General features: G+C 38.3%; 2 protein-coding genes, 1 long non-coding RNA gene and 2 pseudogenes across 3 annotated transcripts; 2 read left to right on the top strand and 3 right to left on the bottom strand.

Moving 5' to 3' along the window:
- Positions 1 to 11,901: 11,901 nt before the first annotated feature.
- On the bottom strand, positions 11,902 to 12,675 carry LOC144648466 (uncharacterized). The gene has a single exon (XM_078508009.1). It carries the CDS (start codon positions 12,673 to 12,675, stop codon positions 11,902 to 11,904), a length of 774 nt encoding a protein of 257 aa, XP_078364135.1.
- Positions 12,676 to 31,322: 18,647 nt separating this feature from the next.
- Positions 31,323 to 32,125, top strand: LOC144648738 (uncharacterized; annotated as a pseudogene).
- A 192-nt stretch (positions 32,126 to 32,317) lies between these two features.
- LOC144648739 (uncharacterized) lies at positions 32,318 to 34,049 on the bottom strand. Its single transcript, XM_078508211.1, has one exon. The coding sequence runs from the start codon at positions 33,783 to 33,785 to the stop codon at positions 32,529 to 32,531; it is 1,257 nt and encodes a 418-aa protein (XP_078364337.1). The 5' UTR covers positions 33,786 to 34,049; the 3' UTR covers positions 32,318 to 32,528.
- Positions 34,050 to 34,098: 49 nt separating this feature from the next.
- Positions 34,099 to 35,095, top strand: LOC144648468 (uncharacterized; annotated as a pseudogene).
- A 16,026-nt stretch (positions 35,096 to 51,121) lies between these two features.
- On the bottom strand, positions 51,122 to 52,224 carry LOC144648741 (uncharacterized). Its single transcript, XR_013569760.1, has 2 exons — positions 51,637 to 52,224; positions 51,122 to 51,350 (listed from the first exon to the last, which is right to left on the bottom strand). It is a non-coding gene; the product is annotated as an uncharacterized LOC144648741 (long non-coding RNA).
- Positions 52,225 to 72,089: the final 19,865 nt, after the last annotated feature.

Consider the following 72,089-nt stretch of genomic DNA (forward strand, 5'->3'; position numbering starts at 1 on the left):
GCACTGCACTACAGAAGATCCAAACTTTTTTAATAGTATCAGATAGTTGCTTGAGGCGAATCTTAAACATTTGGTGGCCAGAGAAAATTTTTGAATGAATAACTTTGGCAGCGCAGCGAGGAGAACAGAACCGGTAGGCAGACAGATCCTGAGGAAAAAATAGTGCCGAGTCTGGGCATGAGTCTTCGCTTTTTGAGGTCAGCAGATGTATAGTGTAATTCATTCAAAATGGCGGCTAGAGTTGTCGAAAGTAACCGAAGTAAGTGCAAATTATGTGCGTATAACAACAGCTCAGTAAGTAGTACACACTCGGAATAGTACTTTAAGGGGTAGTCCATTTTTAAGGGGTAGTCCATTTTAGGTAGTCCATTTGGGTAGTCCATGGGGGTAGTCCATGGACTGGGGGTCAGTGTTTTGTCCACCACCGATGTCGATGCAGTTGTGTGTGGATTTTTACGAAGTTTGGAGAACTGTAATAAGTTGAGATCAGCATTGGTGATTCAATTTGTTTTGAAAGCAGAAATTCGGGAACGTAAGTTTGTGTTTTCTTCGGTTCTTTCCGTACACGCAGAACTTGTGACTGCCTTTTTCAGGGTTATACATCGCTGTACACGTCAGTGAAGGAGGACTTTATAATTCACCGAAAAATGGGGGCTTTTTTTCTGAGTGAATTACTTTCATTTGGTGATGGCATGTAGGTCTAAAACGTTTATTTGCTTTAATTAGTTTCCTATTTTATTTCGGCGAACAGGAAGCTTAAAGGTTACTTTCTGCGAAACTCTGCACTTGTGGCTTTGTCTATTGCATTTCCAGCATTTCTGCACAGTCAAAGAAATCAAATGTATTCGATTCTTTTAGTCCTGTTTCCTGTGGCAGTAATGAAAAATTAAGTTCAGAAAGCTTGGGCCGTTAAGATTAAAGCTTCGTGGAGGCGAGTCGGAGTGAGTGGCAAACGGCATGTTTTGGCGGGGAAATTTTGTGGCTAGGTTCGCTAGGTGCCGGCAAGAAGGGTCCGATGTGGGTATTTTTTTGCAGATATTTAACAAGCTTAAAATGTCTGCCCCACATTTTTGAAACTTCTGCAAAAACCATGGCGTAGCTACTCGCTTCACATACGCCCACAAGTTCTCCTGTCCGTGGAGCGAGTGTGCCTGCGAGTTGTATAACAGATTAAGGCAGATAAATCACTACCCGCCAACTATTGCAGCAAACAGAAGAAACGCCGCAACAGAAGCGACTACATGTACTGCAACAACAGAGGCTGGAGGGGCTTCGGCCGTCCCAATGGTGGCAAACGCAACAAAAACTAGTGGAGCCACATCTTTAGCGGCAGCCAGAGCCGGTAAGGTTTTGTTTTCTTTTTGCTTTAGATGATTAAAAAAGTTATCGAGGTTGTATCGATGAAAAGGAGCGTATTTTTTAAAGGCCTATTTACAACAAGAGTTCAGCTCCACGTTTTCTGTGTTTCTGGTATATATAAGTCTTAAATGAAAAAATGAAACCACTAGACCGGTACCAGTATATGAACAACTAAAAAATTTTAGCCAGACGCGGTGATTTTTTTGGGGGGAAAATAGTAAACATCATTGCCCTTGGCCTTTGTCATTTTCATTTCTGTTTGAAGAAGAGTTCAATTTGATAATTTTTTTGACAATTTGTGAATTTTTGATACTTTAATGACAAGCGTGGTTGGTCTCAACACAGACTCTACACCTCATGTGCATTTTAAAAGTGAACTTCAATCGTAGCCTACATGGAGCAAGATTTTTGTTTATTTTGCTATTATCCATTTTTTAATGAGGACTTCTCTCAAAGTACACAAGTAGTGGTAAAGACATTTAAATGCACGAGAAATTAATCAGGGCCAGTGTCCTGGAATATTTTGCATTGCATTTGTGGTTTGTTTTATGTGTTTGCCAAAAAAAACTCTTAGCTCTTGGCTTTAGCAGGAGCTGTATGGCTAATCAGTCAGTAAGGGGTGTGCAACAGATGTAGATTGCAGACTGGCACTTCGGTTAGACTAAATAATGCTCCAGTTAGCCTATTTATGGTTAGCTAGCCTATCCATGATGGTAACAAATGGTAACATGATATAAATTCTGCCTGCAGTCTTCATATGTCACACACCAGTCAGTTAGTGGCTCGTGTATCAGGGACTGTGAAGGGCAAGGGATCTGGACCTTTTAGGGTTGACGAGGGAAGATAATTAATGACTTTGTAATTTTAATTAAAGAATTTCTGCTACAATAGGTGGTTACGCGTGTTCATGGAACTAACCAATAAAAACATTTGGATTACATAACTCATGCATAGTGTATGAGAGCAAAAGAAAAGATGTGCACGGAGATGGACCTTCCAACCTAAATCTTGACCTCATTGTTTGCTACTTTGATGTTTGCCGGGCTTCCTAACCATTTCCCTCTATTAACTATGATATGTCAGAGAACCAGTTGTATGTCACTCAGTCACTAAACTAAAGGAATTTCTTTCACTATTTTGACTAACACCGACAGGGTCACAGTAAAAGGCCTAGTGTCCAGATGGACATCTGGGTTTTTGCTTCTACTTTTTATTTCTGTTGAAAATGACATTCACATTTTGACTGTTTTCAATGTTAATTTAGTATTTTTTGTAGCCTTGCCTACAGTTGCAAGCTACCACTAATTGTATAAATAGCAAACATTAATTATGTACATCTTGTTGAAAATATGTTATCTTTTTATTCCCAGTTTGAATCCAACCTTGAAGATGCGATAGATGATCCTGACCCACGGCATAGTGTAGACATAAGACAGTTTGTCACAAACTACTCGGCAGCTAGTACACCAGTCAACACTGCCGCATTGAGTACACCAGTCAATGCTGCCACAGATAGTATACCAGTCAACTCTGCCACATGTAATGTAGTAGCCAACACAGCGACTTCTAACACACCACCCACTATGGCCACAAGCAGTGTATCAGCTTTCAATAACAGTAGAGTTCTTCCACAGTTCGTGAGAGACCAGCTTGCAACATTGTTCCCAGAAACCAGTCCAGCCAATTCGGATGTGGCTGAAGCCATTGACTTGTTGCTGTCGAGTGGAAGAAGAGGTACTTATGTTAATATAGATACAAAAAGTACTTCAGGTGAGGGATGGGTTGATGTTTTTAGTCTGATAGCAAGAGCTGACTTCAATGTTTTATGCTTAAGCACTGTAATAAGTAAATAAATCAATAAATTAATACAGTTATCATATTTTATGCTTTTGTTTTATCAGCAGTTAGGCGTAATGATTCATGTGATGACTTGCCATTAGCAACCTTCAGAATGGAACCTCGACCGGCCTTAGCCGGGCAGATACAGAGGTATACTTTGTTGCCAAGCCAAAACCTGTTTGTGGACCGACAGTCAAACACCATCATCCACGATTTGTTTAAAAAGTTTGAGAGAGAAGAAATTGATGTGAGAAAGACACCTGATGTCACCTTTATAGGTGAAGAGGGGATTGTTGTTGCACGTCTTGCAACAAATTTTCCGGCGTTAATTTTCATAACATAACTTCCTTTAGATCAAACTGAAACGTCCACATCATCCAGTTGATAGAAGATAACGTTAATTGCTCGTTTTACGTTTACAAATAATGTGACCAGAGACCAATAAATTGAATTTAACCGTGTAGCGATCGAGCGAGATCCATTTTTGGTGTAAAGGCTGCGATACACTCACACATGAATAAAGACTAACAAAATAGAGCAGTTGGATAATAAACCTCTTAGATATTTTGCTGTGTAGTATCACTGCGTAATTTTACCCCTTGTGTACATTTTATCTTGCGAGCTTTATTTGCTGTTTGTAATTTCCTTACTTTTCTTTAGCCACAGACGGGAAACCTCATCCCCAGGCCTAATCCGTGCGTACGTACGTACGTACGTACGGGGCGACAACCAAAATTTCTCGACAAGTGCATGTGTACACGCGTACTGCGACGTAATGGACGAAGCAGAAGAAGAGGACCTCAAGCTGCAAGAAGCTATCTTTCGCTCTGCGTGTGAGGATCTGCCAATATCGAAGGGAAAATCCTAAGAATGCCACCGTTCTCTAAACCTTTTAAAGAGCAGTCTAATCGTTTATTATGTCTGAGGGGTCAGGGTGGGTGCTTTATAAAACAGTGTAGTGTACCTCCCCCCCCCCCAAATAAATAAATAAATACGTATAAAAATGGGACCCAAGGGATAAGAATCCTTTATTGTTGCAGGCTCCCATCTTTCCTTACCCTCGAGATGGTTGACGATAAAGACTACCAGATCATTCGGATAAGAAGAAAGCACCTCTGGGATGACACTGTGAGAGCCGCGACCAAAGAAGGCTTTTGATGCAATGTTCGACTGAAGGTCCACTTTATTGGTGAGGAAGCGGAGGATGAAGGAAGACTAGTGCGAGAATTCTTTTGCCTTGCATTGAGAGCCGTATGTAATAATTTGGGTTTACTCCAGGGAGCCAACGATTGGAAAACCTTCAGCTGCAACCTCATGCTGTCACGGCGTGGTTCGTGCTATTGTACCGGGCCTTATATCTGGGATGTCCTTACAGCAGGGAGGACTAGGTCTTCACTGCTTATCACCCACTGTTTATGAGTACTTGACTGGTGGTCCAGCCTTTGCAACACCGGTACTACAAGATGTGGCAAACTTTGACAGTAAAATAAAAATAGAAAAGGTTGAGTGTAAAATTCCTTGGAGCCTATGTCATTATGGCCCCTGGTCACTGGACTGCTTTCTAGCACATGCCCAGTTCACTTAATGTCAGTTGAAGAGTGGGCCGATACCAGTGTTAATACTTTACTGGTCTTTTTATGATATCGATACTAATACTGTGACTTACTGTGTCTTAGTCTGTCATGTGAATTCAGTGATTGGTTTGGCCAAATATAGGACCGTCTGATACCTTAAACATCAATCATTTTTCAATTTTTTCTGAGTTCAGTTGCATCAACAATGTGTAGACAACAGGTCAAAGAAACCAAGGAATTTACTTACCATATTTACCCATGTATAATGTGCGGCTGTGTATAATATGCACCCTAATTTTTGACGGTAACTTAAAAAGCCCCAAATACCGTTTTGTTTTAATCATGCAAAAGATCCCTAGCGATCAATTGTCAAATTTAAAAGCTTGTCATTGGAAACATGAGTTGGTAAAAAAAAAGAGGAAGCGCTAACAAAACTGAGGAGAAATGACACTCGTTTGATGAGGTACTTCATGAGCTGTTTGTTTTTATTTTGTTTTTATTTATACATTAGTTTGGTCAGCTGCCACCGATACTATACATCCAAATGGACAACTGCTATTGAGAATGCAAAAACCGGTTCGTTCTTGCTTTTCTCACTCTACTGGTAGAGCTGAAGGTTTTCAAGATGGTTAGTCAATGTAGTTTTATCCGATATTACGAACATAAACAATTCAAAAACCGACTCAGAAACTCCCAGAAATACAAAGATGCATACATCACTCAAGACTACGCAAAAGTAATCCAAGAAGAACGAAAAGTTCTTATCAAAGCTATGTTCGCCACGAAAGATCTTGGTCAAGATGCAAAGGTAATTAATCGTACCCTGTACATAAACAATAGAGATTACAACGCTCAAAACATTCCTAAGGATTTACTCTCTGCCCTTGAAGCTTAATATAGCTGTTGTTGCTTGAATTACCTGTAGCTTAATAGAACTCTAGCGTAATCTAAACGGACATCGTCTTGCTATGTATACATTCTTCGCATAAATAGAGCCCTTCGCGGCTGCATTTCAGCGAACAACTAACCCTACCATAGAAGTTAAGTTTTTTATGTTTTTCCTTCCTTGTTTGGCCCGGTCTATGTTTCGGTCGTATGTACTTATGTGTAACTCGTGTTCTTTTCGCCCATTTGCTTTGCAAAATCAATTACTACAATCACTTGCTTTGCTTTACATTAGTTGGGACATAAAATAACGCAAAAAGCGATTGCGATATTTCATCTTGGACCAAATGTGCAGATCATTTCTTTGTTCCTATCCTTTATTAAGGAAAAATGAATGAAATTAACGATTTAAATTTAAAATGCCTGTCTTTAAACGTAAGAGGCCTGAATAAAACTTTTAAACGCCGGTTAATATTTCGATGGCTGCACAGACATAAACAACATTTTATTTTTCTGCAAGAATGCTAGCAAGATTGCTGATTACCGGACCAAAGGAGCTATTGTAAGAAGTAGAACAAGATGGCATGAGCAAGGAGAAAAAAATACTAAATATTTCTTAAACTTGGAAAAACGACAGCATGCCAAAACATACATATCGAAGCTTAAATCTCAAGATGGCCAAGAAATAACAGACTCCAATGAAATTTTACACTGCCAAAAGCTGTTTTATAAAAACCTCTACACAGAGGTACCTCGAAAGAACCGGCACGATAAATTATTTTTTGAAGACCCAAACCTCCCAAAATTAAACGACGCTGACCTAGAGAAGCTAGAATTGCCACTCACCAAGCAAGAATGTTTTGAAACGCTTAAAATGAGTGCCAAAGGCAAATGCCCAGGAAGCGACGGATTCACTGTAGAATTCTATTTACATTTTTGGTCCGTCTTAGGAGATGAAATGGTTGAAAGTTTTAATTATGCTCTAATACACAAATGTCTAAATATAACTCAGAGACAAGGAATTATCAAAGTTGTGCCAAAAAAGCGGAAAAACAAGCTATACTTAGAAAACTGGAGACCAATATCTTTATTAAACACTGACTATAAAATAATAACAAAGGCCATAGCAAGCAGAATCGCCAACTTTCTCCCCAAACTTATCCATGACGACCAAACCGGTTACGTCAAGGGGCGATACATTGGCCAAAATATTAGGCTGATACAAGACATAATGAAAATAACATCTTTAGAAAATATACCAGGCATGGCAATATTCGTCGATTTTAAAAAAGCCTTTGATTCGGTTGATTGGCAGTTTTTATCCAAAGTTCTAGAAGCGTTTAACTTTGGGCCACAAATTCGCGACTGGATTAAAACTTTCTATACCGACATTACTAGCTGTGTTATCAACAATGGACATGCCTCCGAATTTTTCAGCTTACAAAGAGGAGTCAGACAAGGCTGTCCCTTATCTGGAATCTTGTTTGTACTTTGTGCAGAAATCTTAGCGAACGCAGTTAGGAATAATAAGAATATTAGAGGAATACAAATTTATAACAAAGAATACAAAATATCACAATATGCAGATGACACTACTGCATTTGTATCCGACGCGTTGTCAGCGCAGAACTTGTTCGAAACATTACGCGCCTTTCAAGAGATTTCAGGACTAGAAATAAATAAGTCCAAAACTGAAGGAATGTGGATAGGGTCACGGAGAAAGGACGCCTCGACACCTTTTGATATAGCTTGGCCTTCAGAGCCGATATATGCACTAGGAATCTATTTCTCTTACGACGAAGCTGAAGCTTTCAAAAAAAAAATTTGAACAAAAACTACTGTCTATGAAGAACCTTCTTAATCTTTGGCAATCAAGAAACCTCACGTTGTACGGTAAAATAACCATTCTTAAAAGCCTCGCTCTCTCGAAGCTAATCTATAATACATCGGTACTTACTTTTCCCCGAGAATTTGAATCTTCAGTTCAAGCAACCATTACTCAGTTTGTTTGGAACAACAAACCTAAAATTAAACATACCACCATGATAGGCCCGAAAGTTAAGGGTGGCTTAGATCTGCCAGATTTCGAAATAATGAACAACGCTCTGAAAGTCACTTGGGTAAGAAGGCTGCACGAAAGCAATGAAAATGCAAGCTGGTGCCATATACCTCTCACACTATTAAAACAGGTAGGAGGTATTTTCCTACTAGAATGCAACTATGATTTAAAGTACCTCAAACTAGATATACCTATACAATTTTATAAGGATGCCTTAAGCATTTGGCAAATCATAAATAATCATACTCCAGCAAACAAAGAACAGATTCTCAATGAAATTCTGTGGAACAATCGGTTTATTAAGATCGAAGGCTTCTCTGTTTATTACCATAGTGGCATGCTGCAGGAATAACCAAAATCAAAGACATTTTCTACGAAAACAACTTCCTGACATTTGATAAATTTTGCCGCAAGTTCGCCATCAAAACAAATTTTCTTACTTATTATGGCTTATGCAACTCTATCCCCCAAAACTGGATCCGCTTGTTAAAAGAACTTGACACCGACGCACCCACTTGTTTAGAAAATGCAGAGAAAATTCCTTTAGACAAGCTTTCATGTAAATCAGCTTCGAAACTTCTAATCGGGCTGAAATTCATACCTCCCACAGCAGAACAAAGAATGTGGCAAGCAAACTTTGATAAGAAAACTATTAAAACTATCTACAGCATTCCTTTTAAAGTGACCAAGGATATTAGGCTCGCTATATTCCAATTCAAAATTATACATTATATCTTGCCAACTAATGCAACCCTTTTCAGAGATAAGATCATTCAACATGATAAATGTCATGTCTGCGAGCAAAAACAAACCTTACAACATCTTTTTGTTTCTTGCCCGGACGTGCAATCTTTCTGGCAAACCTTTTCCCACTGGTGGAATGTTAAAAACGACGATTTTATTGACTTGAACGAAAAAAACCATAATATACGGCTTCACAAACAACTTTGGCCAACAACTTGGTTTAAACCTCTGCCTGATAATCGCCAAGTATTACATCTACTCTGCTTCAAGAGAACAAGAACAGTACTATTTCGAAGCCTTCCTTGCTTTCCTCAAAAGTAAACTATCTATTGAAAAGAGTACGTGCAAATCACAAATCATTCTTTAAATAAAACGTAAGCTAACCATTTCCTACAAATGTAACTAAGTAAAAAACAAACTTGTATTACAATTTGTCCGGCAAACCATGTTATCAAAAAAAAAAAAAAAATCTTACCAGATAGAAGCCCTTATTTGACTTTTGCATTCTTGTATTGAATTTTCTTTTTTTTTTCCTTTTCTTTATTTTAGTCTGTAACTTACAAGTCAATGTAATCTAAGCTGTCCTTTTGTTTATTCATGGTTGTAAATAGTAACTAAATGTAAATTATTTTTTGAACTGTTCAATAAAAGTTTCTGTTCTTAAAAAAAAAAAAAAAAAAAAAAAGAATGCTATAGCACAAATTTATGCACATCGAAGTGGCAAAATGAATGGGGCGGCAATGTGTTTTTTAGTCACAGCACAAATCACAGCAAAGGCGTGATGATACTGATAAACCCTTCACTGGAATGTAAAATTGAAAAATGTATTACGGATAAAAACGGCAGGTTCATTATACTAAAACTATCATTTGATGAACAATCTATTGTTCTCATAAACATTTACGCTCCTAATGATGTTCAACAACAACTAAAGATCTTTTCAACACTAAATCAACTGTTACAAGAATTCGCTGAAGAAAAAATACTAATTGCAGGTGATTTCAATTGCGCGCTCTCTCCAAAAGACACAATGGGCGGCAAACCGGACACACAAAAAGCTTCTGTCATAAAACAAATCAAAACGCTCTGCGCAACGCACAATTTACGTGACATTTGGCGAAATCTAAATCCTGAACTATCCCGCTTTACATGGTGAAACAAATCTCTAAAAATACAATGTCGATTGGACTATTACCTAATTTCAGAAGAACTCTGCAACCTAACAAAAACATGTGACATCTTGCTTGCACCTGAAAGTGATCATTCAGCCATATCCATCCACATTCAATCAGATATCTCAGCCCAAAAGAAAGGTCCCAGTTTTTGGAAGTTCAATACTGCGCTTCTTGAAGATGAATCTTATACTGCTGCCTTACGAGAAAAAAAACCCACATTTAAAGCAAAATACGCTGATTTAACGGATTCTGGCCTGAAGTGGGATCTGATTAAAATGAAAATAAGGGGCTTTACGGTGAAATACTCTAAGCGAAAAGCAAAAAAAAACAAAGACAATGAAAAGGCTTTACAAGAAAAAATTAATACCTAACCTGACTCTTACCAACCCACAGCAAAGTCAAGTTTGATATGGCTCATGCAGCAATCAGTAGTTGGAAAGCCCATATGCTTTACACTGTCAACCAAAAGCAAGCCAAGGAAGATGTGCTTAGTGCACTCAACGATGAAAGTGTTCTCATAACGATGGACTGGGTGATGAAATATCTACCCCAGCGATATAGTAGGAAAGGAGCGGGAGCTAAAACACAAAGATAAGCCATCGCTGCGGGGAGGAGGGTGGGGCGACGATCTGATGTCTGGCTTCCATTTAAACGAAGAGAGGGAAAACATGATAAAACAGGCCTATTTATACAGAACTAGCCAAAATTATGCACAGTAGACTCCCTAGAGAATATACAGAAGCAGGGAAGTAAACAAGTGCCGTCAAGGACCTTTCAGACGTAATGGAGCTAGAGCTATGGGAGAATCTTATTGACAAAGTGAAGACAGGCAACACCTACTTGATCCACAATCTCTCTGTTAGAGTTCGACGTGGAAAAAAAGTGTTAGGGACGGACCATTATTTTCTTAGAGAGGGGATGAAAAATTTCCTGTGCAATTTTTTTTTTTTAGTTTATGCACCTCTGCAAACATTTTTTTCGAAATTCCTACTATTTTTTGTTATACATATCGTGTTTGCAAACAATTTATTTTGTCTTTCCAGGCCCTGCAAACAATTTTTTTCAATATTTTTCATCCCCCCCCTCCAAAAAAATAATGGTCCATCCCTTAGGAACAACAAAAAGCACTATTATCCATGGAACAAACGATCAACAACTCCTTCATCTATCAAACGACGGCACCGCAAATGTAACATCATCAAAAACTATAACAGTTGAAAAGTTCAACAGTGTAGACCGACTGGAAAAATTCAAAAAGTGTGCTAAATGCCACAAGAAAATATTTCAGATTGCCTCTACTGTCACCACACAGTGCGACCATTGCAAGAGAACCATCAGAACAGCAGACTGCCCTGACGGTATATGGGCTTAAGTCAGCATAACAGCAGCTGAAGATGAAACAATAACTCGTGTCATGTTTGAAGAAATTATCACTACGCATTTCACCAACAAAGGAGAAATAGCAGATATTGATATACAGAGCCTCAGTCAGACTCTACTCTCACTCGAGAACATTGACGTCACATTTGAAGAAAATAACATTATCACTGATTTAAACTTTGCCTCTGCTGAAATGGACAGTCAGTAGTTCGCTTAACTTTGAGACATTGCACTCTGATAATAATCAAATATTGATGTTCACAACTTCATTATCGCCGACTTCAGTATTATTATGTTTTTGTTAGTATTTTATCACTGATTTAAACTTTGTCTCCGCTGAAATGTACAGTCAGTGATTCGTTTAACTTGGACTCTGAAAATTATCAATATTATTGATGTTTGCAACTTCATTATCGATTACTTCACTATGGAAAAGGTTAAGAATCCGATCCAAACTACGCGTCGGTCGACCGACGCGTTGACCGACTGTCGGTCGACTGCCGGCCGACAGTGGTGCGTCGGCGGTGCGTTGGCGGTGTGTCGGCGACTTTTTCTCTTGAAATAAAAGCTTACAATGATTAAGTTTGATGTTGTCTTTCTCATTATTTAAAATTTCGAAGTTATTCGATTAGTTTTAGCTGCAATAAGTCTGGAAATGATCGCGTTTTTTTCGTCGAAGCCATTTTGTTTATTTTCCGACACCGACCTAGTCCCCACGCTACTTTAACATGCAGCCTGACTGGGCACTAGACAGGTAAGTCGACTTAATACTCCGGTATTATTTAGTTTCGGGATTGATAAGAATTGTATTAACTCTTTATTGGTCATTTTCTTTTGTATTTGTGGTGGCTCCTAAAGGAGCCGTTGGTTTTGAATAAATATTCTTTTATTCTAGCGGAAACTGCTCAGCGATGTCTTCCAGCATTTGTTCAAATGCTCTGTCTCCTGCGAAGTTTCTGAACCACACGAACTCATCTAAGTAACTTGGTAAGTGTTCGTAAAGGGTACCAGACATGGACTTCAACTTCTTTTTCACCAAAGCCCACAAGCCTTCGATAGTGTTGGTGTGTGCACCACTGTCTGGATCAACGAAGTTCTCTGAGTGATTCACCGACAGGTGAATGTATCCGAGCTGGTTCAGTGGGATGTATGGAGAAAATTGATCAGAGTAGATGACAGTTCCGGGAAGAATGTGCGTTGTAATTAGACGGTGAACAAGTGTTGCTCTTGTACGATCTGGAACACGGAACAGTAGCGCCTTTTTAGATCCACGCTCCACGGCTCCAAACACCCACGGACCTTCCGATACTCTCCCTCTCCGGTACTTTCTCTTGGCGCCAAACTTTGACTTGTCTATCTCCACGGTCTTTCCCACGCCTCCGATCTTAATTCCAGCATTCAGAATCTTGCTGGAACAGATTGTTCTTAGCTCACTCAGCGCACGGATCACGATAGGCTTTGAAAGCCCAGTCAGCCTCGAGATTTGACTTCCAGACAACTTCGTAGACCACAGGAACATCAGATGAAGCCACGTACTCAAGGGGATGTTGGAACCTTCGAAGTATGAGCCTGACCATATAGACAGCCAGGTTCGACAACGGCTATTTACACACCGCCACATGTAGCCATCATTTACGCGCGTGGTCTCAGTTAATTCCATATCAGAATTACATCGAGAACACTGACGTTAACTCGCTAATAGCCGATTATTCACTAAAAAATTAAAAACACTCTGGAAACTTCCTAATAAAACAAGAAGATCCCGAAACTCCATTTTTAACTTTTACAGACAAATGTTGAAAACCGACGCGTCGGTAATGTGTTGGCCGACGCGTCGGTAGTGTGTCGGTGGTGTGTTGGCCGACACGTTGGCCGACGCGTTGACCGACGCGTTGTTTGGATCGGATTCTTAACCTTTTCCCTTCATTATTGTTACTGTTTTTGTTCATATTTTATCAAGTAATTTAAACTTTGCCTCTGCAGAAATGCACAGTCAGTGCTCGGATTAACTTTGTTGTTTTTGACATTAAATCATATTGCAAATAATATTTTATATGTCATCAGACTCATGATTAGATAATCAATGTTTTATTACAACTTAATTATCCTTGCCAATTTCATTAATGTTATGTTCTTGAACTACAATAATAATTTATATACAGTTGATATTTTTTTTTAAATAATTCAAGTCTATAAAGCAGATGGCATTTACTGCTAAAGCCATTCAACCCTACTAATAGTAAATAATAATTCATTTGTTAACATTGTGTTTAGTTATATCTTATGATTGTTATTAATAGAATATGATTCTTTGAACATTCAATTATATTTTTGGAGAAGGGTGAAGAGGATGTGAAAACCACAAAAAGCTGCATAAAATAAAATCAAAGCAAGAATAACACAGGCTAAAGTCAAATAAGGGCCTCTTCATATGAGCCCGGTAACCAGGCTGGCCCGGTTACTGGGATGAATATTGTTGTGTGTTCATTAGCCAGCATAGCTGGCGGAATTCGCGACCGAGTCCGAGTGCTTGAGTGAAGCCTTCATGGGAGAGTGGGCGAAGCCCATAAATAAAGCACTCGCACTCGGTCGCGAATCCCGCCAGCTACGCAGGCCATGTGATCATATGGGAAATTTTAGCCCGGTTACCGAGATGGAAAAGCGTCGAAAATGGCGCAAAACAGCTCAAAGGCCCTGGGAACGAGTTTTGGCGCAAAATTCAAGAAGGTAAACAAAGATGGCGGCACGTCGAACAGTTATATCGTTCTCGCCAATCGAAGCGTTGTCTACACTCGTAGCTTTGCTGCTACAACTTATATAGGCAAATTAGTGCAATCCGGGCCTGCTTGTTGCAAAGGAAAAGCTATTTTTATCGAAATGTTGAACACGAGATTGTGTGAGCTGCATTCCGTTTAGTCAGCGTCCTTATGAGGCATGCGGAGTTGAAACATTTTCGTCCCGGTAACCGGGCTGGAGTGTTCATATGGAGAAAATTTTCATCCCAGTTGCTGAGATCTCGGTAACCGGGCTGGCCCGCCTTCTCATATGAACACATCGCAATTTTTACAAAGGAAATAGGAGTGAGGCGAGATCTCAGAAACCGGGCCAGCCCGGTCAACCGAGCTCATATGAAGAGCAATCAAATATGAAAAAAACTTGTGCAAGTACATATCTACAATGCTATTTATAAAAAAATCTGGTTCCGGTAAGTTCAATCACGTTTGAAAAAAACTCATGAAAGTACATACCTACAACAGAGGCGGCGGAGCGTTTTGGAACGACGGAGGCTAAGACTGTCCCAAAAATACTCGCCATGTTTTCTTATTTGGGGCACCTTTTTTCCGTTCGAGCAACTTTTTTTTTTCTAGACCGAAGATTTCCGAAGATTCTTCGATTGTTCTTCAAAGGCCATACATGTACCAACGTTTCCGATCATTTTTCGAACTTTTCCTAAGATAAACGAAGTTTCCCGAAGACCTCAAAGGAAGTTTAGAAGATGTTTGAACTCACTCGCGAGATGGAATATCTTGACAAACCAATGTTACACTGCGCTCGCGACATTTTTGGCACCAAAACGTAGGGGGACTCGGCCCCCCCCACATTTTTGTTTGGGGGGGGCAACTGCCCCCTGCTCCGACGCCCATGTACAATGCTATTTATATTATATTTCCGGTTTATATTAGGGTAGCAACCGCCCATCCATCAAAAAACGTGACCTCCAGTTTACTGCGCGCAGAATTTATGCTAGTCCGGAGGCAATTTCCTGCAAACGTTTTTACATTTTGCAATCTCTAAAATTATATTTCCCTCGATTTTCAGTCATTTGGAAAATTTTACCATCCGCACCTGGAGAAGGACTCAAAATACTGTAAAGCACAAAAGACACAAAACGACAGCCGTCCCCGGCCCTTCTCCTACTTCTAGCCTGCAGAGCAGTCGTACAGGTGAAGCGTAGCAGTCGAATTTTTCTGCCCTGGTCAATTCCTTTCCAAGAGAATGGAAGGCGCGCGCTTTTTGCCGCTATTTTCGCCTTCATCATTCTACATCTACATGCGTTAAGTCGGTAAAATTCCAAGGAATATCACAGCTTCTTTTGCCTTTTTCCCCGCTATTTTCGCCTGATTTTCAGACCTTTTTAAAATTTTACCGATTTCCGTAAAACGGCGTAAGCACCTCTCAATGCGCACCTGGAATACTGTCACGCAAAAACTTCTAGCCTGCACTGAGCAGTCTAAAGATGATGAGCAGCACTCGATTCCAGCCGCCACATCTATCTTTCCGCCATGCTCGATTCCTTTCTGAAAAGATGGAAGGTGCACCCTTTTTCCCGCTCTTTCCGACTTCGTACTTTCCCACGCCTACCAAGCTCTCGCAAAAGAATCCACTGTTACACAGGCTACCCTACTGAGCCAACTTCTATCACTGACTCTCACTGAAAGGCTAGATTTTCTCTTAGCTCTACATTGCTCAACTGCTAATTCCAATTCAACCCGTCATCTCCCAAAAACAAATACTCAACTGACATTTCAATGCAGGCATGGATGACGATTCAAAACAGTAAACACAAGGAACCAACGTGATCATGTCTCCCTTCAAACACCTTCTATACTAACATGCATCTCACAAAAAGACAGAATCATTTCATAGCTCTACACCAATAAATTTAGTATTCTCATTCACTAGTGGGCTAACAAAGCGCCTTTGATTCCTCTAGTCACCCACCAGGTGTCAAAAAAGGATTTGTGAAGGGCGAAGCCCTCAGACTTTTACGCACTAACTCTTCAAGAGAAACATTTGAAGAGAACATTAATAAATTCTAATCACGTCTCCATGCTAGAGAGGTTACACAAATAATCTGATTGAAACATTCCTATCAGATATTACATTCAGAGAAAGGGAATCAGCGCTACAGCAAAAAAAAAAAACGAAAAGAAATCTTGCCCTTTGTAACATAATATCACCCATCAGTGCAAAATCTGAAACATGTTTTAATGCAAAAATGGCACATGATACAAAACAAGCCTTCTCTACGGCAAATTTTCAAAGAGCCACCACTTATATCCTTTAAAAGAGGTAAATCCCTAAAAGACATGCTTGTAAAAGCAAAATTGTAACAAAGTCTAGGATCAAAACATGGCACAAAAGTCTCCATTGTTAGGAGTTGTGTAGGCCTGTCACGCCTTGCTACTCCCTACTGTGATACTTTCCAGACAGAGCCCCGTCCTGACACGCGAGACCTAAAAATAACACATCGTACTGTAATTATGGTTTATAATGAACTTTTTGGCACTTACAATACACTTTTTTTTGCAATATTGACATCGTACTGTACGCTATGTACTGTACAAAGTTGAAGAATATATCTAGAAATACACGCGTTTTACTGAACGCATTACCACAAAATTGATATATAACATTCAACCCATAGTGTATTTCAAAATACTATTACACGGCTTCTATAAAAAATGTTACACCGAGATAATTTCCACATAAAGACCTCTACAAAAACACAATTTATAGCTTGAGGGCTAAACGGATCGAAAATATGGCACACTGATTGACTGGCAAGGACCATTTAGAATACACCATTTTCGATCCTTACTTCAAATATAAACCCTAACTGTTGAAACATTTGTTGGAGGAATAGAATTGAGCTAAACACTCTACTGTTCCCCTATCAAATAGTTGAAAATAGCAACTGACGAGGATCGTTGAAGATCTGAAACCGCAGTCTTGCTTGAAACCACACTGTAATTGCTTGCTGAAACACTATGAACTCTAAAGACGACAACAATGACCTTCTTACACCAACAAGTCCTTTAAACACACCACTAGACGATTTACAGCCGCCGGGATGCTCAAAACATGGTGACTATATTGATCTCTCCGAAGAAGAAGATAGAATCCCGAGCTACCAGCCTCCCGTAAATCCGTCAAGAGATCCAGATAGAACAGCAAAGCAACCTAAGGACGGAGAGAATAGGAAAAGGAAAGCAGACGAGAACCTTTACACACTGGAAGCTAAAATCCAGCGAACTGAAGAGTCCATTAAGAAGCTCAAAGTCCATCTTGAGAACAAGACTTGTCCTAAGTTGCTAAGATATAGTGCGTGGGCTAACATCCCGCTGGAGGAACAGTTCAAAAAAGACGTTCAAGCGGTTAATCAGAAAGCTGAGCAAGGTTTCATTTCAGCCTTGACTAGATTTAACTACCGCCGCCCTGAAAAACTAAAAACTAAGCTCTGTAAAGGAAAAGGAAAGACTCTCCGTAAAGGCACTCCCGAGAGAGGCAATAAACACAAATCCAAAGAAAAACTGCTATCGGCGGATATCAGTGTAAAAAGCCTAGCATCCATACTAGGAATTAATCCAGAAAATGTGCCGACACTGTTGTCAACTTTAAAGGAAGCAGTCAACAATAAGGATGTTAAAAAGAATAAATGTCCGTTTACTGAGTGTTCTAGCACTGCAAACACAATTACAGACAACCAAAACAAAAGGAAGGGTAAAACAATGATTACAAAAATACAAATAAAAACCAAAAAGCGCCATGAGCGCAGAAAACTACCAGCCTCTTCTCTTACAAACAATAAAGAGAGGTTTATAAAAAACCTATCACAAATGAATTTGACGGACTCTAAAATTAAATTACTGACCAAGGGATTGAAATTTATACCAACGGCCACAGTCGCAAAAAATAAAATATGGCGCCAACTTTTGCGGGATTACAACGATTTTGCACATCATTCCTACCGGGCCTCAAGGGAACACCGTGCAGTATATATCACAGTTTATAGGTCAAGGAAGGGTTTATGTTCGACCCATTCAATGTGACATCGATCTTAACACAGTTCAAGAACACACAGATCCCTCACTTTTGGAAGAAATATGCAATTCATGTTTACAGTTCGTTGCAATGGATAAGTAACAGCTTTGTTGTTTGTGCTGCATGATAAAAAAAAACTGCGATTCGACTGAAGCCATCCACACAGCCATGGACAACAAAACGCCACTCCACAAGTTTGTGATTTCCACCAAAGTGCCAGAGACCAAGTGGCCTGCTCACATTATACACGTGCCGTTTTATTACTTTGCAGCATCTTGCAGCAACTGCAAGAGGGTCCACCCTAGAAAGTGACTCCCTTATCCGACGTCTAGGCAGAAATATACCCCTTGCACCAAAGTACCCAGCCAACATTTTTGACCCACAGCTTGGGTTCCCTCTTTATATATCCCTCACTATGTCATCCAACTGACTATCCTGCATTTCGGTGTATAAAGCACGTACTGAGAGGCCATGTTCTTGCATTCGTCGTTCTATGATCCTTGAACTGACGTGCAAAAGGTCTGCAATAGATGAGACACTAAATCTAGCTCTTAGAAGCATCTTAAGTTGTTCCTTCCTGATGTCATAAGCTGGCCTACCAGGAGTACCACTACGAACAACACTTGCTCTTTCCTCATTCTGCTGTAAAAGTGATTGTGTGCTACTCAACAAATTAAACAACTCTACAGGTATTCTTGTCACTGAATCAAGGAGATTCGCATGCTTTTGAATTTCTTCAAGCTCCTCCACTAAGTCACTGTCATGAGACACACCAACACAAGCAACAATCTCTTGTAATCGGGAGGTAACTTCCTGCCTTAAGTCGGAAATAGTGTTAGTTGCCATCGTTTTATACTTCGAGGATACATTGCTTCTTCATACTCAGCTACATTTTCCTTTTTCTGGGCCTACAAAGTCAAGATGTCTATCCCTTGATCATTCGCAATGTCTGCCATGCTGTTCTCATGTGTAAAACCACTGACTACTTGGAGATAGTAAGGTACGAAAATAATACAAAACAGTGCCTAATAATAAAGATGAAATAATAGAAAATACACAAAGGAAAGGGAAAAAAAATAATAATAAAACATTGTGCCTAATTATAATAAACTGGTGCCTAATAATAATAAAACAATAATTTTGGCGGTAATGGCACCCCATAAACATCTCTGTTTTTCAAGAACTATTACGCACTTTTTGAAAACATTATTTACACGACTTGAAAGCCAAAGTGTTACATGGCAACACTTAATCTTTAAAATGTACTATATTGTAATGATGCTAATAATAATGTTCAGCCGGCAAGAATTATACTAGTAACAAACATGAACTCCAAGAAAAACAGAAGGTCAAAAAGGAATGGTCGAAATGTGACACAGAAACCATGTTAGCGAAAGTGAAGATAAAGAAGAAACCATAGTTGCTGTTGTACAGTGGAGAACATCTTATGGACCAGAATGTTCAGCAAATGTTCAGCAGAATGTTCAGCAAAGCTTAGAGTCACAAACAGCCAGAAGAGCAGCCATCGTAATAATGATCAAAATTCATTTTCACCTTCTTTGTCCTCCACTCTGGCCAGAAATGTATCAAAAATTATTGGTGAGACAGAAGATGTAAAGATAGGTTAAGCAAAACGCTCTCTTCCTTTTCTTAGTTAATTACGGCAGTTTAAACTCGTACAAGCTTTTACAATCGTGGTTAACCGGTTAACCAAGAAACATCGCGGCTCATGGCCCATTCAAATGGGCTTTCACCAACAGATGACTTCCATTTTGAACTTCCCTCAGGTGCATCGCATTGTCTTGCGCAGGGAGACTTAGCGAGGTTGCAACCTGTGACAAGGAAAGGAGGGAGAGGAGCAATGCCTGCCGATTGGGACAACGTTATCCTAAATATGTTACAGCCTATCCACTCTGTGTGTTCAGTTGCGATCAAATCGCGTTAAAAAGATCAACTCCAGGAAAAAAGAAACTATGTTCTTTCATGGTACACTGAGATGTACATTCCCGGGATGTTACGTTTCTACTGTTGTTGAAATTATGAGCGAATAGAGCGACCAAGTTGAAATCAGTTACTCTGGAGAATTGAGGCATAAGGGACGTGTCCACCACAGTCGAAGAATTAAGGGAATTGAAAGTGAACAAATTAAAAGCGCCTTAGATGGAATGGATCCAAGCAGGGTGCACCACCGCTTGTTACTGAACCTTCCAGCGAAGCTATATACCGAAACCACGGTGATGGCATAAACGATAGAACCCTACCTAAAGAATATGTTGACTAGGTTTGAGACCACTCTGCTTATTTGCTCCCTGCCTTATTAAGGTTTTGGGTAGATGGTCGTCAGACTGTTTTGAGAGATACATAATCAGTTTTGGCACAAGTTTCCCAAACATGTTTTTTCTTTTTTTGTTGGGGGGGGGGGGGGCTTAACTCCTTTTTGGCTCGTCAATGGGGGAATGCTTTGCTTTTTGTGGGGATGAAATGCTACTCTTGTCACACTTTTGCCTGCACAGCGATTCAAAACTTTTTGAGGCCAAGCTCCCTTTATTCTGTACTGCTTGGATTTAGGTTAGTGGTCACCCAGTGCACGGCCTTAGGCAACTGGGCACCCTCAGCGCACAGCTCTGCAGAGTTTCGCTAGCCTGAAAGGCCATGGAAGCCTCAGCCTGTAGTAGAAACAGGAGAAAAACGTGCATAGTAATTATGGAACCCAAACATTTTGTACGACTATCGTGTTGAAATCATTTTTTAACTGGCATTCAAAAAGTGTTAAGTTCGGCGGCAAGGGAAAGATGTGCCATTATTTACGTAAACAGTGCATTACTGTTGACTTTGATTATTAAAGACCACAGGTTTGGTACAGATGTATTTTGTATTGATTCACTTCATAGTGTAAACTAAAACTGTTCGTTTGGCACAGATGCGCCTTTGGAAGCACAAGGAAATGATGATTAGTTCCAGTGCGAGCTGATGGAGGACAAGTTCCAGCCTAAAAAGCGAAGAAAAGACGAATAAAAACTTCATTCCTAACTTTGCTTCATTAAACCAAATGGATTTTAAGGAGCCGCCCCCCCCCCCCAAAAAAAAGGTAATGACCAATAATAAATACAAACGCTTGTTAATTTTCGTTTGTTGATGACCGCTCGGCTTATAGATGAATGTTTTATTTCAATTGAACTCTTTCCTAGTGCTACCTAATTTTTTTCGGAAATACTCGGCAATAAATCGAACCCCTAATTTTGTTGAGTTTTAACCAGTTCTCAGTAAGATTTGGTGAAAATAAATTGTCTTTGTGTACTTCATATATGCACAAAATTCCGTGTGCTTGGGTCTACGCCTGGAAGAGATAAAGTTGCATTTTAGCCAATCCCCTACCCCCTTTACAAGATTAATTGATTAATTCAATTTGATATTAATTTATTCAATTAAAATGTTTACAGAAATCGATGGCAGGAGGGAAGCAGCGAAATCGGCCCGCTCACCAAAACTCAGATTTTTCCTAGTTAAAAAGGAATAAGAAACAGAGAAGAAGATGGAGAAGGAGGAGTAAAATAAGAAAAGAAAAAAGAAAGACAAACGCTCAAACGCACAAAGAAAAACGGTTGAAAAATAATAAAATGCAACAGACACAAGTTCAAAAAAAAGTTGCTGCTTATTTTAGAGTCTTTTTGAAATAAAAAAGAAAGGCATATTCTTTTTTAAAAACTTCTTCAATTTTTGAGATATTGATGTATTTGAATTATGCGAACGAGTAAAGTGATAAAATCATTAATCATTCCGACAAAAAGATAAAACAATGAATCAAAATTTTCTCAAGAATTATTAGAAATATTATTCCAACTTGCACCTGAAATAGGGCCAACATGTGTGTTACAACTGGGATCCTTTGACACAATTTGAAGGTTTGCAAATAGAGACATTTGGTTAAAAGCAGAAAGGGCCTGCATCATCATGTGTCTTATGTGATGTACATTTCTGGTGCCAGGTTTGAAGAGCACTGCTTAAATATTTCTAGAGAAACTTTTGGTGGGATAGTATATTCATTGACGGGGATAACTTTTTGCCATTTATATAAAGCTGATTACTACGGAGCCCCATAAGGGACACACATCACTATTATTTCACTGCCACTTTTAGTGCCACTTTTAGTGCCACTTTTACTGCCACTTTTGCATAGTGCTTTGTATCACCTCTACCCTTATCGCGGGCTCAAGCCGTGTTTCTGTCATGGAGGAAACGTGTGACGACGTTGTGAAGGTAAGCTCGTTAATATTTATAATCTCCCGGCGTATCTTAAGTATTGGAATGCCTTGGTTCAAGAGGGAACTTCGAGAATCGTTTGAGCCGAACAGTTGTTGTGCATTTGCCGAATCAAACAGCTATTTATGGTCATTTATCCGCTACATCCACATCTCACTTAGCCATTTATCTGTGAAGTGCATGCTTCTAAAATAAAAATTAGGTTAAATTGTTCCCTTAAGAGCTTAATTCGAAATGAAATGAATAAATTATGTAGCTTTCAATATAAGCTTAATGATGGTAGAATATATTTTCATTAAGCTCGCTTCCAATTGTGAAACACAATGCATTCATCTAGAAGAATAAAACGCCGTGTTAGTTTAGCTAACGGGGATGGGAATGGCGGGGATGGGAATGGCTTTTCACGGTCACATTCTGTTTTATCTGTACAAAAAAAAATTAAAATAAAAACGCAATCACTCAATAAAGTATTTTAAAAGACCACAAAGTCACAACATGAAACGTATGCGCGAACGTGACTTGCCTTCGAGCGGTGTCGTGTTACAAAGAGGCGATTTACATGAGTTTGTGTATATAAGAACTAAACAAAAGGTTTAAATTTAATGTTTTTTGTATGAAATCGGACGTTGTCGACGGGAGCTTTTGAAGTGAATATTTATATTATTTATGAAAGGGATGTGATGGATTAATTATGGTGGAGGGGGAAGGGTGTCAGGTGAATTTTTTTATATGACAGGAGTGGGTCATGATTGAAATAAATATTTACCAGGAGGGGGAGGGGCTTATTTATTTTTTTTTTTAAAAGACGAGCCCACTGACTAAATTAATGTAAGTGATAAATGAGTGTGAAATGGCTAGTATTTATTCTGGTTTATACAACAAAGACACACTCTACATCTAGTTTTTTCTAAAAAATTGTATTATCGATATTAGCAATACAAAATAAAGGAAGTGCTTCTGTGTGTTATTTATGTTTTGGGTTCTTATTTTTTTCCAAACTTTTGGCTCATAGAACCAAAACCTTTCTTTATTTTAATAATATGAAACCTACACACAAAGAAAATTGGAATCAGTTATCCAAACCCTTATAATTAGTAGCTGGAACACAGTGAAGGTGCCTAGCTTGTAATAAGCATTTACACACATATATTATACACACCGTGAGGAGTAAAAAATTCAACCTCATGATTCAAACATTATTCAAGTCAGTGATGGTATGCAAGGAGTATGTGTATATAAGACTGACGAGGTGAACAGGAAACGGGGGGGGGGGGGGAAGGGTTCATAGCCGTAATGAAAATGTTTTCAGGGGTTGGTCAAAGATTAAGTTAGGAACGTGTGGAACCACAGGAAAAAGGAAATATATTTATTAGTGATCGATCGAATGCTGTTAGAATCTTACATTTAATAAAATTGAGTGTTGCTAATACAATAAATGCAGAAGGAAGCAGTAATGCAGTATTAAATGATTATTATTAATATTTCTGAATAGTGTTCAACATATGTTATGTAATTTCACTCTGTGTTGCAGTCTTCTTGTCGTCTCAGAAAGCATGGAAATTTGAACAGTATTAACCAACATAACTTGTATAGTTCTTTGTGTGTGTGTTGTAGGTTCTGTGCACTGCTATTCATAATGATTGATCAGTGGCACCATTTATGCTGTACCATACTTTAGCAGTTTCTGAAACCGCTAACACCCAACTGCAATATATAGCAACTTGCAACCTTTATTATTTAACATTTCATAACTATACAAGTCATTTATTTATTAATTTCAATGTAGGTCTGCAATTTCTTGCGTGCAAGAGGAGTAAGACAGGATGTTATTGAAAACTTTGAATTTGAAAAGGTAAGCTGTACTTTGTCTGTGAGCTATGGATTTGATATGGCCATATCATTTACCTCTAGGCTAGAGGTAAATGATATGGCCATATCAAATCCTTCAGACTATTTTAAGGGTCTTATGCTATGGAATGAATGCTACAGAAAATAAGAATTCTGAAGCCAGGGTAACAGATGCATGAAACTGATGTCTTTTTTTTGTTGTTGTTTAGTGAGGTACATCTTATACCCTCGATATTGGTTGCTGAGATATATGGAATGACCTGAGTTCTCTGACCTTAATATTCCTTCCAAGTCAAGCAACGGAAAAACGATTTGCCTTCACAAAACAATGAGCTAGAAAACAGCCTGCCAGAAAGGAAGCCAGATGAGAGGCGTGGAACAAAACGCAAATATACAGATCATCGCTCAGTCGAAGCAAAAATTGCTAAGACAGAAGAATCTATCAGCAAACTTGATAAACATTTGAACAGTCGGACTTGTCCGAAATCATTACAATACACTGCACGGGCCAACATTACGCCCGACAATGATTTCCAGAAGGAAATTAGAGACATCAAAGTTAGAGCCGAACAGGCGTTCGTAAACGCCCTCTCACGCTTCCACAACAGAAGGCTTGAAAGCCTCAAGAAAAAGGTTAAGGCTAGACCTACCGTGGCTCGTACGAGCACAAATGTAAATAGAGAAAGGCATTTTGAGTCGCGCAAAAAAGATTACCCTGTAATCACTAGTACCGATGAGAAACTGTCAAAGTTGGAGCAAAAATTGACTGATCTTACAAACATTGTGTCTACACACTTAATTAACAACTGTCAAGTCAACAATAAAAAAGTTGAAAGCTACAACAGTGTGTTCTCTGAACTATTAACAGCTAACACCAGCTGTTCTAAGAGCATTAGTCTATCAAAAAAGACAAGACGCAAAAAGCGTCAAAAAAACATAGAGTATAGGCGCGCAGCCAAAGAAAGGGAGACAAACGAAAAATTTCTAAAGAATTTTTCAAACCATGAACTTACTGACAGCCAAGTCAGCGTGATACCAAAGGGTCTCAAATTTATCCCCACACCCGTGTCAAATGAAACAGAAATAAAGCGACAACTCTTGCGAGACTTTGAACTTTTTGCAAGACGTATGCGCCTAAAATACATTTTTCACGGACAAAACAAAGAACCACATCCGTTCCATGTCAAATCTGACTGGACACCACCGGTTCAACAATCAGTGGCCCTTGAAAGCTACTTGGAAAATGTCAAGCTACAGCTAACCGAAATAAAAATAATGAGGCCGAAAAATAATCTGTCACGCGATGAAATCAAAGCAATCGCAGAACTAATCAAAGGCTCATTGAGCCACGACTGAATTTTTTTAGCAATATTTGCATTTGATTTCCATTTTTTGAGTATGTATGAGCAGCAGGTGTTTCAAAATACTTCTTTTATGCACTTAAGAGCAGAAACGAGAAAACATGACGATGTGCGACAGTTGAATCGAACATGTTCGTTGCATATTGCAAGCATGGATGAAAACATTTTTCTGGTTCTGGTTGTCCAAGAAAGATTTGGAAATGAATGTGACTAAAACAGTGAAAATCCTTAGTGAATTCAGTATCTAAAACCGGGTTAAAATTGAAAATTGATACCCTTTTTGAACTATTCTGGATGAAACCTATTACTTTGTTAATTCTCAGTTTAGTTTGTTTGGGTTCTGAAAGGTAAAAGAAAAAGGAGTCAATGCAGTGAGCAAAGATGATGGGCCATCTACATATTTTTCAGAATTTTCCTTTCATCCTCTATTTATGTGATGAAACATCTGAGGCCTTGGAAGGATCATAAGTAGTGGTAGTGTTATTTACAGATTATTGACCTAAATTTTGTTGTTGATGGAAGTATTGATGTTGACCCTGGGAAGAGGGGAAGGGGGAGGAGGAGAACAGGAGATGTCACACTTATCGGTATTTGGTTTCTGCCTTCCTCTCTGGATAAACATTGATGTGAACATACATGCATAATTTTCGATAAGCTTAAACATGTAGACAGTTTCAGAAAGGAGGGGAAAACAGTGGTTTATACAAAAAGGAATGGCAGAGTGCAAGGGAATGTTAACAGATTGCATAGTGCCCAGCACTTCCCTTTCTTTCTGACCCTGTGATGATCAAAATTGGAGACATTGTGTACATTTTAAATGCATTATTTTCTGTAGAATTTGTTCTATATGTATTACATGATTTTTTCAATGTCATTTACAGGTTACGGAATAAAGTATTCATATTCCTGAGTGTTGTGTCACATGTATGACAAATGTTGCCAGTCATGCATTGCATCTACTGTAGAGAACACATTTCTAAGATATTTTGCTATAATTAAAGATCAATACTTCTGTTAATTAGATCAGCTCAATTAAAGTCTTGCCTCTCTAAAACAATGACTTGTATTGTTTTACTGTTGCTTTGATGTTGAATGCAGAGCTTTCACCATTTGAGATTTTTTACGTTTTTCTATTTTATTATTCATAACAGGAAAAGAAGGTTCCCCTTTTTATCAGAAATATAGCAAGGTTGCTTTGTAGGGATGCATTTATCGAAACCATTATGACATAATAACTTGCATTTCATATGGTAATTGGAAGGATATACAGTGTCCCTCTTCATTTTTATGCAAGCTGTGTTTGTTCTCAGTATAGTTTGTTAACAAAAAGCTTTCATCTGTAGTTAAGACATAATGAAGGATGTTGTTCTTTCAAGGAATGGAACTCATTCAGTGATAAATGTGCAGGTGTTTCCTGAGTCAGTGTCAAGCTTTGACCTGATTCACAGAAATACTACTTGCTTGGGTATCAGCAGTTGTGGGTCTCACATAAAAATTAATTATCAATATTCCTTCCATACAGTAATTGTGGTGTATTTTTATTTTCTTGGTATGTTTGTAGAAAATTCTGTCAATTGGCAGCCACTTGTAGGTTTCACATATATGTACTTGATGTTCCTTCCATACAGTAATTGTGGTGTATTTTTATTTCTTGGTATGTTCGTAGAAAATTCTGTCAATTGGCAGCCACTTGTAGGTTTCACATACAAGTACTTGATGTTCCTTCCATATGGTAGTAGTTGTATATTTCTATTTCTTGGTATTTTTGTAGGCAGTTCTGCCAATTGGCAGCCAGGATTTCAATTTGTTGCAGCCTCCATATACAGTTACATGTACTGATATCTGTAGTAAAAGTTCAATTTTGTGTCATTTGCATAATGGTGTTCATCATATTTCTATAGTACCACGATAGTCTTCCACCTACAAATACACATTGAAGGTGATAGGTTAGAGTGTAAAATAACAAAGTGTATAAATTTTTCTACACTGTACTTAAAATGCTTGTAAACAGTTGTATCTATGATCTATGTAATGTAATGCTTCTCACCTTTGCTCCCCACCCTTCCTCCCCCTTCAAACTCCCAAAATAACAACTTACCTGTTTTGTGTATGGAGGCTGGACATGTCCCTTGTATGGAAGGGATTGAGGAAAGGATGTTATTTTAACATCCCTCCATCACTCTCAGGAAATATTGCAATTTCATGATTTTTCATTTGAAAAATTTATCTTTGCACGTATTGTGCAAATTCTGACAGAGTTCATGCAGTTTGCCATTCAAAATGTGGAACGTTTCATTCTGGAATATTCAGACTGGTCATCTATATGAGACTAACATGAATGTTTTTTTTATTTATTTACCGAAGTGTGCCATGCCAGGTATTACCAACTCAAACTATTGATAACATTCTGCCCCATCATTTACTTAACTGGGCAAACTTGTTTTTGTAATGTGGCAAATAAATAATGATCATTATGATTGATTTAACACCACACTCAGATTGAAGTAAATACAAATTATTACACTCTTTAATTGTCAGTGCAAAAGCAATTGTCTTATTTGCTTGTGATTTAAAAAGCTGTGAAATACATTAAGATTCATTTTTATTTGAATTACTTACTATGTAAAAGTACAATGTAGTTACTTTATTGGTCTTCATTAGCTGTATAGTTCAAAATCTTATCTCAGATGCATCATAGTATTAAAGGGAAAGTTAATTTGGAAAATGATATGTTCACAAAGCTTTCAGGGAAATGAAGATGGGCTTATGATCACTGTAGTAGGACTCTAGGGTACCTGCAGATTGTACAATTTGTGGTACATTTGTGTAAATATGATCTATTTGTGTACGGTAGTCAGTTGTATACTGGTTGATCAACTGATTGTATCCTCTGTCTGTTATCAAACATTTTTTGAGAGCGTTTTGTTCTGTAGTCTCCTGCATTAGATTGATATTGAAATCCCCAAGGATTACAGTCGGTATGGCAGGGTTTGTCAATACTGAGTTATGAAGATGAGTGAGTGCATCAATGAACTGCGAAATTGAAACATTATTTTTAGACCGATAGATACCAACCACATGAAAATTTGGAATTGGATGGCTTAGAACCATAACAGTTATTTCTACATTATTAAAGTTGAACCTGTATGGAATTTCAATACAACTCATATCATTCTTTATGTACACGGCAGTTCCATAGCAAGTTCTTAAGGTAGAGTGATTGAAGTCATTTCTGTAAAGTGTAAATCCGCTCAGCTGGTATGTTTCATCCCTATCTGACAAACAAAGCTTTGTTTCAACAAAAATATTGACATCAGATTTTTGAATGTTGTAATCACTTCGCACATCCTCTATGTGCAGGTGGAGAGATCTTACATTCTGAAACAAGATTGTTTTTGTTTGTGGAGAATCTACATGTACAGTCTCTAAAACTGCTAAAGGCCTGAGGCTTGCTTCTTTTCTAAGTCTGCTCATTTCATTTTTTACTTTTTCGCTTACCTTAATTTTGTTTTCATTCAATTTGAGAATACTAAGTGCAGAACTGTTTCTTACTCTGCTTAAGCCAACGTAATGCATGTGCTCCCTTGTGGATGCTGGAAAATCAACAACTGCTTCATCTAATGTGTCACCTTGACAACGGTGAATAGTCTTGGCAGCAGCAGGTCTAAGTGGAAATTGTCGCCTAAGAATTTGAACTTGACATTTTTTACTGATTCGGAATTGTCTTGTTACTTCTAAAACTGGTGTCCAGTCTTTATTTATGTTTGTTTTGTACAAATGTGCATTTTCTCTGCGCTGCTTTCTGCCTATTTCAGAATGTGGAAATGACACCCAAATAATACTTGGCCTGGTGGAATTGTCAACTCTGTAATCTATGTTCTCTATGACACACTCTGCACCATTAGTGAGTCCATCAGTAACATCAATATTAGTTGTCAAGTCATATTTTGCGTCAGTTGCTATCGACACTAATGAATATAAGCCCATTGTCTTTGTGGGGTCATCTGGGATTTTATTTTTCATTTGTTTCTTAAGATCATCAGACATATCTCCCACTAAAACAGCTAACAAAAGTGCTTGCCCCAAACTGAAGTTCGAAACAAAATGGCGGATCACCAACGTTTTACCACAACAAATCATGTGCTTTGTCAGGTGACTGTACGACTACTTCCCGAACACGACCGAAGCACAGTCGATCTACATGTTTAGGATTTGTTCATAAAAACATATTGTTTGCTATAAGTAGAAGCTTACCTGTGTTATGTAATGGGACTTGCGAAGCAGAAGATCAACACAAAGAACACAAACTATGCGAGTCCGTCCCCCGATCCTGTGAGGTTCAATTTCTGAGAAAACCACTGCCGAGCGTCTCCACAGATCCATGATACGAATAGAAAGTATAGCCAGTACAACAATTCATTTGGTGAGTAAATTGAGCCACTTACACTGCAGTAAAACAGGTCATTTGGCCAGTAGATCACCCCATTTACTGCAAGAACTTCTATCGATACACGATCGCTGTCAAAGCTTGTTTGAGCCTACGGTGGTCGTGGCAGATTATCAGCGGTTCAATGAATACATTTATAAATTTTATTCCAATATTTCCACGTTTGTCAGATTAGCACAAAGGGATAGTCATCAGTCTGCGAATCTAATGGGGAACGGTTCGACGCCAAGAAGGGGTATATTTACTTTTCTTTTTCTTTTTTCTTTTTTTTTTTTTTTCTTTTTTTTTACCTTGGTTTGTCTATTATTTTGCTCTAAATATCTGCATAGGAAAATAAAAGGATTGAAGCCGTGTAGTAATTACACTGTAAATAAAAGCACAACGACGTCTATAGACTAGATTCAGATAAAATATGACGAACTTTAATATTCATAATATATAATATTTTCTTGCAAACACGAAACCACGTACGCGATTTTAGCCAACGCTCTGGTTTCTAGATAGATTTGATTTTTGATGGAAGCTTATGTGAAACCCGATTTAATTTTCGAATGCTCCTTCATGTTCGACGCTAGCTCGAAAGATAGACACGAAAGTCATCGATCGATTAATGCTGATTAATGGCTCTCAATGTTCACTTTTTTGGCGGTCGATTACTTAATTCTACACGTAATTGTCAGCCATCTTTTGTTTCTTTGCTTCTGTTTTTTCTTGTAAACCCCTTTAAATTAAAAGACTGCTTTTATACGGCCGCTTTTATACGGCCGCCTTGCTACACTCTTTCTACAAGTATATCTGCTGGTCAGCGGAGTTGCAATGAGAAGTCTACAGATGATGGACCAACCGACCAACCGTGGCTACCCACAATACTCCTGAATAAATTCAGTCGTAAAAACCAACCCTACGGTTAACTTTAAAAGGGCAGATAAAGGCTCAACAACAGTCATCATGAATAAACCAGACAAAATAAAAGAGGCCCAAGTGCAACTTGACATTAAAGAGCACTACAAACCTCTAAAAGAACCTATGGTGAAAGATACAAAACACCGAGTGGATGAAATTATCACTCAACTTCACCGAGGTAAACACATAGATGACATGACAAAAAAATGGCTTTTGCAAACTACCTCTCCACCAAGAATACCAATATTCTACACCCTCACAAAAATTCACAAGCCCAAACCGGTAGGAAGACCGATTATATCCGGCTGTTAGGGCCCAACTGAAAGAATTTCATCTTTCGTTGATAGATTACTACAACCAATTGCTCAACAACAACAATCCTATATCAAGGATACTACCGACTTCATCAACTTTGTGGAAAAAACAAAGATACAACAGAATACAATTCTAGTTTCTATGGATGTAACCAGCTTGTATACTGATATACCACATGAAGAGGGAATGGAAATAGTATGCCAAGCATACGAAACGTTCCACAATAACAACCCTCCTATCCCAACTCACTTCCTAAAGGAAATGCTTGGTTTAATTTTAAAGGAAAATTCTTTCCAATTTAATGGCGAGAACTATCTACAAACTCATGGAACTGCCATGGGCACAAAAATGGCAGTTGCATTTGCCAACATCTTTGACAGACATTGAAACAAGACTAATTCGCCAAAGCAATATCAAACCAAGAAAATGGAAACGATACATTGATGACGTTTTCTCCCTTTGGGATCACGAAAGACAAGACATTTGTCAATTCATTGAACAAGCCAACAAATTCCACCCCACAATTAAGTTTACAGCTGAAATTTCAGAGAACGAATTAACTTTCCTGGGCACAGTAGTATATAAAGGATAGATTCAACACAGAATCTATCCTTGACATCAAGACACACTATAAGCCGACAGAAACATTCCAATACACTCACTTTACCTCGTGTCACCCACCGGGTGTTAAAAGAGGCTTTATTAAAGGCGAAGCAACACGGCTACTTCGAACAAACTCTTCAAAAACAAGATTTGAAGAGAGCCTCTCTAACTTCAAATTGCGCCTTAAAGCGCGCGGCTATCCAAATAACTTTATAGAGAGGTCTCTAACAGGAGTCAACTTCGCCAATAGACAGTCAGCGCTCCAGCAAAACATCAATAAAAAAACGGACAGAAAAATACTGCCATTTGTAACTACATACCACCCAGCAGTACGCGACATTAAACAAATATTAATGGACAACTGGGAATTAATACAAAATCAGCCGTTGCTGAAAAATATTTTCCCAAGGCCTCCGTTGGTATCTTATAAGAGAGGTAAATCTCGCAAGGACATGCTCGTTAGAGCGAAAATTTAAATTAATGCTATACTGCGTCGCAAACACAAACCACGCGGGGAGTCCGTGTTGGCCTGTCACTAATTATCCTTTCAACTGCTCAAGTCCTATTTTTTTTTTTACTTAACCTGAAAATTTTTTCATCGCGCCAATGCAGATTTAAATAAAGGGCAAAGCAAATGAACCGAGGAGTTCCGCTTTTATGCTTGGTAAATCTATTTAATGGCGATTCTCTTTCTACAAACTGTCAAGAGGTTATGCCAACTTTACGACTACGCACAAAGACCTAATTAACGGAACGGAACCTGTCTTACATGAACTTTTAAACGCTTTGAATAACAAGAAATATTTTCTTGAAACTTCAGGTATTTTCGCCATTGTATGTTAGCAGACGTCAAAAATGCTGACGGGCAAAATGCTGTCTCATATCTTAAATGGAATAAAATGTACGGTTTCTCGCCACTCAGTGAATCTATTCTATACCCTGAGCGAATGATTATAAGTCGTCAATTAAGTCCAAAAGAACTAAGTACAGTTGGCGAGCCTCATCGACGGTAGTAGGCATGTCTAGTCCCTCGTCTTCCATTATCATTTCTGCCAGTCCCTTGAAGGCAGGACAACACCCTTTTGCTTGCGGTCGGGCTTCACACAAATACTCTGCAATTTCAATTTCATCCATGTCAATCGGAGTACAACAATCTTGTGTACCTGTCAACTCTGGAAGAAAGTAAAGAATATCTGGCTTTCCAGACGGAGATTCCAAATTGGTGGATGGTCGAATTCTATGCACATTCCACTCAAGAACAACTCGGTGTAGCTCACTTTCAATCAGATCCATAAAACAGAACTTGAGACATTCTCGGTGTATGACGTTGTCATCATTGTACAACCCAGAATCCCTGAGATTCTTAAAGAACTCAATCCACCAATCTGCACAGCCCTGTCTTAGACGACCCCACCAGGCTTCTATTCTTTGATTGGAAGTTGATTTGCCATACATGAAACTCTTCTCTCCGGAAAAATCATCATCAGAGGATCTACGAAAGAAACGCTGAATGCCTGCCAAGTTCACATTCTCAGTTCCTCTGTCTCCACGAATAATACGCGCAGTACCTCCCAACTGCTTAACACAGTCAAGATAATACTGAGCTACCACTCGAGGATCGCTGTTAGTCGATGAAACCTCAAGCCATAAAATCCTTCTACTGAAACCATCTATGGCACCATGGACACAGAAGCCAAACGGTTTCAGTTTGTCATAACCATCTATATGCCATAAATAGTTGGGACCTTTAGATCGATAAACCCTTCTTCGAAGTCTGTGTCTTGATCGATGTTCCACTCCTTCCGGGTCAAAGATCTTTAATACCTGATGAACAACTTCTCTTGTAGTAACAAGTCCATAATGATTTATTACTCTTTGGTGCATAGCTCTGTAGCCAAGAAGACTCCCACTTCCCCTTAATTCCGCTTCCACTACCCCAACTATTTCATCTAGGTTGCTTTGAAATCGACGCCTTCTGCAACCAAGTCTCTGTAGAATTCTCTTCAAATGTCGTAGACTAATACGTATACCATGCACACTCACGAGGAACAAAACGATTTCTTGAGCTTTAAATCCAAGGTTAAAGTAGGTTTTGATTACTTCGTCACGAGAAAGAGTGTTGCTGCTGATTGCAGGTAAGTAATCTGGAACCACTGCCCTCGAAGTAGTACAAATAGCTACTAAAAGCAATATTAATGAAATCTTCATACTCTGACACAGAAGAAGTCGAACACGACTGATTTGACCAGATCTTGGCTACGTAGAGGATAATTAAGTTTATGCACGTGGCGAGCCTGCGATACATACGTTGCACCTAAAGTGACAGTAAAAGTGGCACTAAAAGTGGCACTAAAAGTGGCACTAAAAGTGGCAGTAAAAGTGGCAGTAAAAGTGGCACTAAAAGTGGCAGTAAAAGTGTCGGTAAAAGTAGCAGTGAAATAATAGTGATGTGTGTCCCTTATGGGGCTCCGTAGATTACAATAAATCTGGTCAACAAATCTGCGAGTCATACAGTGCCAAGATGGAAATGACTCGCCCAGCGACTTTATTAGACGAACAAGAATTCTTCCTAGTAGCAGTTAGTAACCTCTGCCATTGTTAGCAGACACTTTAATAGCCTTAAGAACGTGGAGAAATTCTAATTTTTACCATCTAGTTTTTAAGACAGTTTAGAATTTAAAATACTTTTGACCATTGTTCAGCTTTGAATAAGCTTTTCGCCTCGACACCGTTTTGTGTACTTTCGCTTGCCTGCTTTGTAATCATGGCACGAAAAAGTCTCAGCACCAATAAAATAAACAAATTACACCATGAAAAATGCTTTGTTTTCACTTGTTGAGGTGTATTAGAAAACTTACTCGTTCGCTAGGCTCACTCATTTGTTTTCTTATACTACTCAACTCATGAATAAAAATCGTACGCGCGCATTTTCCATGGAGTAATCTCTATTTCTGAAGACAGATTCAAAGACGTTTTGAGTGCCTTGTGGAACATTTCAGTTTTTTTGACTGGTCAATAAGTACCGGGGGGGGGGGTTTCAGTCAACAAACTTTGGGCTGACTTGAAAGAAACTGACCTACTTCCTCAGATTGCTAAGGACGTTTGTGGGGTCACTGTACCACCCCTAGTGCTTGGTGATTCCGCATTTCCTTTCCAAACCTGGCTTATAAAGCCTTACAGCAATGCAGTTCTAACACCAAGACAGAGCTTTTTCAACTATTGATTAAGTAGAGCAAGAATAATGACTGAAGGTTGCTTTGGTCAGTTGAAAGGAAGATGGCGAGTCATGGTAAGGAAGAGTGAATGTAGTAAAGAGGAAGTCAAGACAACAACTACTAAAGTTAGATTTATCATTCGGTACGGTGACAAACCAAAGAAGGGATAGAAACCGGGTAAAAGAACTTCTGCAAATGACCTCGTGTGAGAAAATAAAGGATTCAAGCTAGCAGGCAAGTGCAGTAAGAGATGCCCTTGCTGAGAAATTGTTTATGGAAAAACAAACCGGCATGGTTTGTTAGACTTCATCAAGAATGTTTTCTTTCAGTGACTACTGTTTTCGTAGTGCTCATCAGAGGCAGGGGAGCACTTTAAAACGTGTGTGTCTGTGTGGGTGGGTTGGGGGTGCTCATCATGTGCCAAGCCAAGCACATACCCACGGCCTCTAGGGGAGGGGAGAGGGGAGGGACTCAAGAAGGGCACTCTAACAACTGAGCTATGAGAGACTGAGAAAATAATGTGTTGAAATTCTCCAAAACTGAACTGTTTGTAATATCGATACAGTTCACACGAAAAAAATATTCTGCCAAACCAATCTTATATTGTGACAGCAATATATTAGTTTCTGAAATGTCGGGCACCACACACAAAAAAATTTTGGGGGGGGGCTGCAGCAACCCACTCCCCACCCCCATCTTCAACTGCCCCTTGCTCCACCTCCTATGCTCAACTAGTTATAGTTATTTATCTGGGGAGAAAACAATAAAACAAACTTCTCTATGTTGTTGTTTGCCATGAATAGGATGATGTATATAGAGTGGACACTGTTAAAAATGGAAGATGAACATTTTCAAATAACCTGAACTGTTTATTGGCAATTTTTGTACCAAGAGCAATTGTTCTATACTTGAAAAACTGTTCCTTAAAAAGCCTTTCTTTTGGCTGTAGATGCACATTACAAACCTTGTCTCCAGTGTTTACAATCAAGACAGTTTGTAAAAGGGTTGTTTTCCTGGGGTCCAAGCCAGTTTCACATGAATCAAAACAGGTTGTTTGCATTTGTCTGTTAAGTGGTCAAACCCTGATAAACAATTTTGAAATATCAAACAAAGACTAGACATTGCAAACTATTTTGAACATGTATGGCATAAATTTTGTTGTTTTCAAAACTGCTGTATCTTTTATACTCAACGTGTGGTCTCCCATGGTATGTTGTGATAATTGTCGATAATGAAGTTATTTTTGCACAAAATCTGACGTCAAATCTCAAAAATTCAATATCAAAGTTACCTTCAAATTCCGCAAACCGAACGCAAGCCTGATATTTGTTCAGTTCTTAAAGACATATTTGGCACATTTGAACTAAACAGTGTGATATTTCCCACTTGGATTTTGATTGTAATAGTATTTTTTGGGACTTGTATAAACTTATATTTGGAAAAAACTTTTTGACGCTGGAGAGTTTCAGGCTAGGGCGTGCCTGCACGAAGGGGAGTGATATGATGCTGTTTACTGATAACAGACCACTTCTCCCAAAGTAAACAGTCTTTTGAAAATTCAAGAATTGTAACACCTGCAGAAAAAAATTCGTGAGATGTTATCTGAAGCTGTATAGCTAGTGCGCGCGTCACTTGATCTATTATACAGGTCGCTAAACGGAATATTCCATTCTATTTTATATTTTGAAATAAGTCGGAGCTGGCATAATGAGAAAAAGACGATGCCCATTATAGCTTATTAAACTGAGTTGATGGAAATGTATTGTTTGTTTTGCAATCAACGAAAGATATCCATTACTTATTGAGATCTTAAAAGCGTTGTGGAGATTCTGTTAACAAGACAACAGACCGGCTTAAACGTCAACCCCCAACCAACAAAACCTTTGCAGTATTTGACGAAAAAGACAAAATTAATGTAAAGTTTCTCTTTTCCTAAACTTGGGAGCGTCCAGATAAAAAATTCCTGTGTTAAATTGGAAGAATTTTAAAAGCTGGATTTTTAACATTTTATCCTTGCCGATAAATTTTACATCAGTTTAGACTAGCCTAAACTGATGAACTGATAAAATGCTCTTACTTTAAAACAGAAATTTCGATGAGAAAAAAAATTTAAAAACTTATTTAGAAGTTCAAAAGCATACAATATCAAAAGTTAATCTTTTGAAACGAAGAGATATGATTGCGCGTTAATCACTGAAGTTAACAAAAAAGCACAACTAGGGCATACTAGCCGTGCATTTAAAATTACTGTATAAGTTATCTTAGCTTAATGACATTGTTAATCTTTAACACCGGATAAATATTTCATCACGCTTACGCAGAAATAACAGATTTCGCCAACTTTTTGATTCATGCAAAGAAACAAATAAACTCGTAGTATCGTATTAGTAAGTTCTTACAAGAATGTAAGATTTTAACTTTTTCACTCAGATATGCTTATAGTTATGCAGGCCGCCAGCTGACATAAATTAAAGCGGTTATCAATTGAACAGACAGCTGTCAAGAGGTGAACTATATTTAATTTGTTGCAAGACTTTTAGGAGGTGAGTGTGTGGAATCTTTCAATGGTATTAGTTTGTGCCTATATTGTAGCAAATATAGGGCTTAAGATAGTATGTCAATTTTGGGTGTTTGAAGAATGCCTAGAGAGTGCACAAAAAGAATTCAGCGGCAAGAATTGGCTAAACTTAGATAAGACAAGCTCGCGTAAAATCAAGCGAGCTCTAAACTGTATTCGACTTGTCTCGCACGAGTTCGAGCGAGTTTTAAAAGTTACTTAAGCGAGCAACGAACACTATTCATCATGCTTTAACCACCCAAAAACATAAAATGCAAACATGTTTAGCAATATCCTTCAATTTGAAAGAGAGTAGGAGAATATTCTTTGCACAAGGTTTTTTTGCAAGCGTCGCACTTTCATGCCAAGTGAGCTGGACGAATTTTTGTCGCATTCTAAAAGCGAAGTTACCCGTATAAACAAGTAGTAACGCCAACACTACAGGCTAGGGAGACTTGCTACAAGTCGCCCTCTGTTGGCGAGAGAGGGGAGCCGAAGCGCAACGAGTAGCAAAACAACGTTCGCGAGTGACGAAGTGGGTGATATACTATACTCCCTAAACCACGCATCGAAGGACTAGCCCAAACGCTTAAGTAATGAATCCTAAGTTCTGATGGCCGAATCCAATATTGAATAACAAATTTGATGTTATTGGTTTTAAGGCCTAGTGTAGTACTAATTTCCTATTTGTCTCTAAACTTGTTGCCAGAATTGAAATCATTTCGCCCGGAAAACTGAAGCTCTGAAGCTCTGTTGCAATACTAGGAGCACGTCAAATAGGCCTATGTTAGTTTCTGGAGGAAAAAAATAAATAGATAATGCATTCAACCTAACACACTTTTGTTTATATTTCATAGGATGTTGCTGGTTCAATTTAGGTTCCGAAACTGGACGGGTTTTTTTGTTTTCTTATTGAGACGGTCATGGGGGCTTGGGGTGACCACAAGCCCCCAGAGGCGACACCAAATGGCCATCCAACTCCAAATCCTACTGACGAGTGTAAGTGCTTTATTGAATTGTTAAATTTAACCCACGTCATGACATGAAGTGAGAATGTGAAATGTAGTTTTTTTTATTTTTTATTTTTTCTTTGCAGAATGAAGGTCAACAAAGATGAGAGTTGATAAAAAAAAATGTTGTTGTTGTTGAAACGAGAATGGTAATCAGAATATACACATCGTTGATTAATAAAAAATAAAGATTTTGTTGAGGAAAAGGTTTCTTTGTGGATTTATGGCAAGCGCGTGAATAAATACAAATAAATACAGCCTAGCAGTCGCAGTCTAGGCATGGGCTAGCATGGGAGAGGGTGTAAATAGTGGGGGGGGGAGGGGTGCACATTAGGGCTCAGCAGCTTTTACGCGTAATCGCGCGCACATAAACAAAATGGCGGCTTTTTTTATGTGGCTTAGCCCGCGAGAGAAGTAAAGTGTCGCTTTCTCGTAAACGAGTCTGGCGACCTATCAATTTTTTCTCATATTTTGGGTGTAGTGATCTAATTCTTTCTGTAAAATGAAAACAGATCAATTCTTGTGTTTGAAAAATAAATTATCGCTAAAAACGTGTACTTTGCTAGAACTCGCAGAGGAATTTTAAAGGAATTATATGGAATATACAAGGTCTTCCTGCTTCTAAACGAATCTGGTGACCCCCCTTTTTTATTTCAAAATTTAAGTTCCCTTAACGTAATAAACCAGTAGGCGAAGTTTGGTTAAAAAATTGTGTTTAGTTCTATTTCAGGGCAATGACCTTACGTTGAAAGTAACGGCACATATTTACAGCCAGTTTAATGATATAATTAATCAGTGGGTAGGAAGCTTTGCCTTCATCTGTGGCGGGGGGGGGGGAGGGGGTGTACTCCCTACAATTGTTTATACGGGGAGGCTCCGCCCAAAAGGGGTACCTTTTTCAGGCTTCAGGTATATAAAAGGGTAGTTATTTCACGAGTTTAAGTATATGAAAGGTTATGGAAATCTGTCATTTGGCTATATGGAAAAAAATTGGCAAAGACCTTACCCCACTTACTCAAAAATGTGAAGAAAAATACGTCACTGGCCTACAATTCGACAACATAATTGACTAAGACACAGCTACATATCTTAAACAGAACACACCCAAGCCAGGACGCTTCCATACAATCCCAAAAATTCATAAACAAGGCAACCCTGGACGCTTAATTGTTTCCAGCAATAGCCACCCCACGGAACGTATATCCCAATTCGTCGATTTCCACCTTCAACCACTAGTCTCAGAACTTCCATCTTACATAAAAGACACCACACACTTTCTTAACAGACTAAATAGCATTGGACAACTACCGGATGGCGTTCTACTTGTAACCCTTGACGTATCGTCACAATACACGAACATCCCGCATAAAGACGGACTCCAGGCCTGCTGTGAGTTCCTAGACCAACGGCAAGACCAAACAGTCAAGACTAACAAAATATGCGACCTTATTCGAATGATCCTTTCAAACAATTCTTTTACTTTCAACAATCAGTACTTAGTTTATTTTAATTTTGTTACCGTTTTTCCATACTCACTCAGCATTGTATGCCCCTGTTGAACCGAAATATTGGGCCAAAATAAATTTATGACATCAGCTCCCTCGTCTTCCAGCCATGACAGGGTAATGACCTGTCCCACAGGTCATTACTCAGGGCCTGTTTATATGGAGGAGAGTTGTCCCTGGTAGGAGGGCTACCCTCTCCCCCGAGCTATCTTTTGCCGAGCGTTTATATGAAAATGTTGCCCCTGTTGACCTAGCCAAATTTGGCCCTCTCGGTCAAAAAAACTGGTGAGAGTTGTTTTGAAAAATATATTATATCTGCCTTTTTAAAATAAGGAACGCTGAAACATCGACAACGACCGTTCTTTGGACAAATTTACAGCCAACTTCGATTTAAATGTATCTGAAATTTTGTTTTGGTCGACTGCAGCGCTTGGTAATATAAAAAGTTCGCAGCTATTTATAATTAAATAAACGTATTAAAAGCTCTTTTGCCCGGGTAACAGGGTAACCCTCCTACCAGGGACAACTCTACTCCATATAAACAGGCCCTAAGAAGATTTTCATAGCTAGTGAAATTCTCTTTCATTTGATCTCTTCCAAAACTTACTTTGGTACCGCCGCACTGCGTGCTTCGGTCTTTCAAATCAGTTGTTGAGCACCCACTTTGCACGTCAATTGACTTTCGACGTTTAATGGTATAAATGTTCGATTAGCAAAAGGGACAGGAGAACACAGAATTGATTTTCTAAACCATACCATGCGTGCGTTCGGCCTCATCCACCGTCCATAAAACAAGAGAAACAAAAGGAATTAAGAAAATGCTAATTTTTTTAATGTTTTTTTTTTTTTGCCGTTTAGTTGTCAGAATGTGCGCACGCTTTGTTCCCGATCAACTCGCTAGTAACACTTTTATTGACTGTTCAAACTGTTCAAACATAGCGTTCAGGACACCAATTTCATAAACAACTATTCTCGGACAGTGATATATTAAGTTATATATTTCGTAGTTGTTAAAACTACTTTTTGTCATAAACAAATCATTATCTACCTCATCTAACCACTCAGATAAGTTCTTACTTGATGTTTTCCTATTGTACAAACAATGAAAAATCTTAATTTAAAATTTTTCGCCTGAATTGCAAACCTCTCACTCCTATAACTATTGGTAATCTGATCATTTCAAATAGCGATGTAACATGTAAGGGAATGTAATGTAAGGGAAGCGGTGACAAACGCAGTTCTAAATGTACTGGAAGCTGCACAAGCTTTGCGCATGCAGAAGTACCATAAAGTACTTAAGTTGATCAGGTTTTTATGGAATGCTTAATCAATAAGGAATTAATTACATGAATGACACTAATATTGATATCCTTGCACTAACCGAGACATGGTTCTCACTCCTGATGGTCATAAATTGTACGTTGTGAATAGATCCGGTTGTAAAGGTGAAAGAAACGGCATTGATAACCCATTTAAATATCACTGTTTACCGGTTGAAACCACTGCATGGAATTCCTTTGAACTCTGAGAATAGATTTTAATCAGTAGATCCTCAAGCATACGGTTTCACATTGTCTATATGCCCCCATACCTATCAAGTTCAATCCTACAAACAAAATCACGATGCTGAAATAATATTACAAGAATTCACTCGTGGGTACTCAAAGCAAAAGCTGCAATATTTTGTGCATAACACAACACCTGATGGTGTACGCTTCCTTCTTGCATTTGTAAAAAGAAGGGTAATTCAGTGCCAAACATATCTGCAAAAATACATATAGACGGAAGGCCAACTGCACAAACTTGGACAACAGAACATGACAACAGTCAACAAATTCAATCGCCCGAATTGCCACAGTCACACTTCAAAATTTGTGGTAAAAATGGAGACTTCAGTGTTCCCCTGGACTTCAAGACAGGTACAGATATTCAGCAGAATGCCTTGTTAGTGGTTTCTTTTCCTCAAAACAGTTTTAAAGCGAAATACTTTGAGAAATACCATTGCATTTCGTTTACAATCGAATGTACGTCACACACATTTCAGCTGTAAAGCTATTCATAAGTATCTCTATCGTGCCAATAAGAACATCAGGAAAGACTTGGGTAAAGTCAGAGGACAACTAAGATGGTGGTTCTACCAAAAGAAAATCAAAAACACTTTATGGAAAATAACTTAGCAACTCTGAAAGCTTGTGTCATCACGAGAGCCATCGTGTGAGGCTGTTAATGAATTAAGGCAGCAACTGTGCTTTGAAACATGCCTTATTCAACCATCAGAGACATTTTCCTTTATAGGAAGCACCTGTCCAGTATTTATAGAATGTCCAGGTTCTACTCATATCCCGATAAAGGGGTGATCAGCAGTTGCCTAATGTGTGATGCAATACATTCCAGGTTCTACTCATATCCCGATAAAGGGGTGATCAGCAGTTGCCTAATGTGTGATGCAATACAGCAACGGCAGTGTTCAGCATGTCCAGTTTTTCAGTCTTTTTACAAAAATGCTCAATTGACTTAAATTGCAGGCCTGCTAACTGTTTCAATTTTTTTTTTCAGTAAGTAAGTAAGTTTAAACCAATAAGCAATCAGAAATCCCAAAATGCCAAGCGAAAAACTGGCTCTACCGTAGTATTAAAGGATGCACTTAAATAGGATCAAATAACAGTGGGAACAGCCGTAAACTATTCCTAGTCGAGAACATAAAATTATTTGATTAGAGAATTGAAACTAAGTTAGATAAACCTTCATAACAGGTAAGACATTGAACATTGCAATTTGTTTAACATGACATTCACTGAGGGAAGCAAGCCATGGCAGTGTCAGAGAAGCCATTTTAAGGATGAAGAGCGCTTTGCTTTGCATAGCTTATTAATATCCAGAACAATCATGGTCATTGTCTTTATATAAACTTACCTTTAATATAATAGTTAACTGTGATGTATGGGTGGGGATTATTAATGATAAGGTTTCTCTGAGAAAAGACCTTGTGTTTGAGGATTTTGGAAAATCGATTGGCATTTGTTAATTTAGGGTCTGTCCAGAAAAGCATGGATGATTTGGAGCAATGCTTGTGTTCAAAACAAAATTCCCCAACTACTCCAGATGAAGCTACGCACATGTTTGTTTTTATGGCTGTAAGTCTATTTTCGGAATGGAAAATGTCAGTAGTTTTTTTCCCTTCTACATTGATCTTTCCAAATTATGATTTGTAACTGAGAGTAAGTTTCATTTCTACACAGATACCAAGGACTGGGACAAAAAACACAACTCGTGGATTTGACCATCAACAGGTAAATAAAAATGCCGCACATCACATTGAGAGTTCTGGTTGCTTGTAAATTGTTGAGTTAACATCCAACTTTACGTCACTGCTTTGATACGGTGTTTATATTTATTAAACCTGTATGTTCAAGACGAGCATTTTTTTATTTGCAGCAAAACACAAGCAGTGTCGAGGACTTGTTAGTACCTGCATGAAGTGGTCCAGTGGTAAGACATTGCAGAATGTCTCTATCCCCAATTTTTGGCCAATTTGTTTTGGGTAGCTTTTAAAAGTCCTGATCAATTAAAACGTTTTACAAAGGCACCAATTTCATTCCTACCACCTCTACTTCATCTTATTCATCACTAGGCCGCACTATACTTTCCGTAGTAAATACTGCTCTCTGCTCCATCACCTCCAAAAGAACTTCACATTGGTTCAAACCCTACTGCAAACAATCTCGCCCACTAAAGCTAATAAGGTTTGTGATAAATTCTGTTTTATTTCCCACTGAAAACCCACCGAGTTTTATTTTGGTTCAAACTGCAGGCCAATATGACGTCAGCGACTATCAACCGTCAAACAACAACCAGTCCTTCCATTACACGGACAACATCTAATCCTTTACGACTACTTAGAACTGAACTAGGTTGTATTATTTTTCGACTAAAGAACAAAACATACCTATCCCTTTAATTTATAACTTTATGGACCTACTAAATTATTAGACAAACAACACATTACTGACATGGACAATCTGTTTTACGACTTTCGACTTTACATCACTCTACACCAACCTTTCACGACACCGTGCCTGCCATTATCACGAGCTGCAAATTGCTTAATCTGCCTCGTTTTAATAGCGATTATTTGATTAACCTTAATAATTTTATTTACCAATACAATTTTTTGTCGCTGGTAAAATTATAGGGGTGGCTATGGGTAGTTACCATAGCCGGTAAATTGCGGACCTTGTGTTTCTACTAAGCAGATTTTCTTTTATTAACAAGACTAACTGCTTTACTAATGACATTTTTATTCTTGTCGTTATATAGATGATGGTTTTATGTTGACTTACCAAGCTAATGTGCCTAACACGATCACAAACCTTCGCAGCTCATATCCTTGACAAATTTCAATCACTTTCACATCAAATTACCACACCACTCATTTTTTTTATCTCACCTAATCATTCAACCACTAAACCAATAAACACTGTAAAGTCCATTATCAAGTCTATCAAAAACCACACCAAAAATTAATGTACCCGCATTTTTCTTCAAATCATCCACAACACATTTTCACTGGCATCATCAAGACAGAGACCATACATTACAGCAGACTCTCAGCGACTACTGATGACTGCAACATTATATTTACAAAACACTCATTTCCTTAGCTTATAAACACTGCCCACATACAACCCTCCAAAACCAAGACAACTAACTTTAACAACAACAAAGACAAACGTACCAACAAAATTGTCAGCAGCATACTTTGCAAATACCACACACCGCACATCCCACACCTTACTGCAACTCTACTAAACTCTACATGCTGTTCCTCACTAACAAAGTGCTTCACAATAAATTAATTCTCTACCAAAATTCATCTTCTAATACAAAAATGATAATTATTAACTATTTATTTCATATTCTGCAACCCTTAAGATCCTTCTTAATGATGACCTGATGATCATTCCAAAATCAGGCTTTATATCCTAACAGTAAACCCACTTTTCAAAAGAAATTTCCTCGTTGTTTATAATTACCTACACAATTCCATAACCATATTTCAAGTCTTCTTACTACAAAATATCATGATTACAACTCTAATTGTCATTACTCAATTTTTCCTATACCATAACTGTTAAGACAATCGTAAACAGCATCTTTCAATCACGGCATCGATCTTTTTTTGGCAACCTTGATTATCCTTGACAGAAAAGTGGATCGAAATCGCAAAATTCTGATTGGCTGGAAAACAAAAGCTGTGATTGGGTGTCTGTACATACTAATCACTGATTGGTCGGTTTTCTATGGCTCGAAAATTCGATTCCACCTTCACCAACAGGTCCACATTCAATTCTTGCATAAGTATACGTCAACTTTGTCAGCATAAGATACTTTTAATAACAGTTCTTTTAGGAGCTTAATGTGTGTTAATATTAAACAGTTCTTCTAGGAATTAACTCTTTGTGGGACATGGAGACGAGTCCAGTTTCCGAATTTACCACCAAAGAACTTGCTGACTGGGTCAGTCAGCACTTCAAACTAAGCAGCTACAGCTTTGAAGCGGCTTTTGGCGGTAAGAGTTTTGGCTAACACACACTGCCCACGTACATCTGGAAGAGTATTTCTAAATTTGATCGAGAACTTCTTTCCACCCAAACATAGCTTTTTAACAAAAAAAAATCTTAAGCTGAGTTACAGTTCGTCACCTAACATAAAACAAATCATTAAAGACAGAACACACCACCTGAAGAAACAACACACCCCAAAACCTGCAACTGCAGAGAGCCAGAAAAATGTCCTTTGAAAGGAGAATGCTTAGTCAAGGAAGTAGTGTATCAAGCCACAATCAACACGGCTTAAATCACAGAAAGATGATGGCCTTGTGCAAAAGATGAACAAGGCTTCACTGACCTGTTTTTGCAGAAGAATATACAAGCCTATATGGAAGACCTTACAAACGCTGCTGCAAGAATTAATGGCATGTCACTGGTGTAAATAGTAAAGTGACATCATCGCCGGTAGTTTTCCTGTCCATGGCAATGAAAGGAGGAGTATGGTGTAACAGAAAAGTTGTATTTGGAACCTTAACAGAATTATCCATCAAGAACAGCAAGTGGCAACTACAAGGTGAGGCGTCAGGGCACTAGTGGTGGAACATCGCAAGCACCCAAATAGTTAGGAAGTGGTGGAAGTTCCTGGCAAGAGTAACCAATTAAACAAGTCTTATCTTCTTTATCTCTTTATGGAAAGGGAAGCGCATTGGGAGAAGTTGGAGGAGAAAGTGCTGAATGCTAATGTTGACGACACATGATACAAAATCACCTCAGATGGCAGTGAAGAGGTTTCAACACTACAGTGTCAGCAAGAAGAGGCGACGGACACCTACTGCTCCACGCTTCTCATGTAGCTAATTGATGGCTAGAATTCTGTTCATGTATGTTTAGGGGACACTGATGTGTTAACTTTGTCTTTGGCATTAAGCAATGAGATAGGAGCCTGTATGTTCATCAAATCTGGAACTTGCACGCAGACAAAGGTTATTGACATCACGAAAGTTGCTGCCATACTTGGTTCTGAAGAGTGCAAAGGTGTTCTTGGAATGCACACATTCACTGGATGCGACACTGTCAGTGCATTTCCAAGAAGGAGAAAGGACCAAGCATTGAAGTTACTTTAGGATACAGGGACGACGGAGCCGGGGGGGGGGGCTGGGGGGGACTTTAGTCCCCCACGTTTACAGAAAAAATAAAGAATTAATAAGCCCCCCCCCCACTTCAAGTCACTAGTCAGCCCCCCCCCCCAGTTGGAAAAATGCTCCGCCGTCCATGGGATAACACAAGATGCAGAGAAGAGATTGGACAAGAGTGGGACCAATGGTGGCTACTAAGATCTATGTATTGTTTGGAAACGATGAGCAGACACTGACCATGATCCAAGATGTGGATGCTGCAGACCAGATATCCCAGAAAGTTTACCTGTGCCTGTACACGAGGGCATTATAGATTATATATTATAGTTGCAGCTTTTTCAGAGGGTGATGCGCATACACACAAGGAAACTCGTGTGTATACTCCTTTTGCACTTCAAAAATGGAGACAAGGTTAAAGCTCTGTTCTACAAACTTGGCAATAAGTACAAGAGAGCATTTGACTTTGAGTCATTCAGCTGTCTCATTGTAATCAAGGATCATCCAGCTTCGGTTGGGTTGACATTTAAAGTGAGGTATGGGCATTTTAAAAGAAATGGAGTACCGCAACATTGCCTTTCTTGATTTAAAGGGAATCGAGTACTCTACAAGTTAATGTTAAAAGGATTTCTCTTTGGCCATTTTGTTGGATTGCATTTTACTATGGTTTCCGAAGATTGTTCGAAGATCAATAACGTATAATGTGTAATTTTTTCTAAGATTTCTGAACCTATAGCGAAAGAGTTCACAACAGCTGCACCTGGTTCCTCTTCCGTAACTGCCCTTGCCATCGCTCTTAATTTTTGTAATTAATATTATCTGCATCTTGTTTTATAACTTTAGCTATAAGTAATTAACTAGATTTTATAACTATAATTTTTAACTATAGTAATTACCGTAATGATTCGATTTAGCGCCCTCCTTCAAGTAAGCGCCCCCTTCCGAATAAACGCCCCCCTTCGAATGTGTTTTTTGTAAATAAGCGCCCCTATTCCAATAAGCGCCCCCATTCTAATTAGCGCCCCCGTTCTTATAAGCACCCCTATTCTAATAAGTGCCCCTATTGTGGATAACTGCCCATACTGAAGTCATTGACGTCAACTAGATAAACTCCTGACCGTTCGCCGTACAGTTCATGTATATATTTACTGCTAAAATGAACAATTATTTTAAAAGTAACTGAACTTTAAACAATTTCTAACTGTTACAGTTTCTGTTATTGTTAGATACATTTGGTTGTTTCTCAAGAAATTAAATAAGCGCCCTGTCCCGAATAAGCGCCCTGTCTCGAATAAGCGCCCTCCCTCGAGGTGCCAAAAGTAAATAAGCGCCCCGGGCGCTAAATCGAATCATTACGGTAATTAGATTTATTGTATATACATATATATATTTTTTTTAATTTAAGATTTTTATCGCCATTCTTTTTAGTCTTTAGGGTTGCGCCCCGCATGGGTTACTATTTTCCCGTTCGCGCAATTCCTTTTTGGTCCTTTTCTTTTCTTTTATTTGTAAAATTTTAAGACCAATAAAGTTGATAGATTAAGAAACCAAGTTCATATAACAAAGTTGAAAAAAAGGTGGAAATCGTGACGTCAATGAATGATACAACACTCGCAAGGGTGACAAACAGAAAATATGCTACTCTGGTCCCGGATAGAGTGGTGTCTGAAATCTGAGTGGTTTAAAGTTCCAAGTAAAACACTCTCTTCCACATAATAAACAGGGATACATGAGATTGCATGAATATGCAGTGTTTGATCTAGAGCAAGCTCTTGTGGTTATTCATTTTACTTCCAAGATGAACAAAGACCTACTCAAAATTTGAAATTGGTGTTTTGATAATCAATTACTCCTTAATCCGGACAAGACAAAACTTATAATATTCGGTAGTCGCCAGATGGTCACTAAAGTCGAAGACTTTCGTCTTCGTTTATTAGGAAAGGAACTTGTGCCAGTCAAAGTAGTCAAAGACCTCGGTATAATATTAAACTCCAACTTAACATACAACGAGCACATAATTACCACCATCTCTGCATGTATGAAACGCCTTGGCCAGATCAACCAGGTGAAACGTGCCTTTGACCAATGTTCATTGATTATGATTATTAATTCCTTAGTTTTTAGCAAACTTTTTTATTGTTCTAATGTATGGAGCAACACAACTGAACGTAATTTTGATACCGTAATGATTCGATTTAGCGCCCGGGGCGCTTATTTAATTTTTACACCTTGAGGGAGGGCGCTTATTCGGGACAGGGCGCTTATTTAATTTCTTGAGAAACAACCAAATGTATCTAACAATAACAGAAACTTTAACAGTTAGAAATTGTTTGAAGTTCAGTTACTTTTTAAAGAATTGTTCATTTTAGCAGTAAATATATACATGAACTGTACGGCGAACGGTCAGGAGTTTATCTAGTTGACGTCAATGACTTCGGTATGGGCAGTTATCCACAATAAGGGCACTTATTAGAATAGGGGTGCTTATGAGAACAGGGGCGCTAATTAGAATGGGGGCGCTTATTGGAATAGGGGCGCTTATTTACAAAAACACATTCGAAGAGGGGCGTTTATTCGGAAGGGGGCGCTTATTTGAAGGAGGGCGCTAAATCGAATCATTACGGTAAACTCCAAGCGGTTCAGAACTTTGCGTGTCGCATCATTAGCGGAGCCAAAAAAATTCCATCATATTACACAGATACTGAAGGGTTTACAATGGCTTCCAGTCACAGACCAACTTTACTATCGTCAAGCAGTCATGTGCTTTAAGGTCGTGGGGGACAGCTTAGGTTTATCATTATGCATTTATTGAAAGCGTATGCACAAAGTCCAACAACTGACATCGACAACTTTACGACAAGATATTTGCATTAAAATATGAGCACGCGCGTGATTTGATGTGTTTGCGTGTGGAATTGTTTATGTCTTTTTGAAATCACATTGTTCTCACCATAAAAGCGTGTAATATAATTACCATAATTACCATTTGGAAACAGTGTTTTGATCGGGACACCTTCGGAAATTTATCGCGGATATAGAACTTCATGACCTGCCACTGCAGAGAGGCAAACTAGGAATACTGTAGTGTGTCATAACAGAAGCGGAATTTTGCGCATTTAAACCATCATATTTTGCTGGCAGACTTTAAATTAAAAAATCCGCTTCTGTTATGACACACTAGAGGTATTGACTGATCAGTTATTGACAAGATCACAGAGTGTTGTCTCCTAATCGATCCGCAAACTCTGCCACAAAATCATGTTTCTCCCAATTTGTCACTTCCAGGACTAAATCACCGCCGTCAAGTAAAATCTTTCAAGTAAAAGATGACATCCATAATATTCCATCATTTCTTAAGGTCTCTGTAAAATTTGAGCTTAATTGCACCCATAATGGTCGAGAAATAAGCATTTTCAAAGACGCGGGTCAAGAAAAATTTCGCGTAATGAATTTATTCATGCCGTAGGTATCCCCGCGACCTTAAGTGCATGACAGGGAGTGCCCCAGGTTAGTTGACTGAGCAGTTTATTAAACGCTCCGACGTGTCAAAGTGCTCTACTAGAAACGCACAAGCTCTTGATATCCCACTATTCAGATCTGCTAGTGGACAGAAAACCTTTTACTATCAGGTTGTTAGTCTTTGGAACTCTCTGACACCCGAACTTAAACTTTGCCAATTCCAGAGAGAATTTAAACAATGCTTGAAGCGTATACTTTTAGCGGAATTCTTATGTTAATTAATTTTGATTTTTATTATATTCATAGTATATTTACAATATTAACTCTGGAAAGCCTCATCAGGGATGGGTTAATAAAATTTGTATGAATGTATGTATGTATGTACTATTAATATAGACCATAATGCAATGCCACAAAGTGTAAATAAACCATTGGCATGTTTCTAATTAGAGCTAATGTACCATGATTACTTTTTTATGAATATATATATTCTTTTCATTAAATTTCACGTTAACATGTGTTGTATTTCATATTATTTTCTGTAGGAATGCAAGAGATAGGCTTTATAAGGACTGCATCAAAAGAAGAAATCTTACAAAGGCCCAGTGTGCAATTGGTGTCTCCGTAGATGATCATCCCAATATATCAGCCCTCAAAGAGTTATTCATCCATTTCTTAAATGGCGCAAGCCAAGAAACAGTCGCCAAGGCCAAGAGAAAAGATGATAACAGCCAACAATACAGTGTAAGGCTCTGCTAGGTAAAATAATGTTATGCATTAGGACATAGTTAGTAGAGGTGACTGGTTAGGAAAACCGGCAAACATCAAAGAAGCAACTCTTTGTTACGTTTTTCGCGTGGTCACGTGATCCTGACCGTGCACACAGAAATCAACAAAACAAGATGGCGGATGGATATGCGAGCGGATAGAGAAACAAATCGTTAGATATTAGGTCAAATTTACAGTTTAAGAAGTTCAGATTTGTATGATTTCAAAGTTTAGTGTGTCAAGATAGATCATCAGGACAAGGGAAAGCGACCATGACTTCAAAGCTTTACTGGCCAACGATCGGGTGTTTACCTGTGAGAAACACTTCGAAGCCGAAGACATCGAAATATGTAAGTGTAAGCCGTGCGACGCGAGCGGTAAACGTCGCCAACGGCGGAGGCCTAAGCGGAGGCACAACGCCAATTCTAAATGGATGCAAGGACTGGACTTACACGAACTTTATTGAAAACATAGAAAGCTACGTACAAAAAAAACGATAACAAGTTTAAAACGGTAATAACAACGGTAATAAAAACGATATTAAAACGGTACAAAAGAAACGGGAATGAGTTACATTCTGCAAAAAGAACGATTACAGCTATAAGTTACAAATAATCAGAAATCATACAGTGATAAACCAAATATTTACATACAGTACAATAAAAGGAAACGAAAGAACAAACTAAATAACATAATAAACATGAAGAGAACTGACGAATTACACTTTGCAACTGTAGACAAATGAACAGGACTTAATCCTAATACAAGAATCAAATACATTGTAGCTGTGCAAAGCAACAAAACGAAGCAAACCGAAACACTAATAATCCAACGAACTCTAGCCAACAGAGATTCGTACTGACCTGAACAACGGCACAAACAGCAATCTACCAGAGGACTAGCAAGCCCCTCTGGGGAGCTAGGCTCCACAGCTAACTCGATTAAACTGCACGAAACTACTTGTATTTATACCCAAACAACAGTACACATTTGTCTATGTGACCGGAACTGGAAATTAATTACATCACAATAACGTACAAGGGGATTAATCAACGCCATTGACCAAAGTCTAACTGATAACTAAAAGTGTTGACAACAGAAAACAGAAACATGACTAGTAAACCCACACACAGGATTTACCTAAAGGAACTGGGTGTTTACCCACTTAACCACTCCTACAGTGAAAGCAACACAAAACTAAACAATACTAAGCGAGTTAAATCCTACAATTACATTATCTGACCTCCAAAGTACTCTAAACAATAACGCAACAACTTCCTAGACGGTGAGAGTAAACTGATCTGCTCACGTCTGCAACATTACGTAACAGGTCACGGATAAAAATAAAACAACAGTACAGCCGTACTGAGAAACGCACAAGAAAACTATTTCTAAAATAGCTTAGAAAATTGTTTAGAAACTTCGTTTAAAAACAAGCAAAGTGACACTGTCACATAAGTCTTGACTCCGAAGTACTTTGAACTTTTGTTGTCGAAGCTTCCATTGATTTTGTTGATTCTGGTCAATTCGTGGCGAATCTACAGTTCGATTACCGTGTTTTGGTTACTACAACCATGGCTCCATTGTGAGTGTGTTTAAAATATCTGTCCTTTGATTTACGTTGCAGTTCATTCGAAAAAAATGACAAAGAAGAAACTTCGATTTGGCGCCATTCCAAAGTTGAACATGCCGAGAAAAAGCCACCAGACTGCAAAGCCAGAGCCAAGACCCGAGCGATCTGTTGTTAGGAACATTGAGGAGCCTTCAGTTAAAGTCTGCTACAAGACATTGAACGAGTTTTCCCAACGCTTATCGCAGCTAAAAAGCCTCCATAACTGGAACATTAGAAATTACATTACAAATTACAAATTTCATACAACCCTTAAAGTCCTAAGATTGATCAAAATCAAATTTCTCCTTGAAATGACAATGATATTTGGTATGTGTATTGAAAGTTGAAATTAATTCTCCTAAATTTATTGCATGAAATGCATAGATAACACTAAGGAGAATTTTTATGTTGATCATTGGGCTTTAATGTTGGGATAAGTCACCTCTTTGTTGTTCGTTCTCGTTACAACTTCTACTGATTTCCTTGCGAAGCGCCTTTGCTTTAGTATGCTTTGCCTTGATCTTATAGCGATGAACTATATCCGGCCTTGACAAAAGCGAACGAGCGCACAAATACATACAAGCTCACAATTCCATGCAAGACATTCTTGCAAACATGGCAGTCTGGTTCAAGTTCTGCACTTGATATAATTGAGTTATAGTTGGCAATGATGTCACTATCAATAATTGCCTTGTGAAAACTAATTGCCCCCTTCTTCAAGCTGTTGGTACAAATATCTGCTCAACTCATTCCTTAAATATGCAGCAAACATTTTACTTTCTAACACATTGCAAAAAGGTTCGGGCTTAAATGTTGCTGCTGTTCGCTGTTGTGTTTTGCAGCCTTGTGTCTCTCGTAAATTCCTCTTGTTTTATACTTTTTTCCACAGTCATTGCAAACAATTTCGTGGTGCTCAACCTACAAAAATATCACCAAAAACGATTACATTAATAACTTTTCGCGAAGAACATAAAATTTAGCAGCTGGATTTTCTGGAAAGCTTTCCGCGACTCACTGGAGTATCGTAAAGAAATTATCTGCTACAAATTTTAACACTCGAACCGCATATAAACATGTTGCTATTACCCAGACCGCTTGAACTTCGACACCAAGCATTCATTTAAGCATTTCTTGATTCATAGGGATCCCAGAGAAAATTTATGTCGACGAAAAGGCAATAAATAGGCTTAGATTTTAGGCAAGAGTTGCTTGGATTCCGTTTGTTGACACAGGTTATACGAGTCGCGATCGTGCAGTCAAAGTGAAACAAATTTAAGCTTGGCAGTGCAAAAGTACGGCTCAAAATTACAATCTTTATACTTACATTACCAACTGCGACCGAAATTTGCTCTTCTATATCTTCATCTCCTTCACAATTCCTATAATTGCCTCTGAGTCTTCTCCCAAAACAAACAAATCGGCTGCACAGTCCGCCATCTTGAATGAAACTGTGCACGGTCGGAGTCACGTGATGGGTCGGTTCGACATCGGCGGCCGCGCTTTTGTTTTGCCCTTTGAAGTGTGCCGGTTTTCCTAACCAGTCACCTCTACTAACTATGATTAGGAGTGATAGGATTTTTTTTATAGCATATGAGGGTGAGTTGCAACAAAGCATACCCCCACTATCGTACAAAAGGGCGGATGGACCCCTCTCTCCAGAGTTTTCATTCTATTAAGGTACAGAAAAATTAATTTGCAATTAGTAAGCGTATAGCTTACTCTGCAAGATGACATAATTTTTGTTGGCTCATTAGAGCTGCCATTTTGGATCCGTCATATTGGAGCTCACCATTTTCTTAGATATATACGTCAGTTTGTGAAGCTGTTACTGGCTTCAAATAAACTAATGTTTGTTTTTCACCCTCACAAGAAACAACACTTAAACCAAGAAATAAGATAGCTAGTCATTATTTATTGTATCTCTTTTTACATTCAAAGTACATGTAACCACGTTGTTTTGGAAATAAAATTAGTCATATTGTCTTTTAAGCTGTGATTCTCATATTAACATACAAATTTGCTACTATTCACACTGCATACATTAAAGCAACGCATTTAAGATTAGTGCACATGAATAAATTAACACTTTGGCTCAACTGTTGTATGGTGCAGATCGTTTTTTTTTTCGTTCCTCGTGTTCCTTCTTTTTTCTCATTTAATGGCGGACGTACAGTATCCTGCAGGACAAGGATCCCCTGATCAAGGAATTCAACCAGCCGACAAACTAGCAGCTCAAGCGGCTGGTGGTCAAGTAGCTCAAGTAGTTCAACAAGTTGTTGGACAGGATGCTTTGCCGGTGGCTGAACACGTGGCTCAAGAAATTCAACAAGTCGCAGCACAAGTACCTCAACAAGCAGGTGGGACAAGCTCAACCCGGAGAGTTGGAGGTAGAATATGTTTACTTTTTTTTATAAATTACGAGCAGGGACAACCGCGGTAACCCTTTATTTGTCTTCTTCTTTGCTTGTGTTCAGTTTTTCTGCTTATTCATTGCTCGCGCTTTAGTCATTTTTGTTTGTTGTTATTAAGCTTATCGGTAAGTCGAGTGTATTTTGGGTCTTGGCGGGTTTTTATGGGTGACTATATGTTGTTAATGTCGGTAGCGTGTATATTTTTTCTCATGGATATGAGAATGTTTGTTATCGGCTTGGTTATTATTCTTTTGTTGTTGTTGTTATTGCTGTTCAAAACTGTTAGCGGTGGCGTACCGCTGGTAATTGTTTGACGTTTCTATAGAATGTTGAAACTTTACCAAAGCAAAACAATAGCTCTAAGATGGTGTCAAACTTTAAGTGACAAAATATATATGTATTATAAAAGGCAATGGGGTGAGTGTTCACCAGGAACAGTTAAAATGGGAGAGTGTTCACCACAGAAAAGGGCAATAGGGTGAGAGTTCTCCATGAGAAAAAGAGCGATGGGGTGAGAATTCACCATAGCAAAATAAAGAGCAGTGGGTGAGAGTTCACCATGGAAAAGAGCAATGGGGTGAGAGTTCACCATAGTAAAGATAAAGAGCAATGGGTGAAAGGTCACCATGAAAAAACAGTAATGGAGTGAGTTCACCATAAAAAGAGATGCGAGTTCACTATGTACAGACCTTGGGTAATAGTTCCCCAGGGTAACAAAAAGAGCAATGGGGTGAGAGTTCACCACAGAAACAAAGCCGTTTTTAATGGTCACACAGTTTTATGGAAAAAATAATGAAAATTGGATCTTGGGCCGCGCTCTCAAGTACAGCAAGATTTGTAATCTAAGTCACGTCAGCAAAATTTTAACAGCTGTTGGTTGTCCACTCGAAGGGGTTCTTACACAATGACATCAAACAAAATAACGTGCTTCTGCATTGGAACCCACCTAAATGGCATGCCATCTTGGTGGATATTGGAAAGAGCTGACCATAAGAAAACCCAAAAAGTGCAATTTGACAGAGCTACAGCGAAGCCATTATGCAAAATGTCATCCATGCATCGCGCCTGAGCTCGTGAAAGGCATTCAACAACAATCAGTTGCTTCGGATGTCTTTTCGCTGGGGATGATGTTACTTCTTTTTGATAATTCAAAAATTGAGCTGCCTCAAAATTTTTATGCGCTGTGCCAGGACTGTAGGTCAAAAGAGCCAGTTCAACGCCCAGAAATAATAGGCTTACAAAATTCGCGAAGTGGCTGTTAAACAATTAGTCTGCCCCCAGGATCGGTGATATACAAATGAGCCTTCTGCAATTTACTTTTTAAAACACTGAAATTGGCAACCTTAAAGCACTTGAATTAGAGAAATCATGTTCGGCAGTGAAGGATTTTTTAGAATAAACTTTGTACTGTTGATACAATGTGTAATTTTAGAACAAAAACATGCAATGGTCTCTTTGATTGATTTTATAATTGAGAAACGCGACTCGTCATGGTTGATGAAAGGCCTACTAAACAATAATTATCCGGCCGCCTATTTGAGCCTTGGTGGTACAGTGATGTCTTTGGGTTACCAAAGGATCATCAAGGTAGGTGGGTCGTGTCCCACAATACTCCTTACTGGAGACACAAAAACTTCAAAGACGACAGTTCTGAAGGCTTGTATGTCTATCACAGGAAATTCAGATCTTACAACTAGATAAAAACATTGAAACCAATCCTGCACACCTATCATATTTCAGTTAATATCTTTTTAAAAGAATGTGTAATTGTTTTATACTTCTTTAATAATCCCTTTATACGACACTCATGGAAGGATTTTTTTAAGTTTTTAGCCTTTGAGTCCCCTCCCACCACCCGGAATTGCACTTATTACTTGATACATAAACGTGACTTTAAGACATAAACTAACACGAAAACTTTCAGTTGATAAAATAAGGTTGTTGTGTTCGAGTATAAAGTGCCAATTTTACAATACGTCTGAAAAAATTTGTATTTTAGTGTGTTAACAAAAAGCTTTTGTTTAATTTTTGTCAAATCATACATGCGCTACACAGGTTTCTCCTGAACAATGGTAGGTCATGTGGGCAACCTGCTGTTTGTCTTCCTTTTAATTACAAAATAAAACTTAAAACAAAAACCTTGAATAAAACTAAAACTGTATTGAATATCTCAGTCTTATGAGAGCAATGCGAAATTCAATTTGCGGGAAGGGAACAACAAATGTCTAAGCTGTGTTCACTTGCTGTTTTTGTAACTCCTGGAAGTTCTTAAAAGAGAAAGCAGCAGCCATAAAGATCATTACCTCGAGCTCGGAAGTTATTTATTATTCTGCCAGTTATGTTAGGTTATTTTTGGTTCATTCACAATGTCATCAGAAAAACGTGCAGCAAAGCAACTGCTTGCAATTGCAGAAAATCCAGTCCATTGTCTTAAAGAAAGAGCAAGACAAAGAAGGCCTCGCCCAGACAAGCATGACATGGTAATTGCCTCCACAGCAATTGAGCCGGCAAAAGAAGATTCTCAAACAGCTCAGGGAACTACATCTGAAGACAGTGGGGCCATTTCCTGCACCTTTTCGACCGTTTTAAGCCAGGCCATTAAAACAGCATTTACCCCAGTGAATTTGGCTTCACTCATTGGCAGCAACGCCCAACCGTTGATGCCAGACACCCCCTTAGTTGTTGACAGGGTGGTACAAGATGTTGTGCTTGCCATTACAATCAACAATGCTCAGTCAGGAACTGAAGGTGTATTAAACACTATTTGTAATTTAGTTAGCACGGATCCTAATGATCCCAGACCTCAGAGTCTGTTTACTAGTGTTTCTGTACCTTTCACATCAAGGGTCAGTCCTAAAGTTAAGACAAAAATTTGGGCCAATCAGATTATTAATTTTGGTACTTTATTATTATTATCATTGTCACCGTCAGTAGCTTCGTTGAGTCAATCGTCCTTCACACTTGAACCCTGCTCACATCCAGGCAAATTATCAATATCTCACAGTGGGTCTCTGCTTCAACCATTTTTTTATGTGTATTCGGAAAGGAAAGAAACAGTGCAGCGCAGTCGAATGATACATCATTTTATCTTCAGTTAATGATTCTATTCCTGATTATTGTTCTATAGTTAAATATGCATCTGTCGGGATGCAACAAAGCCACTTAAGCATTTGGGTAATGGTTGTTTTTTGGCCAAAACAGACAAAAAATGTGCTTCTTGTATAATCCCTATTCACTCCGCTGACTATTCCTTGCTTGGTATAAAATGGAACAACATGTACCGGTACTATTCTGATCGATGTCTCAAATGTGGCTTTCAAGTTCATGTGCTATTTTTGAATCCTTTAGCACTGCATTGCCCTGGCTAAATCCAGTTATAGCATTCAAAATAAAAGGTGAAAATAATATTGGTACAACAATTTTTTATCATAGTCTTAGAAAATAAAATTCAAAGCTCTCAAGCAATTTACTTCAAGGGATATCAACAAAGGAGAAGTCATTTGCAAATACGAAGGGGAAATTATTTCACTCCAAGACGCCACAGAACATAAGACACTTTATGAAAACGCAGGGAGACCATGCACCCTAATGGTGTTAGAAGCTGGAGGACATTAGATTGTGTGAGTATTTAAATCGCCAAGTGTTAATATTTGAGCATTAAACATAAGCAGTTGTTCATCAATAGATGCTCTGAACAGTGATTTGTTATAGCTGTAAATTGTTATACAAAAGCTGGCTTAAGTTTATCATCATTTTTATTATTGTTGTTTAATTTCTTTACTATATTCTTTTTAAAATTATTATTTATTATTACTTTTTGTTATTGTCTTGTCTTTTATATATATTTAGTGATGTATTTTCTTTATACGTATATATACTACACCCTCAACACTGTATCCTATGCTTTTCCTTATATGGCTATCATGTTACGAATTATCCACTTGTATACTTAAATTTATTTTAGCCATTATCTTTTATCTCACTCCAGCTCTGGCTCTGTAGAAGACTAGTTGACTAGTCAAAATATCGGCCATATCCATTTAAATTGTCCAATAAAAAGTGTCAACATACAAGCCGTGCATTTATAGTTACTGTTTTTATACACCTCAAGTGAATTTTAGTACATGTACATGGATGATCATGATTCAAGAGGTGAAAACAGTCTTTGACATCAATGACAGGGAATTGAGGTTTTGTTTTTCAGTTTAACTGATGATTCTATCACTGCAACCCAGAAAATCCAGAAGTTGTACAGCTTAAAAAATTTAAAAGATTGTGACCGTGATGTGAAAGCACACTTGTAGTTCTGTAACATCTTGACCAATACTGAAAGCATCGATAGCGAAAGAAAATTGTAACTTGCCCGTGCAGGAAAGGTTAAATTAAATTTTTTTCTTGGAACCACATTATTGTATAACTTAACTGTGAACTGATACAAGCTGACCTATCCGATACAACTTGGGATTTTCGTAGCGCAAGAATGCCAAGAGCACATGACAGTTTGCCCCAAACACCGGAACACGCTTGGTATAATTTACAGTTGACCAATTAAATAAACGTTAAGGCCCGTTGTTCATAACACATTGTGTTAAATAGTGCCAGTTCGTGAAGCTGTTACTGGCCTTGAATAAACCGATGTATGTTTTACACTTTACAACAAATTTGAACCACAATACAGAAATGTTCTTCCTATTTGGGGATATCTTTTACTTCTTGACTAGTTTGTGTCCACTGCATTCTAAAATTATGGTGAATTCATTTTTTCCTACAGTTAAATTTCACAGCTGCAAGGACAGCGACAGATGATGAGTTCCATGGGTAACATGTTTGCACTGAGATTATTTGTCCCTATGTCACGCAAGCCAAAAGAAGAACTGACGCCCCAAGTTTTTAATTCTGCTTGGGATGAAGTTTTATAACAAAAAATACCAATAATACCAATTCCACCTTTATTTTCCATCCCATGTGAAGATGCATTTAGGTATCAGTCTGGAACTAGCCATATTTATGAATCAGTTAAATGTAAGCTATGTTTTCTGAATGTATTTTTTTGATCAGTTTTCTGCATGGCAAAAGTCTGGCACTTTTGTTGTGTCCAATGATCAGTTTTCTGCATGGCAAAAGTCTGGCACTTTTGTTGTGTCCAATGATCGGTTTTCTGCATGGCAAAAGTCTGGCACTTTTGTTGTGTCTAATGACCTTCAAATTAATGCAAAAACCAGGACGTGTCTGAAGATAAAAAGTCATGGAGAGAGAAAAAAGGCAAGGGTTGTTTTTTTAAAGCATTTTTTGTCTGTGCAGTTACATGTCTGTTACAATATTTATTTTAAACAGTTGCCTGTTTTTAATCGGTAAGACCCATTAACTATCACATATCTTGAGTCAAGTGACATATTCAACTGTTATACTCCATTTAGACTGGGCAAAAACAAATTGTTAAGTTTGATCATGAACGATGTAGGTTTCACAGTCAAGAATGTTGTTATCGGGTGATATAACTATGCTAATCATGTTTGACACGACTTTTCGTGAACATGATCTTAACTAAGAAATGAAGTAACCTGTTCAAGCAAGAAACTTAAACTGACCATTACAAATGAGAAATTAGCTTAATCTTGACTGAGATGAATATTTTTTGTTCATAGGCATGCAGTTGGCCTGTTATTTTATTTGCAGTCTATCATTTTGGTTACTTAAATGTACCTGCAGCCGTGTTTTTATTTTACTCTGTTAGGAACATCTTCAGATGAAACAGTGTTGTCCTTTGATATTAAGGAGCAACTTACTGTGAATAGTTTTGAAGATTGAAAAAAACACCCAAAGAACGTAGTGCCTTTCTCGTCAGTGCGATAGAAAGTGCTTCTGCGTTTGATTCCCCCGGTAGAGGTAGAAGCCCCTCAAACAAAAAGCATATGGTCGATGGAATACCTTGTTGCATAATGGGATGGTACACCGTTTATGGTATTGCTCGATCTTGGTACGTATGATATGGGTTCTATCTCTACGGAATAGAATATTCTGGGCTTTAGAAATTCTTGTCAAGTCTAACATTGCTTCAAAAGGGAGGGAGAGGGATAATTGTTATCGAATTAGAATTGACTTTAGTTAGCATTTTGCATGTGTCGATAACAAACTAGTATCTCGTCTCTGCCTGACTTCAGTGTTTGTAGTTAAATTACCGAAAGAGACATTATGCTAACGGTCGTTTTTAGAATGCGCTACCTTAAAATGTAAACAGTCAACCTTTCGGGTAGAGTTAGAATTAAGATATATTGAACTAATATTACTAATATTACTACTGGCAGGGCTGTAACTTATGTATAGTAAATTTACACAGATGTATAGTAAATTTACTTTGTATGTTATAATGTGGGAATTCTGTTTTGGAGACGTTTTAGGGAAAGCTTCCGCGATGTTTATCCTTTCATTTACTTAGTTACTATGAAAAGTCTAGAGAAATGGCAGAAGGCCCAGCCGAAGAACAAGGGAGAGGATGTAGCCTGGCATACGAGTTGGCCTTTTTTTTTTTTTTTTTAACTGCGCTTTTATTACAAACAACACTCACAAGCTATTTACATGGTACTAGAAACAATACAATACATACGTATCTAAATTAGGGAAAATTACAACACACTATATATTTAACAATACATTACAATAAGTTAAACAATACATTAATTACAGTCGCTGGTACGTTACATTTAAATGTATTATTGCATTGCTTACATTACTAAAATACAGACTCTAACTAGCTGAGAAGGAATTTACATTTCTGTTCAAATTTCTACTCATCATTTGACATGACAGCGATATATTTTTCAGTCTTGATTTTCTTGTGCACTAATGAGATGAAGTCATTAAAAACGCCTTTGACATTGTTAAGTGCATTGACATAAAGAAAATATTTGCCCAGCAGTATGAGATGATTGAGGGCTAAACAGTGCGACAAGGACGGGTAATTCCAAACATCATTCGGCAACTGTCGACTGGTTTGGAGAGTTTGTAAGAAGCACTGCAGACCACATGCCGAACAGCAATGCAAGACATTTACCTTCTTGTTTGTCCAAAACGGCAGTGTTCAACATTTATCGTGAGCAGATGGCCAGTAAACCAATGGTAGCACGCACTACGTTCATGTATAGTGTATGGAGAAAACATTACCGAGATGTGGGAATCCCCAAGGTGAGCAAAGTACAGTTTAAAAAAAATCAAAAAATCAAAAGTACAGTTAAAAAAAATTGGACTGTGCGTGTGGCGTTGCGCCTGCAATCTTGCATGGGGTAGTGCAAATGTGATTGCTGAATGATAACATCAACATAATGTTTAGATCTAGAGAATTAATTTGATTATTGCATCCTTATAAACAACACTGCCTAGGAAAGGAAACAGAATTTTAGGATTTTAATTGCAAGATTCTTGGACCTTATATTTCGGAAGTATAGGTAGGCGGTTTCACAGTGATCCAATCAGATTGCAGGATAATCGCAGTCAGGCAATCAGCAAGGTCGGATATGGGTCACCTGTTCATCAAGTGTTGGATGCAAAGGATAGCTATGTAATGAAGGTGACTACTTTCCCTCACAATGCCCAAAAGTAAGTACTGATTTCCATAATAATTCGCATCAATATCAGGAAATTTAAAATGAATTTTCATTTTAGTTTCAGGAACACATTTGTTCCCTCCAACCCTAAAAGGGATGTATTTGTCAGTCATTTAAACAAAGTATTGCATGGCAGTTCAGCAGGGGGATTGGTGTGCTCCCTTTTCAAGAACATGTTTAAAAATGGTTTGGTGAAAAAGGTCCACAAATTCCTTAATGACAATAGATATTCTTTGCTGTATTTAACCGATGTTGTTTTTGTTTTGTCTTCCAAGGTATAAAACAGTAGTAGCAATATCATTCCTCTTCCCTATAGCACGGAAAAGTAACAAAGAAATAAAATAGCGGATTTTACAAGGCCACATGTACTTCATATCACCAAGTCGTTATTGTAATCTTTACTTTCTTGAGAGAGTATTAGCCATTTCGAAATGAGGCAGTTGTCAGACATTGTAGATACAGCAGACAGTAAATAGTGTTGACAAATAGTGAATATATGATTACAAGAAAATGAAGTTTTATGGTTAGCAAAAATGCAATAACATGTATACGATTGATGTGAAAGACAAACTGAAAGAATGCAAACATGAAATGTGCCTTACATTAAATCATTCAATAGTTTACGATGTGTTAAATGCTGACAATGTAAAAGCTGTGATCACTTTTTTTAATTATAGCTGCAGATATCCTGCAGGTAAATATTATCCAAATGACACTGGTTTGAAGAAGTACTTCATGAGCTGTTGTTTTTATTTTGTTTTTATTTATACAATAGTTTGGTCAGCTGCCACCAACCTTATACGTCCAGATGGACAACTGTTATAGAGAGTGCAAAAACCGGTTCGTCCTTGCTTTTCTCGCTATAATGGTGGAATCGTAGGATTTCAAGAAGGTTAGTTGATTATGGATAGGCACTATATAAATATTTATTTATTTATATTATTACTTTTATTATAATTGATGAAGTACTTCATGAGCTGCTGTTTTTATTTTGTTTTTATTTTTAGGACAGTTTGGTCAGCTGCCACCAACCTTATACGTCCAAATGGACAACTGCTATCGAGAATGCAAAAACCGGTTTGTCCTTGCTTTTCTTGCTCTACTGGTAAAGCTCAAGGTTTTTAAGAAGTTAAGTTGATTACGATAAGAACCATTCATCCTTTCCTTCCTCCCTTCCTTCCTTCCTTCTTCCTTTATTTCTTTTTTTTTTTCTTTCTTTCTTCTTTCTTCCTTCCACAGACTCAATTGTTAATTTCTTGTTTTTGGTTCTCAGTTACAAATGGTGTACTTTTTTGTTTTAGATTATGCTGATGGTTGGCCAGACGTACAAGGACATTGATCAAATGTTCTTGTGTGTGTCCTGAAGGCTGTCCAAACACAATGCGAGAACCCTTGAGGACCTGCCTCGAGAGATTGGGATGAGCTACACTCCATCCATGGATGCTCGCGTCCTGTCGCTTATACAGGACATAAAGTAATGGATGGAGAAAGCAGCTTTTAACAGTCTCTCTGGCCACAGCCAGCAACATCCATTCAAACTAAAGCTGGGCAATGATGGAAAGGCGGAGCTGATAAGAAATGGTCAATCACGCGACCGGCACCAAAGGGAAAAGGGTAACACTGCTGGACGGTCTGCCGACTGGGGTTCCAAAGCTTCTAAAGCACGACCCAACCAACAAGTGCCTTGATAAGGTGGATGGGAGTGTGTGGCGTATCAAAAGTCATATGAGTTTATAGGCTGTTGCCAATGGCCTTGTGACAATAACTTAACAATAAAATTTACTTCTGTATGTGTTGCTCTTGGTACAGAGAAAGGTAATAGTATTTTTTTCATTTACCTGGTAACTGAAAACTCCAGTGTACATGTACAATTGGTGCGTGAAATGTAACTACACTGTATAACCCTGGCCCCGGTTCCTAGAAAGACGATTAAAGTATCCCCTGATTAGCAGTTAATCAAGGATTAAATAACTTTTCCCTGGGATAACTAATCTAGGGATAAAAAGTCGTTCCTGAAAGTAGGTTTAAGCCCTTGATTAACTATCTCAGGATTAGTAACAGTTTAAACCCGATAAACCAGTTTTTCAAATATTTGGCGCGAAAAGTTTCTATTTTGCACTGAGAAAACCAAAATGGCGGAAAATGATGAAGTTTTTGAAGTAGTTGAGGCAAAGGCCGAGAGAAGAAGAAAAACAAATTTCTCTGTTGACGAGATATCAGTAATTACAGAAAGTGTGCAAAAAAAACCTTGAAACCATACAGTCGAAGTTTACAAACAATGTAACTAACAAGAGAAAAAATGAAATTTGGCAACAAATTACAAAAGAGGTGAACACGTTGGGCTATGCAAATCGTGAGGTGCGAGAAGTAAAGAATAAATGAAAGAACCTCCATTCAACTGCCAAGAAGGAATTCTCTGAATTCAAAAGAGAGTCCAAGAAAACTGGTGGTGGACCACCACCGAAGAAACCGTCACAGTCAAGTGAACAAATAATTGAAATTTTTGAGCACACACCTGCTTTTTTTGGCCTGAGGGGTTTCGAGACTGGCGCCGACGGGGGAGCTGGTAAGTAATATGCAAATTTTTACTGTTACATAACAAATGCTGGTCATGTGATTTCCTTGAAATGAGTTGTTCGCCATGTTTACACGGCAGTTGTTTTCGCAAACTAAAAGATAAGTAACTTGATTGTTTGGAAGAGGAAAATTTGTAGGCAAATGTCCAGTAAACATTGTGCTCTAGTTAAGACCGCGTTTAAGTGGTCTTTGTTTTCAATCCTTTCGATAGGTTAAGCTTATTTTAAAAGTCTTAGTTAATCATATAGTTATTAAAAGGATAAACAAATTTATGCTTGACGAAGTAATGGCTGCTGGCGGCAACCATTATTTGGAAAATGCCCAAAGCAAATCAATCTATATTTGGCTGTCGCACATCAATAAGAAAGAAATATCAAGGTTTTGGGATTTTCCAAGTACTCCATTAGTCAGATGCAAGCAAAGAAATCTAGAGAAAAGATTTATTAAACATTATAATGTAAGACAGAGTTGTTGATGAAGAATCTCGGAGGCAAATTGAAGAAGGAAAAGTCCACAGTTGCGAGACATTTTGAGCTAGAGGACATCAACATTCATGAGTATCTTTGGTTCCATTTCAATACCTCGATAAAACATGTACTTTGTAATATATGGAAACTTCAATTTCATGCCACCATTTTCCACTATCGGGAAACTATCCAATAGACAGTTCTTGGTTCTATGGATCCTTCTTCTGGAACTTACAAATTCCTTCCTTAAAAAGCTGATATTTTTTGTGGATCTTCCTCCAAACTAGTCTGCGCAATGATACCTGATAATTCAAGTCTGATTGGGTGTTCTTGTTCAAGGCTGTTGAGCAAAGTATTATTGTCCAGGGCAAAAGGTGCGATATATTCCTTGTCTGGAAATGCTGTTTTTCTCTGTCACAAATGTAACATAATCCAACCAAAGATCGCAGTTTCTGCTGTCATGAATCATTATTACCTCAACAGCCAATGAACCAGAAAGAATTAAAATCTGACTATCACAAGTGACAGTCATGACCCTTTGACACTGTTCAGATGATCAATGGACAACAAAATGTGAGGGCTGGTTGGAGTTAAAATTGTGGCATTCGTATGTTATTAAATAAATATTATCACACTGCATAATCCCTTTTAGACCTTCATAGTGACAACATATAACTTGTACCATCTTTTTTCCCTGTTGATTTGTGGACACTAAGATGTATAATGATGTTGACTTGATAGAATTGACATCCGGAGGAGATGTTAAAAAAATGTGCCTTGAAACTATTTGAAGTGCTGTTCACAGAAAAGGAGATGGCAAATCGCATGATTGCGCTCATGGAAAGGACAAAAGAAAGGACAACGTCCTAGTAGATGAAAAACATGTTTATTTGCCAAAACATAAGGATTATAATGTCTCACTGAATTGAATCGAAGTTGCATCTGTACAAAGATGTTGGTTTTTTTTTTTTAAAAAAAGGAAATAAAATTTGAAGAGAAGTCAGGGAAACGATCCATGATTACAAAATCATGGAAACTTGCTCTTTTTTGTACAGTGGCATGTTGATCTATGTTTCCCACATCAAAGACATTCCTTTTTACCAGAGATGTCAGATAACTTTAATGTAATTGATTTTGAGAAGCTAAAGGATGATATAAGTGTCACCGATAATCACTGCTTGAGATATGTTTGCCGACAGAGCGTTTCTTCGGAAGATATAATTGACTATAAACATCAAGTGTGACTGTTGGACGGATGAGACCAATGAGAGCACATCAAATATTTGTGCCACATTGATTTGGAAAACAAGTTCACATGCCTACTCTTCCAAATTCACAGCGTGTGCACCAAACAAGCACCTTGTCACAGCGACCTATTTTGAGGCACTACAGAGAGTAGCAACTTGCGACAGGATACTGTCACTGCAACTGTGGCCTAGCGTGTCCCAGCCTCAATAGCAAGTACCTTAAATATGGACAAAGCCATCCTTACCCTGGGAATTTTTGCTGCTCTATTTGTTCCAAATATGGGAATGGCGGTGGGGAAAGTCATCAGAATAGCCAGAACCCTAAAAGCGTCAACTTCTTTCCCTGTACTAAAGTTGGACCAAGAAAACTCAAAATTATCTGGTGTATCAAACAGAACTCGATGTGTTAGAATTTGAGTGCTTGGTTGCAGATCACTATGAAAGAGAAAGTTTTAACGAGAACTTCGCTAAGATAAAAGGAATGACGAAAGAAGCAATGTGTGCCCTGGATGGAAAGGTTAATGTCGTTCTCATTAAGGAAAACATTGTAAATGATCCAATTTCTATATATAAAGATCCCAGCATCATTTAATTAAGGTCCTTATTTATTGAACCTTATCAGTTGAGGCTACAAACTGGTATAATAATGCCCAATAGGTAAATATTGTTTTTCATGATGTCACACAGCACATATACCTGTAAACACCCTTAATTTTGCTGCTTCTCAGCTGTGACCCCATATTGAATCAGCATAAGATACAATTGAATTAAAAAAATAGGCCACCTTAAAATGATTATGCTGACCCTATTTTTTTCTTCAAAAATTTATCCGCGATCAATGTCAGGCGTGTATAGCAAGCCAATACTTTTTTAAATCAGGCCTAACCACAACATATTCACTATGGATTTTTTATACCATTATTGTAGCATCAACTGATTAAGATTTGTAGCACTGACCCATCAAAGTATAAGAGCTGGAAAGTGCTGGAAACCGTTACCAGCCACCTTAAAGGAAAGTTTTAGCTGTCATAGAAGGGGCAGAAGGTTCGGGAGATGGTGTCTTGTGAGAAGTTTATTCATTGCAAGAAGTTAATTCCTGTCCCAAAGTGCAGCATAACAGTATTTTCTGGCTGCTGTTAAAGTTGTTTTACATGTTGTTTTTTGTAATGTAATTAACTGCATCAAATGTTGTTTGCTTAACATAAGGTCAAATGCAAATTCAATGATATTCTCACTCAAAGCAAGCTATACAGCTAATGAATCTAAGGTGGAAATTTCAAGAATTTCCGTCAACGAAGCTGAGGTAACTCTGAGCAGTGACAAAGCCAAACAAACTAAAGCAACAAATACAGCGGACCATGCTACCTTGACTCCATGTTAGAATTAATGCGTTTCCAAGCTGGCATCCACCCATACCTGACAAACCACTGTCTTAGCGCCACAACTGTTATGGTTCTTTCAGACAGCAACTGTTAGACAAGGCACATTAAATCCGTGACGGGCCTCAAATCCAATCAATCGATCTATTGAAACAACTTTATAGCATGCCCCAAGCACCCTGTTGATTACAACCGTATTATTTTTCTTAAAAATAGTATATAATTATGTTCTGAGGTATCATCTTTGTAAATATTTTTACTACTAATCTTCATGTGGGAATATTCACCTTAATGATAACTTAATAGTGAGAAATGCTTAGTGTTTTTGCTAACCCATTCCATTTGAATTTGTAAATAAATATAAAAATTGTTTTGTTCACACTTCTGTGTGTTGTTTTGTATTAAAAGCTTGGTAAATACGAATCTTAAAAAAGGTAAACTTTTCCAAGAGATGCACTAGTGACTCTGTCCTCTATTTTCAACGAAATCATGTGGTTATTTCACTAACTAATCGAGGTTCCTTCCTTTACCATTGATCCTTGCACCACTCTACTAACTTTGTAAATAGTGTGAAATAATAAAAATCTGAAAAAATCTGAAATCTGAACCTAACTTTCAGGCGCTTCAGTTACCACTCAAAAGATATCAAAGAAAACTGTCCCTCAATATTTTCCAACCCACTGGTCTGCATTTTTTTCTTTTTTTCCTTTTTAAGGGCAAACCACAAATCTTTTTTTTTTTTTAAATTTAATCTCCCCTTTCCCTTTTTTTTTCTTTTTTTTTAAACCCCCCCCCCAGTTCTTGAAGTTGCACCGCGGACAAAGACATGGACAACGCCGAGATGGGTACGTTTAATTTAAACGCTCTTTGTTAAGAAATTTAAACCTGACAAAATGAATTCAAGGCAGATTAAAACCTTTTGCCCATTAAAGCACTTTAAAGATGTAAACTGTGTTGCTTTACGTCGAAGTATCAAAATCGTCATTAGAATTCCGATCTCGCACCTTCGACAAATCCTATTTCCAAAGTTATTGAGTTGTTCAATTCTCTTCTAGATTAACAGCTCAGGGAAGCCCTTTTTGATCACCGTGTTGAAAGCTTAACTTTCTAGACTAGCCGTTTTGTACTAGAGATCGGACGTGACATTGCGTGACAAGCCGAACGTCAGATAAGTCGTTTTGTATTTTTTGTAGCCCGGATGTGACATGCACAAATTTTGTACCCCCTCTAGGGGTTGTAGAAACATGTGCTCGAAGAATAAATATGGAGTCCAAACACACCGTACGTATTCCTTGTTTATTTTTAAACTTGTTGCTTGAATAAATGAAAATAATTTTGAAGTTAAAGGTGTTGCTGCATTACTCGGCAGATTGATTATCTGTAGCAACACTGAAACCCAGACCGCATTCATCAATTTCTTGCCAGTAAGATTAGGCAACTAGCAACCTGGAGCTCAACCAACTGAAGAGCTGGGGACTCTAATCTCTTCCAGGTTGAAGGCAACAAAATCAAAGGGAGTAATCAATGAAAGAAAACCAGTTGTGCCTTCCATGCTGTCAAATAAGCTCCAGAGTGAGCTGGTGCATAAGTTGAAATTTCTCAAGCATGCACTGTTATGCAGAATTAATTACTAGCCAAGCTGAGCAACACATTGAAGAGAAAACAGAAGAAAGCAAAAAATGGTGAACAAAAAAGAACGCAACACAAATACCAAGAGCTCACACCAGCCATGAAAAAAGTACATTAAATACATAAGAATGGCCGAGTGTACAACATAGCACATTTCTATTTCTTACAAATTGGAAAAGCTTATGTACCAACAAGTGGGTGCCTTTTACGATGGCTTTCATTGTCTTGATGTGCTTTATGACTCAGTAGAAAGTACCTTAAATACCAACAAAGACATCTTTACCCTGGGAATTTTTGCTGCTCTATTTGTTCCAAATGTGGGATTAGTGGTGGATAAAGTCCTCAGAGTAGCCAGTACCCTTAAGCATCAACTTCTTTCCCTGTTCTTAAGTTGGACGGAGAAAACTCAAAATTACCCTGTGCAACAAATAGAAGGGTTAACAATGGGAACTGAAAATCTGCTGCCAAATTCCTACATTGAAACCAAGATAAATTTCATTTGGTGTAATAGTTGGGGTGTGTTCACAATTTACAAGGTGAAGCTGTAACAGCAATTTTCATATGACAGAAGACAAGCTTCCTGAGCTGGTGGAGAAAGAATCAAAGCGTTCAAAAAACAGGAAGAAAAGGAAAGGCAAGAAAAAACCAAAAACTGACAGCAGGGGATCTAAAGGACATGGCAGTTATTTTGCTTCGAGAAGTTTTGTTAGAAATGGACATTCCATTTAAGTCAAGCTGAGTGGTTTAAAACAAAAGCTTATTGATAATCACTCACGCAAGATCAAGCTTGAATGTAAGTCGGCTGGACAGACAGCGCAAGTGAGCTGGTGCATGCATTGAAATTTCTCAACCATGTGCAGTTAATTCTGCATGGATTGATTTCAACAACCACAACTTGGGCAGGCAAACAGCTTTCTCATCCGAAACTCAAGTAAATTTTGCATTCAAGTTTTCTGATATTTTTGGATATTTTTGGTCCTTGTCAATTTCCTCGACCTTATACGTCTACTCTCACTCTCAAGTGCTCTGGTGGCTTGTTTCAAGGTACCAACAGAATCCAGTGCTATCATAAGAGACAAAGATGAAATGTTGGTTGCTATTGACCACATCTCGCCATCTGTTCTTGAAGAGGTACATATAGAAAAGGACCAAAAGCAAGATGACACCATGCCCACAAGTGGTAAACTCAGCGATATCCCTTCCTTTTCAATTGCCCTACAATGGCAAATCGCTGAAAAAAATGAGTGATGCGAAAATGACACGAGCGATTCACCAAACCTTATGTGCAACCCTTAAGTGGTGGATTACCTTGAGACGTATATTTTCCATTGGGTTTAAAACCCTTTCCCTACTACACCGCCCTGTACCGCCTTGGGAAAAACCTTGTCAAATTTCCTATGCCGCCCTGTACCGCCCGGACAAAAATAATACTTTCTAACTCCACCCACAAAACTTGTTTTGCCCTCCTTTGTTTATATCAAACTCATTGTCTTTTAACCAATCAAAAACCGGCTAGTGCGCATAAATTTTCCACTTGGTTGACCAAGCACATGGGTTGAAACACAACAAGTTTTCTGAAACGAATCAACATGGCCGCCCGCTACGATGTTATGGAAGTCTCTCAAGCCGAATACGACGAAATGTTTGGAAATTCCGACTCTGAAATTGAAAGAGATGTAGGAGAAGAGTCAGATCTTGATTTTGATGGTTTAGAAAATGAAAACAGCGAGAGTGAGAACGGTGAAAGCGACAATGAAAGTGAGCAAGAAGACGAAGTGATGCTCGAGTGGACGAACGATCTCCGCCATATCACTGTTGATGATTTTACTTCCCCGACTGGCATCACATTTGAGCTTGGAAATGATGCTCGACAAATTGACTTCTTCAACAAGCTATTTGGAGAGGACACTGTAGCCCACATTGTCACCGAAACAAACCGCTACGCACGTCAACAGTTGGCCGAGCGAGTCGAGCAACTCGCAAAATGGACTGATGTGACAGTTCCTGAACTGAAAGCATATTTCGGGGTATGCATTAAAATGGGCATCAATTCGCTCCCTTCAACAGCAGATTACTGGTCCAGTGATCCCTACCTTGGAAATGAAGGAATTAAGAAAGTTATGACAAAGAACCGTTTTGAGGAAATTACTCGTTTTCTCCACTTCAACGATTCCTCAACTGAACCGCCGCGTGGTGATGAATTGCACGATCGCCTTTACAAAGTCAGGCCAATTTTGGACGCCTTCAATCAGAAAATGCTCGCACTTTACAAGCCCAAGAAAAACATTTCCGTGGATGAAGGGATGATTGCTTTCAAAGGCAGATTATCTTTTCGACAATATATGCCAGCAAAGCCCACAAAATATGGCATCAAAGTTTGGTTAGCGGCTGAT

Source organism: Oculina patagonica, chromosome 4 (assembly GCF_052425735.1).
Source record: "Oculina patagonica isolate OP01 chromosome 4, crgOcupat, whole genome shotgun sequence".
Taxonomy (NCBI): Eukaryota; Metazoa; Cnidaria; class Anthozoa; order Scleractinia; family Oculinidae; genus Oculina; species Oculina patagonica.

Excerpts from the sequence above, each read along its gene's own strand:
- LOC144648466 (XM_078508009.1), bottom strand. The coding sequence starts at position 12,675 with ATGGAATTAACTGAGACCACGCGCGTAAATGATGGCTACATGTGGCGG.
- LOC144648739 (XM_078508211.1), bottom strand. The coding sequence starts at position 33,785 with ATGAAGATTTCATTAATATTGCTTTTAGTAGCTATTTGTACTACTTCG.